The sequence below is a fragment of the Aquila chrysaetos genome, chromosome 21, assembly GCF_900496995.4.
Source record: "Aquila chrysaetos chrysaetos chromosome 21, bAquChr1.4, whole genome shotgun sequence".
Classification (NCBI taxonomy): domain Eukaryota; kingdom Metazoa; phylum Chordata; class Aves; order Accipitriformes; family Accipitridae; genus Aquila; species Aquila chrysaetos.
Genome location: NC_044024.1, coordinates 23,830,320 through 23,888,755, shown reverse-complemented (window position 1 = coordinate 23,888,755; position 58,436 = coordinate 23,830,320). Strand labels below are relative to the sequence as shown.

At 49.4% G+C, this 58,436-nt stretch overlaps 1 protein-coding gene across 18 annotated transcripts; it reads left to right on the top strand.

Annotated features, from left to right (window-relative positions):
• The first annotated feature begins 10,732 nt into the window (after positions 1-10,732).
• Positions 10,733-55,498, top strand: LOC115333532 (H(+)/Cl(-) exchange transporter 5). Of its 18 annotated transcripts, none has more exons than XM_029996575.2 (15): positions 10,733-10,838; positions 11,358-11,407; positions 13,937-14,131; positions 27,534-27,683; positions 38,685-38,836; positions 41,082-41,181; positions 42,687-42,871; positions 43,503-43,625; positions 44,125-44,331; positions 45,330-45,410; positions 46,306-46,848; positions 48,086-48,272; positions 49,688-50,086; positions 52,479-52,695; positions 53,562-55,498. In XM_029996575.2, exons 4-15 carry the CDS (start codon positions 27,551-27,553, stop codon positions 53,650-53,652), a joined length of 2,418 nt encoding a protein of 805 aa, XP_029852435.1. In that variant the 5' UTR covers positions 10,733-10,838; positions 11,358-11,407; positions 13,937-14,131; positions 27,534-27,550; the 3' UTR covers positions 53,653-55,498. The 18 variants fall into 18 exon arrangements, with proteins under 18 accessions (XP_029852435.1, XP_029852432.1, XP_029852436.1 ...); XM_029996572.2 differs by having other exon boundaries at positions 11,358-11,431; XM_029996574.2 differs by having other exon boundaries at positions 10,744-10,838; positions 11,355-11,407.
• Positions 55,499-58,436: the final 2,938 nt, after the last annotated feature.

The following is a 58,436-nucleotide window of genomic DNA, read 5'->3' as shown; positions in this document are numbered from 1 at the left end:
CAGCAGGGATGGATGGACAGAGGGAGGGAGCCGGGTCTGCTTGGAGGGGGACATTAGTGAAGCTCCCTGCAATGTGTCCCCAGGACTCAAACCGTCCTGCTGCCTTGTGACCTCCTGGGAAAAAGCCCTGCCTGGCTGGGGCAAACCCCCGTCCGTGAGCTTGGGACTCCCTGGAGCAATCCCAGGAGCCAGCAGGGAGCCTGGCTGCTGGATCCAGCCTGCCTGGTGGCCCTGACCCTGCTGGGGAGGGGGGAGAGGAGGGCTGGAGCCACGCAGCCAAGGGGGGTGCTCATCAGGAGCTGTAAGGTGGGTAAAATGGCCACGGCGGCTGCTTGGACATCCTTTTGCAAGGGGTCTGGCTCTTGGACAGCGTGGGGGTGGGAGAGGAGGGCAGCGTCCGTCCCTTTCCACCTCCATCGCTGCTGCCCCCTCCTCTCGCTCCCGTGGGAGGACGCCCTGGGGACCTGTTCCTGGGATGCTGTGGGACCCGCTCTGCTCCCGTTGATACTCTTTTCAAAAGCCACCTAGTTTACCCTAAAGATGCATTACAGGGAGTTATTTCTTGCTTGGCCTAAAGAAATGAGAGGCGAACAAGGTCTCTTGCCGCAGAGCCAGGTTTGTAGCTGTGGGTTGGTTCCCAATGTGCTCCGAAAAGGCTGGGGTGGGTGTCCGTGGGTGACGCTGCCCACAGACACTGCTCTGGGGGTCCCGCTTCCTAACGGACGTGCCCTGGGAACGCTTCCTCTGGTTATTGCCACTTGCAGCAACCCCAGGAACAAGACCCCGGGGATGCGGGTTTGCAGACCCTCTGCTGTGGGTGGTGTGGGGGACTCCCTGCCTTGCTGGGTCCCTGCTGGGCGAGTGGCTCGGTGGGGCAGGCAGAAGGTGCTGCCGATGGGGGAACGGCCCAGGCGTGAGATCGACCTGGGGGGAAGCTGAGCTTGGAGTGAGATTCGGCAGTTGTGAGGGATGCTCAGTCTCAGCCCTGGGTTTCCCTTCCCCAGAAGATGCCCCGTGAGCAGCGGGAGGACTGGGAGGAGCTCAGGGGAGAGGAGGAACGTGGGGCTCTGCTGGTCTCCGGGCTGGCAGCGCTGCCCTTCCTTCCCTGTGATGTCCGCGTGGAGCAGGGCCACGTGTGGCTCTGTTGCAACTGTCTGAGCAGGAAACGAGACGGTTTTGGCTTCTTCCCTCACCCCTTGGTTCATGGGGTGCTGATCAGGAGGATATTGGTCATCTAATCTGCCAGCCTGGGGCTTAGTGCTGCCGCAGAAGTCTGCTGAACGCACGTTAATCCTGCAAACTCAAGCGCTCGGGAGTGGGGTGGAAGCTTCTGAGCAGCCCCAGCAGAGCCCTGCGCCGGGCAGGTCACACACAGTGACGCTTTCCGCCATCGCTCTCCCCATGCTGGGTGATGTGGCCGCTGATCTGCCTCCCAAACAGACCCCCCCGGCCCCCTTGAGGGGCAGCCAGAGGATGGGGGTGGGAGCGGTGCGGTGGGGCCGGGGGCGGCGGTGATGCTCGGAGATGTGCCCGGTGATGCTCGGCTGCGCCACGGGGGCCAGAGCACCCCACTCTGTGGGGAATCTTAGCCCACATCAATGGGACCAGGGCAGCAGGAGCTGCAGGGACTGTCCCTGACGTGCACACTGGTGATGGCAGCAACGCCAGTGTCACTCGGGACATTTCTTTTTTTTTTTTTTTTTTTTTTTTTTTTTCCCCTCTGAGTCATTGCACGCAGGCGTTTTGCCCTTGCAATCTAGCTCTGACTCCGGTATTTATTCCACCCACAGTCCCTTTCTGCCTCTGGGTATCACAAGCGCCATACCACCCTGCGTGGGAAGGGGATTTTTTTTTTTAAGAGACCACCCCCGGCCCACCCAACAGCGTGGTCTCTGGCTGGGTCACGGCGATGCTCGGTGCTGGGCTGGGGAATCCCACGCCGTCGCCTTCCCCGGGCGCCGCTCGCCGGCTCGCACCAGCGCGGCGTCTGCAAACGTCGCTAAGCAGCTGCAGACATAAATACTTCCAAGCCCCAAATCTGCTGTGGCTGATACACCCCCTGCAGCAAAATAACAGACTCAGCGAAGTTCCAGAGGGGTTGTTTGTTGTGGGGGTTGCCAGGAGAGGGGTTTGGGTTTCACCCCGGGTTTCCTCCAGCCCCTCGAATCGGGCAGGCTACGTGGGTGCTGCCTGCACCATGAGGCCGAGCTGTCCCGCGTTGCTCCGGATCCTCTCCAGGGCTCGTGGTACCTCCTGCGCCCAATGTTACAGCTGTCAGCATCTGCTTGGGTTGGTGCTGGGAGGACGGTGGACCTGGCACTGGGCACCCCACAGTGCCGGTGCTACATGTGGGTGGCGGGGTGACATGGGACCTAATGCCAGCGCTGTCCTGCCCAGCCTGCACCCACAACAGCAGCAATGGCGATGGTCAGCCTAACCCCCAGGGACGGTCTCATGCACATCGCTGCAAACAGACCCCTTTGGGCACAGGGGCTCCAGCAGGTCCTCTAGGGACCCTGGGCAGGGATTGGGGACACACCTGGGTGGCAGAGTGCCACTGAGGTGGGGGCTATGGCATTCACCGGGGGGGACAACAGTTGTCCAAGGGCTGTTTGTGCAGCCTGCGGGGACCACAGCCCCCGGCCACGCTCACGGTGCGGCTGAAAACCCAAGAGCAGGGAGGGCTGAGGCTGACCGAGGCGCTCAGTGTGGAGAGTTGGCTGGCCCCTGTGTGCACGTGCGGTGCAGGTGCTGCAAAAATAATCAGCGTGAACGAGCACGTCCTGCAACATGTCCGTTCCTCCCCTGGGGCCCTCTTTGCTCAGCAGATCGGAGGAGGCTGGACCAGGGCCAAGGAGCCGCAGGGCCAGGCTGGACTTTGTGTGGGGCTCTGCAAAGAGTCTTGAGCGCGCTTTGGACCTTCCAGGGTGGGAATCCACGCTCCGGAGGCACCAGGAGCTAAGGGTACTGGAGGAGCCAGGGACGGTCAGCCCCTGAGCAGCACTGCCTGTGGGATGCTGCAGCCTCCAGCATCAGCTGGGAGCTGCTGGTCCAGGCTGGTCGGGATGCAGGCAGCAGAGAGCAGGGAAAGTGGGCTGCAGGTCCCCCCGTCCCACCACGGTCCGTGCAGACAAAACCCAGCCCCAGCCAGGCTGCAGCAGGGACGTGGTATCTGCATGGGGCCACCTGCAAGGCTGCCACTGCTTCCAGCCATGCGTTCGCTGCCCTGAATTCTGCTGCCTGCTAACTGCTTGCTTGTTTTCTTAGAAGCAAGAGCAGCGTACGCGGGGCTGCCGAGGGACGGGAAGTGGCTAACCGGAGCCAAGGCAACTGCACGGGCCTCCTGCCTGCACCTTTTTCTTCAAGCCCAGCTGCAAACCCAGCCTTTCCGGAGATGGCGGTGGTTGTTTACTAGCAGAGCAGGCGCTACTCCAGCAGTAGATCCCATACGCTCTTTTCATAGCGTCTTCGGTAAGCCCCCTTCTCCAGGCTGGAAGCATTCACCTCCAGCGGTGATGCCAGATCTCCTTGCGTCCTGGGGACCTGAACGTCCAGGCTGGGGCATGGAGGTGAGACATTTAGCAAAAGTGGCCCGTAGCCACACAGAGGCTGGCTGGCAACCAGCTACCTCCCTCCCTTGCTGCACAGAGGGCAGCCAGAAACCTCCCTGGTGGCCACCACCAGAGAGACCACCTCTGGGCAGATGTTGCTTGTGCCTCCTTGTGTTCTTCCCCCCTCAGGAAGAAGGGATGGGGTGCCTTTTGCTGGATGGAGGTGTCCCTCAAGACTTATGGGGAGGCAGGACAAGCATGCATATGTCAGGGCTTCTGTCTGTGCACAGAGGCTGATGGAGCGGGACACGCTCCCTCAGCCTGCCCAGGCTTGATGTTCCGACCTCCCCAGCCTCTGTGGGTGTAAAAAGAGTCACCAGAGTTCCCCTAAAGAAATTACAGGTTGAATTTCCTTCATCGCACCCCACCGACTGGGTTAGCCCTGAGAAAGGCACATGAGGTGAGGTGTTTCTTCACTAAAATACCACGGCAAAGAGCTGTTGCTCTTGCTGAGTTTAAAACCTAGTAGCAAGAGGGGCTCAACATCTAACTGCAGAAAGATTTGGGCCAGGACCTCAGTAGTCCCACCAAAAGTTCTCCTTCATCCCCATGTAACCATGGCTCTCCGGTCCTCTCCTGAGTGCTGAGCTCTGCCAGCTCCAGCTGGGGTTTCTCCTCCAGCAACCAGGAGGACACTCGTGTGGTGCTGCCCAGGGCTGTGCGTGCTTGGGGACGTCTGTGCCACGCTGCGTTTCAGAGGGGAACCACATCCTTCTGGGGAAGGGAAGTCCCTGGCTGCCCAGACAGCCTGGCTGTGGTGATGCAAGAGGCTCTAACTATTTTGGGAGATAACCTAAGCCCGGGGATGCCGTCTGCTGCTTCCTTTCTTTCTTGATAAGCCCTCTCACGTGTTTTGGGGGGGGATCTTTCCACATTTATGGGAAAGGAGAAGTAGGACCCTTGCACGTCCTGACTTAAAAGCGTATTTTCCAGTATGCTTTTTGGCTGGAGGTAGAGAGCTGCGGGGCGGGGTGTGGGGTGGGCAGGCACAGCTCTCATTGTAGTTCACATTTCCCCCACCAAAAGCCCATCTCGTCTCTCCTCACCAGCCCAGACCCCAGTTCATCCCATGCTGGTTTGAGGGTGTGAGATTCCCCCCCGCCCAGGGCTGGCCTGCTGGCAGCAGCGAGGGGAGCGCCCCTGGGGGTCCCATCCTGGGGGGAGCGGGAAGGAGCACCGGCTCTGCGGGATCTGACTGTGAGCTGCATCCCTGCTCCAAGCAGTGCCTGAAGGACCACCCCAGCGTGAATCCCTTCAGTGCTCAAATTCATCCCCGCAGCGCACAGTGGGATGCTGCTCCAACCCATGTCCCTCCAGGCTGCAGAGAGTACTGGTGTCAACCAGAGCTGCGGGTCTTGCTCCTGCTTTACACCCTCTACTGATTTCCACCACCAGTGCCCCAAGGAAACCCCAAGGATGTTTCCCACCTCTGGGTGCCTCGGGGCAGTCCCTGGGAAGGTCAACAGTGACCTGGCAGTCCATGGAGACAGCACGCTATCTTTAAGAGCTACCAGGGCAGGCAATGGGCCAGGTTTGTCCAGGGGGTGGCCTGGAGGCTTGTGCCTGCAGACCAGGCTGCAGAAGAGGGCTGGGAGGTTTCCTCCACAGTGGTGCAACTGTGGTCAGTGTGGAGTGGGTGCTTTCCCCCCCAGGGATGCCAGCATCCCTGGATGAGAGGAGACAAGCTCCTCCAGGTCCTTGCTGAGGTTTCACCCACATGGAGACTGAGGCAGGTGCCTGCGATCAGAGGGATTTTGTGGTGTTTTTTTTCCCCCTGGCTGCTGTTCCCCGCTCAACCCCCACCTCCTGCTCGTCCATAGTGAGCTGGGCTCTGACTTCATCCCCCAGGTATCCAAAGAGACAATGCCGGCGGTGGCGGCCAGCGCGGCATCCTGTCCCCTCGCCTCCCCGGGTCACTTCCCGGGATTGTTCTGTTCTGCTCGGACAGGGGCTGGCCACTGGCTGTCCCTGGGGACGGGGAACTGACGAGCTTCACGTGCTTCTCGGCCAGCAGTATTTCATTTGGCGGCAGAGCACATCTGGGGCACGGGATGATGGCAGGGAAAGGTTATCCTGTCTCTCTGGGCTTTCTCCTGCTGCCTTTCCCTCTGCTTCGTTAGGAGCTGCCTTTCTGCTGTCCCCACCAGCAGCAACGTTGGGCAGCCCCGGACTGTGGGGCAGGAGCCCAATTTCCATCCCAGCCAAAACCCTTTGGCTGAAGTAGCTGAGACCGGCCCAGGTTGGGGCAAGCTCGAGGGAGAACAGAGGAATACAGCTGATCTGGGCCGGGGCTCCCTGCTGGCTTAGCTGGCATTAACCTCATAATTAAACTCATTAAACTAATACCAGGAGGGTCCAGCCCTGTGTCACCATTCCTTGGCACCAAGCCTGCATTCAAGCAGGGGGCTAAGCCTGCAAATAACTCTCCTCGACATAATCACCCCTGATTTTCTGCACCCAGAGGCTAGCAGTCTATTCATGAAATGATCTTTGGACTTGAAATATCTTTTTTTTTTCCCTTGTAATTCTTTATGCTTTGGTTAGCATGATGCCCAGCCACATGTTCCTTTCCTCACTGTGTCCCATGAGTTTTCGTGTCCTGCCTGCCCTACTGCTGTAGGGCATGTTTAAAGTTCAACTTTTTTCTCATTTTGCTGTGATATTTGCTTTTTCTGGGGGGTGTGTTCCTTGCTATCTGTTGGCTTCCAGCTGCGTGCTGGCTGTCAGTACTTGTAAGGCCGATGCTGGGTAGATATTGCAGGTAGCCACTGAAGGCAAATATCAGGTGGATGAAGCAGCAGCATCCTCCCTGCAGCCTCACGTGGTCCAGAGCATCCCCGTCCTTCTGCCCCACCTGGGTCAGCAGCTCCATCCCAGCACGGTTGCGTCATGGGGTTGGACGAGAAGCCGGTTGCTTCCTTTCTGAGGATCACCTCTGTCTTTACAGCGTGCCCCAGGAGGGTACGGGGCTGAGCTCTCTGTTAGCAGCAGGATGAGGCCATGCCTTCTGCAGGCAGCAGTGGCAGGCTGCACCCATCACCAGGACCTCTCTCTGGGTGCGGTCTCCAGGTGGGGTGCCATATCCAGGGTGGCCCAGAGCACGGCAGGGATGGCTCCCGGAGCACCCAGTGCTTTGGACTGGGGTCTGCTGGGATGAGGTGGGTGGGGAGACAAGGAAACGGCAGCGGCACGGGAGGCAAAGGGCAGCAGGCTCGTCACAAAACGATGCCAAGGGGCAAATCAGAGGCTGTGCAGGTGAGGTGGTGGGACGCTGGATGGTCCCAGCTCCGTTCTGCCCGCCATGGCCACGTGTTTCCAGCTTCTGCTATTTCAGGGCTTCCTGTTTCCCTGAACTGAGCAGCTTCCCAGCACGCTGGGGACAAGGCAGGCGGCTCTGGGGCTGGCCCTGCCTCTATGTGATGGGTCTGACTTTCACATTCAGCCAGGGGGATTTTTTTTTAATTACTTCTGATGAAGCTCCTGGGCAAGTGGCGTAGAAAACAATGGGCAGGAAATCAGGGATGGGGTCTGCCTTCCCAGTCCCAGCAGCTCTGCCCTTGGAGTGTCTGCAAGTACCTCCAGGTCTGAGTTTCTTTTCCTAAAGCTCCTCCACAGAGCAGCCCAGTCATCACAGCAGCGCTTGTCACTGTCGGGATGGGCAGGACAGCGGTGGAGTGGAGCAGAACCCTCTCCTTCCCTCTCTTTCCCAGCCCCACAGCCCTGCTCCTCCTTCCCAAAGAAAGACCATTGCTTTGCAGAAAGTCTGTTTTCTGCAGAGGTTTTCAAGTTGCACCTCCCCATCCTGTTTGTTTCTGATTCTTCCAGGCCTTTGCATACTATGCAAATGTGAAAAAAAATGTTGATTTTACAGGAGGAAAAAAATGAGAAGTTCATTTAATGGGAAAATGGTGGAGGTCACAGTCCCGCAGGAGCTGGACATGGGGCTGCTCTGGGGAGTCCTGAGGGCAAGGACCAACTCTGTGGGGCACACAGGATTTCCCAGACCTGGGGACAGTAACTTGGAGAAGGGGACCAGAAAAGGATCAAACCAGCAAGCAGGGCAGGAGAGACCCACTTGCTGCTGCCGTGTGTGCTGGCAGGGGACGGGTTCTCACCATCCCTAGGGAGGGACGTGTTGCCCGCCTGCCCTTCTCCATCAGCCCTGATGCCTGGAGCACAGGGGGGGGGAGGAAGGTGGAAGGCCAAATCCAGCAGCCCCTGCTCCTGCTCCTGGAGGGGGGCTGAGAGCACAGCCCAGCTCAGTGCACGTCTAAAGGGTCGGAGCACCACACTGTGCACAAGGATGCCGTGGGGCTGGCCGCATCCAGCAGAACTGCCTGGGGCTGAGGCCAGAGGACCTGGGGCTCATTTCTTCGCATTAATCCCCTGGGGAGCCTGGATGAGCTATGTCATCACAGAGAAGATCAGATGAACTTTATCTTCACTTGATCAGGACTTGCGGCAGGGTCTTCCTCTTCTAAAGGATCTTCACTTCCATGGCATGATGCTGGTGCCATCTTCTAGGGTCACCGTTATGGTAAAACTAAGGCGTCTCTTCTCCCACGTCCTGAAAACGGGAGCGTTGCCAGCCCCACTGTGACGTTCACCCTCCTTGCTACCTCTGCTGGTGGGACACAGGAGGTCCGAGGGTAACAGGGCATTGGTGAAGCCTTTCAATGAAGAGATGTAGGGCCATCTTCCCACGTGCCATCTGAGGAGACGTTCCTCAGGGAAGCGAGCACATCTGTGCAGCATCTGTGCATCTCCATCCGAGCAGGAGCTGGGAGCTTGCAGAGACTCCCCAGCTCAGTGAACTGCTGCTCCCGGGACAAGGGAGAGCCAGGGGCTTGGATCCTGCCCTGCCCTGGTCCTCGCACGCCTGCAGGGCTGTCTACTGCCAGACTCGGCCTCAGGAATGAGACAGGTTCCTGCTCCACTTCCAGCAGCATCATCCCACCGCGTCCTCAGCACGGCTCCGTGCTTTTCTGGGTTGTCTCCCAGCAGGGATTGGCCACGCTTCCAGGCCCAGAGAGTAAACTAGCCAGATTTTGAGCCAGTCTCCATCGGAGGAGGAGAAGGTGACTCCAAGGCCACCAAGGGATACCCAGGGAGCTCAAGCACGGTGCTCCTGGCTGGCGGTGGGCTCTGCCTGGCCGGGCAGCTCCTGCCCGCACCGTTGCTGCCCTCTAGTGCTGCCAGCATCCCCACTACCGCCTGTCCCCAGGCTAACTGGTGATAGACTGGGAGGTGGGCTCTGGTGGTGGGGCTGCATTGGTGGGGGCTGGCTCCTTCTGGGGGGCATGACCCATAACTGCCCCAGCTGCTGCTCCGAGAAGCTTAGTGCTGCTGAGGATGCTCATGAGCCGGCGGGGGGGGGGGGGGGAATCCCCATAAAAACTGCTACCTGTGAGTCCTCCATCAAAGTGCTTGGCCCATGGACACAGGAGGGAAGAAGGGAAACTGAGGCACTGTGGCTCTCCTTCCCCCCCAGCTCATGCAGCAGCTCAGTGCTCTGCTCTGACGGTGCCCCCGGTTTGGCACGAGGGGGTTTACGGGGAGGGTTCGGGCAGAGACCAGTGGGTGCAGCCAAACCTGGGGGGGTCTGAGCTGGGGGGGAGCTGGGTTTAGCCCCCAGAGCCCTGAGGTGCCCATCTGGTGGGGATTGGGTGGGGAGAAGTGGAGGGGTGGTGGGTCTAGGATGGTTTTAGGACTGCCTTTTCTCTTCCAGACTTGTCCGCTTTGGGGGACAGTAGGGATGGAGCCTTCAGGGGGAGCAGGGAGAGGCACCAGCCCCCCCACTCTGCCCTGGCTCAGGGGGTCCGGTGCTGGCCTGGGGCAGGCTGTTGTCAGCGGGGTTGTCCTCTGCGGCCATGCCACAAGCCAGAGCAGACCTGGGGTAAAAAGTTGTGTTTTCCCAACATTGAGCCATTGTTTTACACCCACCTTTCTTCCATCTGACGTATTTTCTGCCCCAATGGACACTCCCCGGGTCCGGCCGGCTCCCCTTCAGCATGGCACGGAAAGCGGCGATGGGGGCACTGAGGCGAGCAAGCTGGTGCCGAGGGACAGTTTGTCTGCGAGTCACGGAAAGCACTAACATCTTTTGTGAGTATTTAATGAATTGAGAGGGACAAGTATTCCTGGAGCTGGAAATTTTCCTGTTCCTGTGGGCATTTTCCCACAGGCTTCCCATCACAGTCGGACTTCGGGGGGCTGGAAAGTGCCCCTTCATGTATAAGGATGTGTTCTCCAGCTGGAGGCGTTTAGGGAGAGAAACTCCTCCATGTCCCCCCGACTCCGCCGTGGTGGCCAGGGGAAAGGGTGGGCGAGGGAAGGAGGGACACTTATTTTTAAGACCAGGTGGAAAACATCCCCCCCGAAGCAGTTTGGCAGCAGCGATGTCCCAGCCTGGGGTCGGGTGGTGTCGGATGAGCCGAGCTCAGGTAAAAGCAAGAGATATTGGGGTCGGGTCCAGCCCTCCTCACCCTACGGGGTGGGATTTTTCGCAAGGGTTTCAGCACGGGGGAGGTGTCCCAGTGGGGCTCATGACGGAGGGCAGAGCATCTCTCCAGGACCCTTGGGACCTGCTGCACCAGCCCGGCTGGGGGAGATGGGGGTGAGCGATGGGGGGTCGGTGATGGGAAGTGGGGGGTCAATGACGGGGGGGTCTCTGCTGGGGAGGCCAGTGATGGGGGGGGCAATGATGGGGTTCTGCAATGGCAGGGGGAGAGCAGCAATGGGGGGGTCAGCGATGGGGAGTCTCTGGTGGTGGGTCAGCGATGGGGGGGGTCTTCGGTGGGGTGGGCCAACAATGGGGGGGGCAGCGATGGGGAGGCCAGGGATGAGGGTGGTGAGTGTTGAGTGGGGGGGCGGACAGGGGCAGGGTGGAGGTGCGATTCGCGCTATGGCCTCACACAAGGGACCCCCTCGCAGAACGAGGAGCGTACCGCTTTAAGAACCCGGCGCCCACACTCAAGATGGCGCCGACAAGGCGTGCCCCGTCCTTCAACAGCGCAGCAGCGCGCCTGCGCACAAGCCCTGCCCCGGAGAGAGGCAAGGGGGCGGGGCGGGGCGACGTGCCGTCACGTGGGCTGCCCGGCCCCGCCCCGCCGTGGGTGGAGCCGCCCCGTCGCGCAGGTGCAGCGGCCGCGGGGCCGGGGCCGGGGCCGGGCTCGGGCTCGGCCTCAGCGGCGGGGGTCGGCGGAGCGGGAGCCTGGAGCGGCGGAGGTACGGGGCGAGGGGCCGGGGGAGGCGGGGTGGGTCGTCCCCGGGGTAGCTGTGGGGCTGAGGTGTTTGGGCGGGAGGGGAGGAGGTGTGGGGCGGGCCGTGGGGCCGGGCCTGTGGCCGCCCGTCCCCCCTTCTCCCCCCCCTTCTCCCCCCCCTTCTCCCCCCCTCTTCGCCCCCTTTTCTCCTCCTTTTTCTCCCCCTCCTTCTCCCCCTGTGTTGGGCGATGGCGCCCTTGGTCTCGGGGCGGGGAGGGACGCGGATGTGGTAGCTGGAGGCGGGAAGCAGGAGCTTTGGCAAAAGCTGGCGTGGGAAGTCGAAGAGAATCGCAAAATGGGAGAATTCCTGGATCCCCGGGTCGGGCGGGGATGTTCTCCACGAAGCTTGACAGGAGTCCAGCGTCTGGAGCGCCTGCAGCCCCGCTGACGCTTACCCCGACCCCGGTGTAGCGCTGGGGAAGGCTGTGTGTGTGTCCTGGCCGCCTCTTCTTGCCTGAGCAAGTCACTCTTTCTCTTCCAGCAGCTCCAAGAAGCATCAGACCGAAGGCAGGAGCAGCTGAGCCTTGGGAGAAGGTACCGATGCCGCTTGTTGGATGGGTAAATGATCCTCTCATCGTCGCGATTGACCTCTCTTGTGGGTGAACTCTGGTGCTGAGAGCAGAGGACCGGGATCGGGCAGCGTACGGCGATGTGATGAGCTGCCGGGAGGGCACGCCACCCGCTTTCCTTTCTGTCTGCCGCTGCTGGAGCGCGTGTGGGCAGAGCTGGTGTCCCTCCGTTTGTTTGGGTGCTCAAGGAAAATTCCCATCTGAAGGAGCCTCCAGGAATAGATGGGGCGAGAAATAGGGCAGCCAGAGTTTGGGAATCCTTTAGTACAACCTGTGTTACCAGCCTCTGGGTGTTGTGAGCTTTCACTAGTTCAAGTTTTAAAGCCTTTGTTAATCTTGAAGGTTGTACCTCTTTTTTTTTTTTTCTTTTGCAGCAAGAATGAAAGGAATGATTTAGCTTTTTACACTTGTGCAGAGCAGGTGTTTGTGAAACACACACTTCATAATTTTCCCGGTGTTGGTGGTTCTGTTCTGGGCTCCTGGTGGTCGTGGGGCAGGAGTGTGAGCACTGGCACCTAGGAGTCAATGGGGACATGTGGCTGGCAGACACTGCTGCACCTCTGACTCCCTTTGTTCCCAGAAGAACTTGAAAACAGGATTATTTTTGGTTTTAAGATACTGCTTGAATGATGGTTGTATAAAATAGAAAATTGTTTTTCATTCTTTGGGATGCAACGGCCAAATAATCTTCTTGCCGGCCAGAGCTGGAGCCTTGCTGAGCTGCTCCTTTCTGAAATGGCCTGCCACCCTCTGCACAGTTATAGGTGAAGGTCTGTGGTATATGACCTTCAACTTGGTTGCACCAAAATATCTTTTGAGGTTTGGATTTGGTTTGCCCTGGATTTTGTGGCATTGTCACTAACAGTTGTTCTCCGCTCACCCATAAGCTGACATGCTTTGGGAGCAGCACCCAAACAAAAGTGGTTTTTTTAATGGAGTTGTGTTGTCCCTGCACCTTCTCACACCCCCCTGTACACCACACACACTTAACAGCAAATTTCCTTTGGTCTCCCTGTGGACTTGTGACTCATGACCTACAGGTCATGATCTTCAGCTACCAGAAAGCTGCAGAAGTTAGAAAATCACCATGGGCCCTAAAATACCAAAGCTCATTTCTCTTTTCTCCTGCCGTGTTTTGTTAGAGGTTCTTGGGAAGTTGTGCCACACAGACATACTTTTCTTTTTTCTCATGTCCCTTGCCATACAGCTGTGCTGCTGCTTTCTGCTGCCGTGTGCTCTTGGTAACCCTATTGCATTTCAGGACTGGGTAACACTGCTAGGCAAGATTTTCTTTTCATCTAAATACTTTCCTTTGGTTGTTCTCCAGCATTGTTTTGTCCGATTCACATTCGATCTGGTTTTGTTTTAAAAAAAAAAAAAAAAAAAAAAAAAAAAGCCACGACACTGGTAATTGAGTAAGAAATGTGGCTGTAACACCAATATTTCAGGAAATATCTGTTAATGATACATTATTCTTTCTGCTGTAGATGTCTTGGCAAGGCAAAAAGCCAGTTGTGCAATTGTCGTGTTGCAGCATGCAATTAGTACACAGAGTCGCTTGCTTTCTGGATAAAGGGCTGCTCTTCACGAACAACTGGTTTAATGGGAGGAATCGTGGGGCAAGCTCTTAGGTCGGCAGCTGTTACTGTCACACTAGCCGGTGGCGACAGGGTTCAGCAGAAGGGTTTAAAAAATCGGGGAAACCTGATGGTGCAGGGGGACGAATGCTCTGGTGTGGGACAGTGGTGGGTGGCTTCATGCTTGGGGAGGGTCTTCTGCTGCTGAGATGCCTGGATACATCTCCTGCAGCACCTAGGCTTGTGCTGCTGCTGCCTAGATTTAGTATAGGGATTCTAAGTGCAGGGTAATGTACACAAATTTTCTTTTTGTACCTGGGAATAGCATTTTCAAGGACGTGTCTGTGCGGTGGTGGTGGCGGCATCCTCCCCTCGGATCGAGCTGCTTGCTGCAGCTCCGTGGGCTCTCAAGGCTCGCCTGCTGCTTCTGCTCCTTTGCCCTGTGTCCGCCTTTACCCACCTCCTCCTTCCCCAACACTTGACATTATTCCTTTCCCTCTGCCACAGTTCCTCATTTTCTTCTTTCATCCTTGGTGTCGAAGGTGGCACCAGCTGTGACTCCAGCTGGATCTGGTCACTAGTGAAGGAAGGCAAACCTGCCCCCCCAAATTCCTCACCTTGAGCATGCTTACATAGGGGTAGAGTTCATCTGTATAATACCACAAGTTGTTTGGGTGTTTAGCGGGTGGGTGAAGTCTGACCGGCTGGCTGGCGCCCCAGACTGTGTGCACAGCCAGGTGAGGGCTGGCGGTGGCTGACGTTGCCATCATCTGTTCTTAGACTCGTCCAGCGGGTTTGGGAGTTTGGATTCCGGTCTGAGTGCAGAATTGACAGCGTGGGTTTGAATATTTATGTGCATCTTGCATCATGCTTTTAATTATTCCCGCTGGAATAACAACTGGCTCTTGGTTATGCAGCACAGCTTCACGTGCAGTTGTTGCTGAAGGACTGCGAGCCCTGGTTTTGGAAGATCCTTTTCTGAATGAGTCCCTTGAGCGTGGAAACCCACCCGTCTCCTCAGTGTGGCTTGGGCAGCATCCGAAGGTAGAGCAGATGAGGGGCCTTGGGGAGCCAGCCGTGTGAGAGGGACCAGACACACCGCTTCAGCCAAGGTAACCCTGGGCACTTCCATGTCTGCTTGATAGGAGAAGCTACAAAACCAGATGATTTGGACTTCTGTGGTGCTGCAGACCCGTCGCTGTCACGCTGCAGATGTTTGTCTCATGCTTTTGATTTGAGGCCGGTGCTTGGATACTGTAAAGTGTGCAAAACCACTGTGACTAGTGTTTCAGAGCTTGCTGCGGTGCTGCTGGCGGTGTTTTGTAATTGTTCCCTTTCTGCACAGCTGTGTCGTGGAAGGTGGGATGTCGGATGTGTGGCCCTGCATCCTTAGGGTGAAACCGTCGAGGGTTTCCTTGGCAGCCATTTGTTTCCCAAGGCAGAGGAATGGGTGAGACTGTCTCCAGGGAAGGTGGCTGTTGCAGCACCCTGTTGTTATCTGGAGAAGAAAGAAGTGGTTTTGCTGTAGGGCAGAGTCAGGTCGTCTCCAGGACAGAGCAGACTGCTGGGGAAGCTCCTTCTGTCTGTGTACGGCTCTTTTTCAGTCAAACTTCAGCAGCCAACTGACTGAACTTTGGATTTGTCTGTGTAGTGGACATAGATGTGCTTCAGTCAGAAGAAGAGATGCTACAGGCATGCTTGGGTAATAGAGTTAGGGGAGATGAGAATACCTGGACGAGCACTTTGGTCAGATAGAGGCAACTGGTGGCTTTTTGGGGGGTGGAAGATTTTCATCATGTCCCTGACTTTCATCTTAATAGTCCTTTTGCCTCCTCATGGGTTTTTGCTTTAAGCAAAAAATTCTCAAGAAATTTAAGAACTGTAGTGAGACCTACACAGGGTATGTAAAATTACTGTGATTTTTTTTTTTTTTTCTTCTTTAGTGACACCTGCTACAATATCACTTTTTAAAAAGTTTTCAATAAAAGAAGTACTGCTGCAGTCAGCAGCAGTCCGTTTCTGCTCTTGAGACAGTAAGGACCATAACTGATGAAAGGAAAATCCTTTTTGTGTTTGTATAGTGTCCATGATCTCTTAAGTGCTGCACGACAGTAAATGGAATGGTTGCTGATGAAATGTATGTGCAGTTGCATTTTCCAGAATGCTTTATAGCAAACAGCATGGAAGGTGTCCATTAACAGAGGGTCTGAAACCTGCGTCGTGATGCTGCTGCCTGCTGTGGATGAGGTGGGTGGGGAGCCGCTGCCGAGGCTTGACTCCCAAAGGTGCTTCCTGAGAACCTGGCTGGAAATTAAGTAGAGGGTCAGGCTGCTGATTTCAGTGGCTGTAGCTGCTTTACTCTCTAGCCAAATTTCACTTTTCCCAAAGGGGATAAGGAAACCTCTTTGTATTTTGAGGGTGCTGGTGTCGTGGGTAGCTACAGAACATTTGGACACCGAAACGTTGCAGCTTCTGCTGTTGGAGGGTGGAAGGTGAGCTATTGAATGTGTGTCCTGATTTTGTAGGAGGCTGAACCATCTGTAGAAATTCAATGAGTCCTGAGAGCTGCTTCAATGTTGCAGTCAGCAAGTTAGCCCTGTTGTTTGTGTGCCAGCTTGTTCTAGTTCAATGCAATGGGTTTCAGACCTGTTGGACTGCAATTCGGTACTTCCAACATGCCATTTTTATCCCCCCACCTTCAGAAACTTCTGTTTGTTTTTTAAAACGTCTACTGACTGTACAAGGAAAGAGCATGTATACTTTGGATCGAATAGCCAGTCAGCCTGAGACGGTGCCTGCAAGCAGGATAAAATCCATTGCTTTGACAAAAATGTAGAAAATCAGCTACATCACGTGCACTGAGCAGCTTAGATGGGTTTCATGGGGAGGGAGATGTTGGAAAGGTAACTTGTGTGTGCGACACTCGGGGCCTAGCTGCTTCATAGCATTTGGTGTGTGCCAGTTTTAATTCTCACTGCAGTTTGGCAGCATGTCTTTGGATCATTAACGCCACCTCCCTGGGGAAGCTTAGCAGCAGTTCTTGCCAGGGCTCCGGTTCTCCTCCCGTAACCCCCTTACCATCGTGATGGGGAGGCTTTCCGGAGGCTTTTCTCACCAAGGATTTTGTGCAAATTGGGTGTTTTATGTTCTCTTTGTGCCTCAGAAAATCCCCTGTTAAGACTGTTGTAGCCTATATTTCAGTAATTTGGGTGTTTTCTACCTTGTCAAGCAAGAAGCAGAACTGCAGTCTCCCCAAAATAAGTCTTAACCAAAACCCACGTAATGCTGTTTGAATTTCAGGGTGTGCTGTGAAGTGTCTCTTAAAAACAAACAAAAAGATAAGGTACTCTGCTGGAAGAGATACAGTACTTGGCACTTAACAAAAGTATGAAATGACAGGTTTCCAGTTGACACTTGATGCAAGCTTGAAACTAAACTGGACTATAAAATATAGTTGGAAATATTTGTTGAAATCTTGCTATTGTAGCCACAATGGTCCTTATTCTTTACAAAAAAAAAAAAAAGGGAAAAAGGAAAGGAAAAGAGGAAAAAAAGTGGTGGTGTTTGAGGAGAGATGATATTTTATCAGTGGTTATTTGGCTTTTTTTTGTCTGACAGTTTTAGGCATAAACATTAGATCTGAAGGACTTCAGCTCTGTAACAGCAAATTCTTGGCCTTTTTGAATTCCAGTAAAATAACTAAATGTAACAGATATGGAAAGAATGGGATGATTGTAAGTCATGTAATCCAAAAGTGAAGATCCTCTGTGTTAGTGTTGTACAGCTAGTGGTTACGGTGTATGAATAATGTGTGACTATGAGGAGTTACATTTTTAACCTGAAAAGTGGAAATGAGTTTACAAAACACTAGTTCTGTGGCTGCAGTAACTTATTTTAGTTGCGAAGTAGAAAATTATCTGTACCTTTAATAAATTGACTTACTTTCTTTTTTGCCCTATCAGGGTAAACACGAAAGGACCAGTGTTTAAAAATGCTGCTGTCCAGCAAGTTGTTCTGCGTGGGATGTGAAACTGTCTCGTGTGTATTGTGGCGCAGGGGACCCGCGTGAGTGCCGAGTGTCTGTGGGTGTTGCTGTGAACCATGGATGAATACAGCTGCAGAGCACTGGCTGCGTGTTGTTTGGGGAGCTGTGCTGCTTGGGTGACTGTGCAGTGATATATTTTTGGGAATGGGGGAGAGAATATAAGCCTCTTGCTAGACTAGTTCTTGGGATCTGCCTGTTAGAATATCAGGAATCTCATTTAAGAAACATTACTGAGCCTTGAAGTGTGTATGGGTTTAAACAAGGCTGGCACGTATACTCTCTGTGCTTCCCTACCATAAAGTGGAAAAAGAACGCTTTATATAAAAACCACATTTGGCCAGTGCTATTGGTTTTCATGCTGCCTTGAAGACTTTTCTGTATTAAGATCTTCTTGTCTTGCATCCAAGTCATTTTTCCACTTGATTTTGGGGCGGATGTGCTGTGGCTGGTTTGATACACTGCTGCGAACTGCTGGGTGTTACACCGCGCCGGACTGAAGCTGCAGGTTGCGGGGCTGGTCCCTCTGGAGCTCGTCACGGGGAGAGGATGGAAGGAGGTCCTGCAGCCTTCGGCCGCTTGAGCGCCTTCACTGCCACATGTCTGGGAGCCCCTGACTCCTCTCTGCTTCTCGTCAGCATGAACTTCAGCTGCAGCTCCTAGAGGATAGTCTGTGGCCAACTCACCTTGGAAACTGTCATGCATGCAAGAAGAAGCCTACCTCCTTAACGAAAACGGGGCCTGTAGGGATGTTCTGCTTCTTAGAGGTCTCCTAGGGAAGAAGTTGGCTGTGAGGACAGCTTTGGTTGTGATCCAGTTTAAGACTAGAGATTTTGGCAGGAGGTGGCTTTAGAGTCTTCATCCAAGATTTTGATGTTTTCAGGATGAAAACCGTGTCAGATCTGTTCTTAATGCTGAAGTAGTCTCCATGATGAAAACCACCTGCATTTATTCTGGCTATTTCACTCTGAGTCATGTGTTAATCACACTCTTCCCATTTGCATTGGGAAGGCTGGATGAATGGAGTGACATCTGGCTGTATGTTGTTGAAGATTTGCTAACCTGAGGATGGCCTGTAAACATTTTGGAGTCATCGCTTACCAGCTACACAGGCACGTATTAGAAACAAGGCTCTAGCTCAGCTGATGCTCCTACGCAGAGCCGTGCTAGTCGACCAGTTTCACCAGCCTGGATTTCCAAAGAGGGTGGTAATGGCAGAGAAGCTGTCGGTTGTGTTTCAGTATGGAAACTGCTGTAAATAACTAAATTTAGCCTGAAAAATACAGAAAGCTTGAAAACCAGTAGCAAAACCCCCTTAACTGTCTGTTGCATGGCACAATCACAAATTGCCTGTAAATTTGGTCTTTTGCATTTTCAAGTTAGGCTGCTTTTTGTCAAAACATTAACCTGAAAAGAAGCTGGAAGCGTTTGTGAAGAAGCTCTTGGGAAGCGGTGTCTGAGCTAAGACTGTGGCTTTTTAACTGAAAGTTAAAATGGAAATTACAAAAACTTTAGGAGGAAAAAAACCAACCAAGCAAAAGCAAGGCGGTCTGACTTGCATCTTGGCACTTACTGTGTTTCTATATGATGAAGCATCTTTAAAAAAGCAGGGATTTCTGGAGAAAAGCACTGAAATGTCCATGATCCCAGTAAACATGCCAGTCAGGCTGCTTTGATCTGCACCTCTAGCAAAGCTACAATAGGGGTAATATTGTGCAAGAGGATAAAACCAAACTGTTGGAGAAAGCCAGGTGACTAAATGGCAGGTGAGTCTGGACCTGAGAGCTGTCTGAGGCTCGTGGTCACCATCACAAGATGGATACAAATCAGCATCGTTTGGTAACATGGGCAGTGATTGTGCAGGGCTTGGGCTGGCGTTGCTGTGGGTCCTCTCCCAGATCCCAGCTGGCTCATGCTAGGCATGTCTCCATGGGTTGGAAGCAGAGGTGTCTAGCCTGGGAGGAGAGATAAGCAGCACGTAACTTTGGAAACAGGAGTGGGTATTGGGAAATCCAGGATGTAGTCTGTCCCTCTAAATAGGCCAGTTATTTGAAGCATCACAGATGCTTGCTTCAGTGAAACAGGAAAAAATCAAACCCTCTGAGAAGAGCGGCGTGGCTGTTCTGAGGAACGTTAGGGTCAATCCAGCTGTGTGCATCTTCCCATGCACATCCTCAGGTGTCTGCAGGTAGGGGAGGCATGCCTTGCTCTGCATCTCCCGTACACCAGTGTACCAGCTTTTCTGTCCTTTCCTGTCTCCCACACAGCTGTTTGCTTCCAACAGCCATTACCTGTATGGACCCAGCTTGTTGGTATAGTCAACTGGAGGGAGGAAAAAAAAAAGGCATATCAACAAAAATGTTTAAATGGGAGTTTACTGCTTTAGGGGTGGGTGGGTGGTTTGAGAGCTGTGGTTGCATATCAATAATTGTCAAGAAGAAGTCCTTCTTGGCTTTAAGGAGGCAGAGCGAGGTGGCATAACATACCGAAAAGATGCTATCTGTTAGAAACGTAATCCGCTTTCAACCTGCAAGCAGTTGTAGGAAGTTGTAGGACTGCTTCTGCTTCTGAATTCCCCTTCAAAATCATCTTCAAATGACAGGGAAAGCCCTGAAGGTAAGAAAGGATCTGTGTGGGCTGGGGAGCTAACACCGCCTTGCCAGTGACTGCTTAGAAACCTGTTTACACACTGAATTTGTAGGAAATGTGAATACTGTGTACAGGTCAGTGCCCGATGTTGGTGCATTTGCTTCCCCTGGCCTGCGCCTCACTTCTGTGCACAGAAACTTGCTGCTAACTCCTCTCTGTGCAAGAGCTTTCCCTGTCGCTGTCTTGTGTCATTGTAAGAAATTTTTAATGGGAATTTGCCCCCAGCCAAAACAGGACCTGGTTTGGCAGAGATGATTTAGCAACCTAACAATTGGTAAGTCCTGTAATGCTGTAAACAGTCTTGTTTGCTGACTGTTGAATGTGACTTGGCTTTTTTTAACACAATCCCTTAAAACTGTACCCAATGTGATTAATATTGCAAAGAACTGGGGCACGCCCAGGAAGAGGGAGGGAGAAGGAGGTTTCCTGGAGAAGCCAATTGATGAAGCAGATAACTGGGAGGAAGTAACTAAGAAAATATGTTTCTAATAATGAGTTGTAATTTACTGGTGCTGCCAGTGACAGCTGAGCTGAATTTGTGTTCAGCAACGCTTCTTTTAGCTTTTGAAGGACCGACGCTGTCTTGAATGGGGCCAGCAGTGCCGTTGGTTGCATCCGTGTGCTCACCACATCGCGCTGCCGGAGTACCTCATCTCGGTCGATACCTGCTTTGAGTCGTGCCTGGGGCTATGGCTGTGGCCGTGCGAAAGCTCCCAGTGCGGTTTTAGGATGGGGAACATGAACACGGCAGTCCATTTCTGGAATTTATTTCATTTCACCAAGAAAGACTGTTTTGAGTGAACCCATGCAGTGTGAATTACCCCTACTGCTAGCCTGGACCCACAGGTACCTATCATGCAAGTAGTTCAAAACCAACAACTTCTTGCCGTTTCTGCAAGAAATAAATAAGCTTTTCCCCCATTTCATGGATGGAGACACCAAAGCAGATAATATGACTTAGCTAAAACCACAAGTTGCTTTGATGGATGGGGATACAGCCCTATGGCTGTTGGCTCCTGGTCTAAAGTCTGCCTGCCCTGCCTGCGCGACCTTGTCTCAAAATGTCTTGTTGCTTGTTGCTACCACAGGGTGCGACGGCAGGCTTCGTTGGAAAGGAAAGCACGGTGCAGGAGCGAGAGAATATCAGCTGTTTCCTTGAAGCCCTTTGTTTGTGGGGTGACTCTCGGGAGCAGATCTTCCCCAGGACTTTGACCTCCCTCTGCTCCTTTCTGTCTCTTGCCTTCTCCGCAACCCACGAGGACCATGTGCGGCAGGCAGGTGGCTGGGCCAGCTCAGACTCTGTAATAGCACTAATGACCCTGGGCACTTTGTGGATATCCTTGGCTTTTGTTCTCCCATCAGAAAGCCAGATGTTTCCAGAGTTCCCATCCCACTCTGTCTTGTTGTTCTCGCCCCCCCCCCCCAAGCACTTGGAAAGCACATTCCTACTTGATTTTCATTTAAATGTGCATGTACCCAGGGATTAGGAGCAGCAATGCACAGTGTTTATGCCTTTGATGACTGTCAAAACTTTTCTCCCAAATACCAGTTTTAGAAAGTTGTACAAGGCCTTTACCAAGGTATATGCCTTCCAAGTACTGATGGGAAAAACTAGTTGTGAATTGGTGTAGAAGTTGGGGTGGAACAACTCTGCGCTTCCTTGATTGCAGTCTGAGTAACGAGGTCTTTATCATCACAAGACACAGCACGGTCTCCTCATTGGATCTGCTAGAAATAAATAGTGATTTTTTCAGTGACTGGAACAGTTCAAAGCTGTTAAAACTTCTTGCATCGTAGGTGTTAAGTGTTTTCATGCTTATTGTGTGGAAAACACCATGAAAAAGGTCTTCAGCTGCTTGTTCTCCTCTTTCCTCCTCTTCCTCCAGGAAAACCAACACAAAATCCACCCCAATCTGTGCTCTCAAGCAAACCCAAAGTGCTTTCCTGCAGTGTACCTTATGAGTATGTTTTGATTCCCTAAAGTCTTCTGACCAGCTCTGTGTAGCTGATGTGAGCTGTGGAAATTCCTGGTAAAGCAGGAGAAATGGGCGGCTTTTTTTCTTATTTCTAGAAATCCCTTCTGTGTAAAGCATCTGCAGCAGCAAAGCATTTCTTTAATTGGTGGTGGATGATTGTGGGGGATTTTTAATCTAATAAATAAAATACTGGAACATCTTGCTTCTGGAGGTATGTTTTTCTGGCAAGTATATATGGTTCTGTTAGCAGCACTCCCAGAAACAAGGTTTTATTCAGAAGCTGAGTGTAGTTACTCACGAGCTGAGGATGAAATCAGCTGTGGTTGATGTTTGCCTCCACTCGAGTTTTCCACTGTACTCGGCTGAGTGGCATAAGCTATGTGGAATGATGAATTATTCAAGAGGAGGTGATACTAACATGGACTTAAGGACATCAGCTCTAAGTGTCTGTGTGCCTGTCAGTGCATAAGCATCTCAGGATGGCAGTGAATCCTTTAACACGCTGTATCAGCCCCATGTACAAAAGTGCTGGGCAAACCTGAAAGGTCGCAGGATTTGTACGCTGCTTTCTGGCATTACCTGGTGAAACGTGATGGTGTGTGCTACCTTGCTGGAAGGATGTCAGACCAGAGCACGGAATATCGTCTCCCTGGGGCCTGTGTGAGTACGTGTCAAGGAACAACAAAAGAACCCCAAACAAGCCCTAAAACAATTCAAGTCTTTGTGTTCGGCTTATGTTGGTAGAGTTCCCAGTTTCTCTAAAACCATCTATTGTTCCAGACCAGCGTGGCTGTACAGGCCTTGCTTAATGCAAACAGCTCGCCCGGTGTTTGTTTGCCTTTGCTCAAGCGGCCGCTGAGGACAGGGTGCTGTGTGGAGTTGTGGGCTGGAGCGGCAGACTCCCACCGGCCGGGTCAGCCTTGCCCCGGGGCCGGCAGGGCTCCGTGCCCCTGCTCCAGCCCGAGAGGGACAACTTCTCCAGTTCCCTGCTCCTGTGCTAGTGCTGGACTGGGGCAGCCCCGGACCCCCCTTGGCCATCCTAGGAAAGGAGCTGTCATCTCCTATGGGAGAGGAGGGGAACGGGAGAAGGGGACTGATGCTCGAGGATGAAGCGGTTGTCTGCTCTTTGGAGGAGAAACAGGCAGGTGGACAGCGAGAAGTGAATGTAGGTAAATAAATGCTTTATGACCGTGCACTTAAAATGCAATGGGAAAAGGCACGTTGATGATCTTAACTGAGCCGCTAAACCCTTCTGTTAAATGATTATGTGCAGTTTGTGAAACCAAGCCATTGCTAATAGCAACATGTTTGAGAACATTTCATTTTTCTCTGAAGATATTTGTGTGTCACATACTGCACCTGAAGGGGACTTAAAGGTGATGTAAAAAATCCTCTCAGTTATCAGCTCACCTGTTGTAGTTTCGTCTGTATAGAAGAGGGGACTGGTTGTAGTCACTTCAGACAGCACAGGGAATTGGAGGGAGGAATGACTTGGAAAAATAGCATCGTCTCTTCTATAAAGCAGGCGTTTACAGTCATCTCTGTTGTACCCTGCCCTTTGCCTGCAATTGCTGCCTGGCGTTGTCTTTTTGTAGGCGCTGTAGCTGAAGAAAGTGCAAGAAGCAGACGTGGAGCTCTTCTGAGATTGCCGCCTCCAACTTTGTGTGTGTGGTGGTTTGATTTTTAGCAGTTAAAGAAGAAATTACAGTTGGGGGTTTTTGGGGCGTGGTTTGGTGTTTTTTGTTTTGTGGGGGTTTTTTTGTTTTGTTTTGTTTAAGATCGGTACCTAGCCCTCTTGCAATTCACTTGAAGTCTGCACATCGAGCCTGGACCTGGCAGGGTTACATGTTTTGTGGGCTGGAATACAGCGAAATCCAGACCAGCTCACTTAGTTTACAAGCAGACTGAAGTTTCTTTGTCGTGGAGTAACCTCCTCTGCTCTGGAAGAGAAATGTTTTTGTTTTTTTTTGTTAATGACAATGTGAGTCTCTGGAGTGATAATGTTGCAGGAAAGCCTTGCTCTGCTGGCTCTCAGCCAGGTACTAGGAGTATTGACATAACGGCTAAATGATATCTTTTTCTCTCCTTTCTTCTGTTTTTTTCAGTTACAATTGGCTTTTTCAATTTTTTTTTTCTTGTTTGTGTACCTTTGGATCTGGTAATTGTGGGAAGGGATGTGCCTGACCCTGTCGGGATGGGGAGGAGGAACTGCCCCGAACTATCAAAGCTCGGCTTAGATTTGCTGATCTCTGAAAAAAGGCAGTCTTGTGATCTGAGCTTTGGTTTTTCACATGAAATAGCCGCTAGGTGGTAAGCTCGCTCCTTCCCCCGCAGCAGCAATGACTGATGAAGGCGGCTGGTCAGGATTACTCCCTGCTCCTTTTTGAGTTGTATTCTCCTGGTGCGATGTCTCTGTGGTGCTGGTGGAGCCGGAGCCGAGCCTTCCATCCGACGACGGGGATGGCGGAAAAATGCTGCGGGAACTCTTACCACCCTCTGACTTGGAAAGCATTGAACCCGTGTGCTGGAAGGGCTGCTCCGAGCCCCTACGTCGCTGGCCGGGGGCTCGGTGGAGGCAAGCGTGGTGGTGGTGGTGGCCGTGCTGGAGCTCACCGGTGCTATGGCTCGCCAGTCCCGCTCCTCTGGCTGCAGAGAGGAACGCGGTGCTGCCGCGGCGGCGCTGGGACGGGTGCTGGGGGAGCAGATTGCTGGGTGTGCTGGCGATGTCGAAGTCCGAAATGGGAAGAAGAGCCTGCAACGCGCGCAGCGTTGATCGAAAAGCGCCGCGAGGGCTGAATCTGGGGCTGGGTTCGCTCCGCAGGATGGCAGCGGGGTTGCTCCGGCTTCCTGGTGGCGAGTGCTGTCATCTGAGTCACTTCCAGGCGTCGCGGGGCCGACCCCGTCAGGTTTTGCTTCGTTGCTTCCCTTTGCTTGACTGCGATGGGTAAAACCAGGACGGACTAAAAAGGCAGAGGAGGTGAACGGGAGCAGCTGGAGGAGGATGGCTTCTCGCTCGTGCGAGCGTTGGGTGCGCCGGGAGCCGTTGGGTACGTACGGCTGCTGGGGGGGTGTCCCGGAGCGTGCCCGTGGCCTGGTGGGAAAGAAGGCGCTGTTGCCCGATGAAGTATTGCGGTAAATTAACGACATAGATAAGCATGAGAACAGTCTGTTTTGGTTTTTTTTTTTTTTTTTTTTTTTGGTGCACATGGTTTGCCTGGAAGGGCATTGCTTGCCCGTAGAGGGAGCGTTCTTGTAAGAAAAAGTGACTTAAACCTGTATCTCCAGGGACTGCTTCAGGACTTGGGAGAGAAGCCATCACTGAATTATCATTTTCTGTGTCCTTTTTGTGCTGCATGCATGCTGGGTGTTGCCTGGGCTCTGCTGCGACTGGAAGGTGGTGTGCTTGTTGGCTTGGTTTTGGTCTTTTAAGCTGTAAATGAGAGCAAACTTGGGGATGGATTGCGGGGAGCAGGAGGTGACATTGCTCCATTTTTCAAACAGGGACTTCTGTCTGCCTGTGCTGGCAACGCCGTGCCTTCTGTCAGCTGAGGGACTCAGCCTCTGGTAGGCTACGAATTTATGCTTTTTGTGCAAAGCAAATATGTGAATACAGACATATTTTAAATGTCCCCTTCCACGTATATATATACACACACACACAGAGTCTTATTGGAAAATACCTATAAAACTGTGTTATGCTGCAGACAAGCCCTGCAACACCCAAGCACAGAGTTTCTTTAGTTCATTGCTGGGGTGAGACGTGCCATCCCTGCCTCCTGGGCTGAGAGCTGGCATCCACTGTGCTCCCTGGAAGCAGCTTACCGGAGGTGCACCGCAGCGCTTTAATGAAATTTAATTATTTTTATTGCTAGCTGGCAAATAATGACTTTGAATTCCTCAGTTTCTCCTGCCTTTGGTTCTCTGTGTGTGCTGATGGAAGACGGCAGCCCGCACCATCTCTGTGCTTTCAGAGTGTGCTAAAAGCATTGCTGCTGGCAGGGCAGCATGCAGCAGCTCACGTGCCTTCCCGAACACCCAGTTCCCCTCTGACAGAGCTCAGCACTCTCTTTACTGGTGTATTCTGCACCAGTTTAATGAGTAAACAGGCCTTAAATGTTAAGTAACATTGTGTTCCACAGAGCAAGGCTCAGCAAAGAGCCCAGTGCGTCACTTCATACAATGCCAAGACTTTTTTTGTGTGGTGTGGTGGCTTTTTTTTTTTTTTTTGTAATAGGAAGTGCTTTCTGCAGAGTGTGTAATTCATACTGCTTGCAAATGCTGGCTGGCTTTCTCCTTTCCTGAAATAAGGCTGAGCTGCATATTTGGTTCCTCTATAATTCTCTTGAAAAATATGTATGTTTGCAAGAGAAAAGCGAACACGGGCTATCATCTCATTGAGATGAAGATTCCCACTTCCAGGTTGCAAGAGCTATTTTTGAGGCTGAGACCTGATTTTTTTTTTTTTTTTTTTTCAGCTTAATTTATTATTATGTTTTCAGAGCTTGTGCTTTCATAGTTTGTCTGCCATCTTAGAGAACAGCAGGAGAGACAACAGGTCTTGTGTCATGGTCTGGCACGGGCAGCTCCTTGAGATGACCAGGTCTGGTAGGAGGTCAAGGATACTTAATTAAAATTATTTATGAAGTTTAATAGCACACTTCCAGATTGCATTTTGCAGCTTCATGTGTGGGTGGTTAAGAATCATTGTTCACTTGGGTTGTTTTGATAGTTTGCCTACATCTTAGAGAAGGACAGGTAGGTGAGCTTGGCACATCTGGAGAGCATCACAGCCACATTTCTGCTGCGAGAATCCTTCCTCCCTGATGGCCTTTGCACAATGCTCTGGCAGTAAATATAAGGACACCGTGGGAGGTGAAATGGTCAAATAAAGAAAAAAAAAAGTCATTGCAAACCTGTTGAGAGCACATGCGGACATTATTTAGAAAATACATCAGCAGATGTCACTTGCCTTGTCCGACATGGTGTTGACCTGAGTAATTTTTTACCTGCTGTTAGAGTGGATTTCTAATTGCTCTGTCTGGTAGTGACCAGCAGATAGAAATTGATTCACGGTCTTTGTGGGAAATACAAAGGAGAAAAAGGAAATACCTTGAGAGGTTTTTTAGAGCAAGAACTTAGAAATATAATTGGTTTTCTATAGAGAAAAACAGTATCTGAGGCATTTGGGCTGCTCTTGTGTTTGAGATCATAGTCGGATCACCCGAGTGCAAGCCATGGCAGTGGGTGACACGGGACAGTGCACCTGAGCTATGGGCAGGTGTGATGGGGGCTGTTTCTAGTTTTTGGGGTGGTTGCTTGCAGTTTGTCGGTCTCATCGCCTTGATTAAGCCTGTCTCATGGCTGGCAGCTGGTTATTCAAAGTCCAGTTTGAGCCATTTTCCATCAGGCAGTGGACTGAGGAGTAGAGGATATGTGTGTAGGATCCCTTATTATGGAAGGATTTTCCTCTGTGGGGCTTGGCTTGGCCGTGCAAAGTTTTCTAAACTTGTCCTCTTTTAAGAACCTGGGCAGCCTAGTGCTGCTGTGTTTGTATGTCTTTCCAGTTGAGTTCAGATGCCATACTGGGACTTGATGTTTGTTTCTGGCATGGGGCAATATGAAGTCTAGTGCGAGAGCTTTGCTTGGAATTGTAAACATCCAGTTTTGTCCTGAGCAGTTGCTTGTTCTAGCCCAAATTTCAGGTGGTATCGCTGCATTTCTCCTTCACCTGGGAAGAGCAGTGCGGCCTCCTTGTCTTCAGGACAAAGTGTCAAGTGGCGTCAGTCCAGTTGGCTTAGAAAATGAGTCTTCATGCTTGTGCTCTAAAAATTTTCCCTTTGCTCCCAGGTTTGGAAGCTCTGGCCATGGATCAGAAAGGTTATCGACGGGGGAGTTTCCAGAGCAGCACTAGTGATGAAGATATGCTGGAAATAGCAGGAGCATCTCTGGACTTCTCCATGGCAGACGATGACCCGCCACTTGACAGGGAGATGGGAGGTAATACCTGTGCATCACTCTGCTTTCTGTTTTTCATAATGGCTTTTGGTAGGATTTCATGTTAATATTTTCTGTATGGGTCCCAGTGGCCTCTGACGCGGGTGGGAGTCTAGCGTTTCACAGCACCAATGTGAATAGTTTGCAGCATTCTGCACTGCACTGCATCCCTGAATAGACTTCTGCAGAACAGCCGAACGCTTGCTCACGTTCCACATTTGGCTCCCAGCATTGCTTTGTAACGGAGGCTGGTGGGAGGCGTGTGTTCTGTGCAAAGTAGAAAATCTCCTTAAAATAAATGGCAATTGCAAGAGGCGTGTGAGTGACTTTATGGTGGTCGGGAGGCACTGCTTGTCTGTCTCCAGCAACTGAGCTGCCTGATCTCAGGCTGTGTGCCTCCAGTAACCTGTCAGAGGGGAAAACTGCTCTCTTAGCCATCTGTGTCATTACTTTGCTATTAAATGTAGCATATCCTCTCCCAGTGCTTTGCTTTTAGGGCTTCTGGATAGTCCTTTCTGGAGTTTTTCTGAAATAGCTGCTGTAGGGGAGAGCTGGCCTTCCCACGAGGGAGGTGTTGTGAGTGTGATGGGCATGCGCAGGGTGACAGCGCAGAGCAGTTCCTAGGGGTTTGTGGTAAGAGCAGAGACTCTCCCTTCCCCTTCCCTTCTTCTTTACCTGTAATTTTAAAGGTTGTCTGTTGTGGAGAGAATCTCAAAATGTAACAGCATAAAGGGGTTTGGTGCTGAGCTTGCATGATGCCAGAGACGCTTGGCTTCCCCTGCCACCACTCATCTGTCCAGAGAGGGTCTGCTGCTACCTCTTCTAGTCTGAGCCTGAGGTTGTAAAATTAAAGGGGGAGAGGTAAATCTGCATGGTTTTGCTGAACTTCGGCACTAGACAAGCAAGACTTGCCTGATTTTTGTCTTCCGTGAATTATCATAAGTTAGTTTAAAAGCAAAAGTACTTAATTTTGGACAGCAGACTGCAAGTCTCCATGACTTCCCATAAACCTTCTCATCCTCTTCTTCCCCCACCCCTGTTTACTGCAGGGCAAAAATTAAAAAGAAATCCTTTTGTTTTGCTTCTCAGCTATGCGGTCTGCCATAAGGTAGTGCAAATGAAGACAGACTTCCTCAAATGTCACCTCTCAGTATCCAAAACTACCAGCTCTTTTGCTGCTGAAATCCTATAAGGAGCATGTGATTGTTTTCTTCTTGGCTTGGTCCTTCTCACTGCTTTCAGGCTCAAGTGGAGGAAGGATCATTGTGTTTTTGTAGCAGTTGCATTAACTCTTGAGTGATAAGCATTGGTTTGTGGTTAAAAAAACCTCTGTCCGTGCACAAAGGGGATGCATGCAAGATTTACATCCCAAGTGTGTTGTCTCCTGGGTTCCGTCTAATGCGAAGCAGGGTGACTGGTATGTAGGGCTTGGCTGCGGTGCAGATATCGGGCAGTGTGCTCGCTCCAACCTGACCTGGTGATGGAAGTCACCTTTAGAACTGGGCATGCCTGGGAGTCCACTTGAAAATTCCTCGCACAGAGCTTGAAATAACAACTTGTGACTGGATTTAGTTCTGAAGATCTATTAATTACTAGTATGTGCAGAATTAGGTACATTACGCGTGTTGGTAATGGAATTGTAAATTCATGTTGTCTTACCTGCTGATAAGAACTGCTTTTTCTATAGCCATTGGGGTATCAACTGAAGTTAAACATGTGCTCATGTTTAATATTTAGAGAGAAGGAGCTGAATTCTTTAACTTCTTGTAAGGAAACTATTATTCTATAGAGCTTAGAAGCAGTGGTGGGTAAATCCAGCTGAGTTTAGTTTTGCTGCTGGCCTGAAAGAGCACACATTTTTTTCCCTCCTTGCTTAAATAGGCTTTTCCCATCTCCGCTCAGGGCATTTGAAGGACTGTGGCTACTTCTATGAAAAAAGCGAGGGTCCGCCCTGCTGGCACATGCAGCTTGGAGTGATGGTGGTAGCAGCACTTTGGGGGGCTGCCTTAAACCTGGTGGCAGAGAGGAACGGTTCCCCTGAAAGAGGGTCTCTCTGTTGGCACGATGCTTAAGTCTGCGGGGGGGGGTGTCACAGAAGTGAAAGAGGAAATTTAAAAGTGGAAGGAGTTGCTTGCCGAAATACTGGTTTCAGTTCACTCTACAAATATCCCCTACTGACTTCAGGAAATGTTTGCTGGCAAATGTTTGGATGCCGGGCGTGCAACCTGAAGATGTGGTGGCACAGGCTTGACTGGAGCTGGAGAAGTGGTAACTGAGGTTCTCCCATGGTAGAGTTGGCTGCAAACCTCTGGCTGGGACCTGCTGCTTTTGCTGTCTGGTGTGTTGTCGGATGGGGGTGAGTTAGTGACACAGTTTGGAACCAGAACCCAGCCCTCTCGTACCACCTTCTCCGAGACTGTCAAACTCTCCTGCGAGTGGTGGCATCTCAAGTTGAAAACAGCCACAACTGGAGATTATAGATCCTGTCAAGTGACCAGAGGAGGAAGCATCACCTGCTGCTTGGTAGATTTGTAAATCTGGAGTGCATTTGGCAGCTGGCGCTCCTCCGTGCTTTCCTTATGAGCCCTTGACTAATAAGCAACAGGACTTTTGTACTGTGTCAGGTCCCTGATGGGAATCGGCAGCCTTGCCTGCTGCCTGGAACACAGGATGCTTGTGTCGAAAAATACCTTCGTGTAGGATCTAGACTGACTATGAAACTTTGTTCCTAACTGGTATTTGCAAGAATGCACCTGCTTCCCAAAGGCTGGAGCTCTCCAAGAGCTTGAGCCAAAACATAGATATTCTGAGTGCTTCAGGCTTGTTTCAGTCAAAATGATTTAAAATGGACTACAGTGGCTTTTCACAGCTGCTACTGTGCTGTTTCTGTTATTGAAAACTCACTGAGAGTAGCACATTCTCTCACTCTTGTCTTCTCCGGTTTGTCCTTCTAGTCTTGGTACTAAGGTAATGGTGTTACACCAGGCAGCAAGTGAATCTTAGTAGTGCTTTCTCAAAATTGTTTTCAAAGCACAGATTGTAATCTTGGCCAAAGGGTTTATGGGGTGGCACAGTCTATTTAAGGATACAGTTGTGCTTCCCAGAAGTTGTTTCATCTTACTGGCATCACCTCCCGTCTCTGCCACAGTAAAGGTGACCAGAACTACATGTGATGTTCAAAGTGCATTTATACAGCAGGAAATCTTTTCTGCTTCTTAGTTTAAGGGATTTTTAAAAAAAGCTATTTCCTTGTGGACTGTTCTCAAGTATTGAGCAATGACTTGCAGAGCATTATCCGCAGACACTTGAATTTTTAAGTCGGACTTAGTGCATGACATTGTTTACAGTTGTCTTTTCCCCCTCCCTGTATGCCTTGCTTTGTGGGCGTTGAGTTTCTTCTGCTCTCTTGTAGTCCAGCTGTAGTCCTTCAAAGCCAGCCGAAAAGATGCTGGTTACCCAGCACAAGTTACAGTAAGTGTAAGCACCACTTTTCCAGACCACTTACAAATACATTGAATAGTCCAGTACAAGCAGAAATGAATGGCATTCCACTGTTGCCTTCCTCCCGTTTCGAAAACATAGGAATTTATGCCTTTAACATCCTGTGTCCTCAGCCAGTTGCTTTTCTGTGAGAAAAATCCGTACTCCCCAAGAGCTTAATTTGCTTAAGACCTTCTATAGAAAATTCTGTCCAAAGCTTCACTGATACCCAAGTACATGGTCAGTTAGATTATATCTGATACCTGCAGTCCTGTTGATTATTTTTTTTTTTTTTGAGAAATATAAGATTTACGAGGCCTGATTCCTGTAGCAAAATCTGTTGGCACAGCTGCCTTACCAAGTAATATCTCACAGATGAGGGGTTGCTTCTGTAAAGTGGGTTTGTTATGAAGGTAAGTTGTACTGATTTCTAATTCCTTGATATCCCTTTCCAAAACTATTAAAATGCAAATGGTTTCCTCTGAATAGGTTAAATTAGTTCTGGTTGGATGTATAAGATAGGCATCTTATTTTGTGCTTTTCTTTAGTGGCCCTTCACTCATTGCAGTGGTGAGGCAGACACTGTGCTTGGGAGGAATGAGATGTAATGCCTGGGCATTATGGTAGTCTCTCAGTGTGCTTTAAATTGTAGGGAGCAAAGGCAGGGCTGTGTTCCCCACTTCTTTCAGAGGAAAACTTAATGTTTCAGTGGCTGGAAGGGCTCCTTTTTGTTGTAGAATTTAAGAAGGTTTTTTCTCTCTGAGCTCTAAGGGCAAGAATTGAGAATTGCAATAGCAACACATAACCCTGCTGCAGTTTTGGGTGTTATTGAAGCTTGGTTTCATATGGATTTTTGTTTTTATCCACTAGCCCTGTCCTTGTCTACGCTCTCCAGACATACTTCCTCTGTGCAATGGGAAGTGGAGGCAGGTGGTGTAGCTGGCTGCTGCTCTCAGAAGGATTAAATATCTTTGCTTGGTTTGCTAGCCAGGGGATTTCACTCAACTGCTGCACCTGTGACAGGTTAGACTAATTGACCCACCCATTAGAAGTGCTAAAGGGCCAACCTCTGAGAATGAGATATCTCCCCTGGCTTTTTATTTCAGCCGCCTTCCTCCTTGACCTCCAGACAGAAACCCAGGGTTGTCAGAGCAGCCTCCAGCCAACATATCAGGTGAGACCAAAGTCAACAATTGCTAGGGTGTAGTGTTTCAGACTTGCCAGACAATGTTTAAATGACAAGCTATCGCTAGCAAATTGGAGACAGAAGAACTTAATCACCAGCCCCTTTGAGCTGTTATGTACATTGAATGGCAAGATAAAGAGTGCTCGTGGGGCCCCAGAGGGGTTGGGGAAGGCACTCTGAAGTATTGCCTATGCAGAGAGGACAAAAGAAAAAATCAGTGCCTGCCTGCCTCCTGGAACCACAGGGAGCAAAGAGCATTGCTACTAGCTATTTAGCAAGCAAAATGTCAGCTAGGTGGGAGAAGAAAGGGTTTTTGCTGTACGTCTGTGACTGACCTACCAACGTCAGGAAACTCCATTGATAAATACGTGTTTTCCTGTGCTGAAGCTTGACTTGGTCCACACCTTTGAAAACGTGCGGGTGCAGAGCAGGTTCTGTCCCAGGCTGGCGTGCCAGGAGCATCACCGGTCTGACGTGGTGGACTGGGTGCTGGTGTCTGGGGCGTCCCTCCGCAGACAGGCTGCGGGTGAGGTGGTTAAGTGCTGGGTTTGCCAGATCTTTGGGGTCGGACTGTCGGGGTGAAGGGGATCTGGAGGTCTCAGTGCACAGCTTTAACCTGCCTGACTTCTAGTGCTTATGAGGGCAAACAGCATCAGCGACGAGCTATTCTCCATCTTAAAGCCCTTGCGCAGTCAGCTTCAGCTGTCTGCAATACCGAGTCTGTGCAGCACAGCAAACGGGTAGATTTTAGTCCCGGGGAATACGTTCTGCCAGATAAAATGTCCCGAGTGCTGCCTGAGCGGCTCCGCTCGCAGCTTCAGAGTGCAGGCTCCGTTCCGGGCATGCCGGGAGTCGCGGTCCCTGGATGTAGCCAGCTTCCTCTGTCCTTGCCTGCCTGCGAGCGTGAACCTCTGCCCGTGCCGCTCAAATCCTGCCCCTTCCAGCGAGGTGCAAGGGCTGGCTCATGTGACGGCCGCCGGTGACGACACGCCAGGCGTGCAGGGAGGGCCCAGCGCTGCTGCGGGCTCGTCTTTGGCCAAGTCCGGAGGAAAAGGATGCAGCAAGTGCCGCTGTAAGACGAAAGAACGCCCGCCGTCCCTCGACCAGCGCGGCCATGGGACGGACGGGCTCCCAAAGGTGCTCCCGTGGGAAGAGGAGTGGCTGAGCGAGGGTGAGGAGGCACCTTCCCGGGAGGAAGAGGGGACGTGAGCCAAGGGGGAACGCGTCTGCCTGCGGGTGCAGGTTGCGGAGGCTGCGGGGCAGCCGGCTGCTGGCGGCGGCTGCGAGGGTGCTCCCGCTCCTCTGCTGGGATGAAGGGGTGGTTGGGCAGGGTGAGCAGCCGGGGTGGTCTGTCGGATTTCTGCTGTGTAATGGTTGGTTGTTTACTGCCGGTCTCCCTTTTGTCTGCAAAACCCTTTCTTTTTCCAGATTTCCTAGAGCAAGTGAAGCAGTGCGGAGGCAGACCTCTCCCGGGTACTGCTGCTGTCATCTTGCTGTGCTGGCAGGACAATTAATAAAGCCCTGTGGGTTTGCTGTATTGCAAATGACAGATGCCTGTAACTTTAACAAGCACTGCCTTTTTTTTTTTTTTTTTTTTTTTTTTTTAAGCCAGGCAGACTCTCTAAAGTGGAGCATTAACCCATCTTGGGGAGAAGAGGTCATCAAAACGCTAATAAATCTGTGTTTAAAAAATGAAATGTACTTCTCTAACAGGGTTGCATTTAACTTGCTGTCCCTAGGCATTAAATACTGATTTAGAGATCTGTACATTAGGTACTGGGGAGACCTGTGCAATCATCTTGATTGTGTTTTGGCAAGGCATTACTGAGCTCATTTTCTTCCTTTATTCCTATCTGGTTATCCTAGGATCCTTGATTTGCAACAAGCCGTGGCAGGAAATATGATCTTGATAAATATTTATGGCTGTCAGCCATTTTATAGTTGGGTATTACTCCTGGAAAAAATATAAGGACATTTTCTCATTATCTTCTGTCAGATGGACAGCTTATCCACTTACACGGCTGTGAAATTGCTGTGTATGGCTGGAGACCTTGTGGTTCTGCTTTTGTAATACAAACCCTGCTGCTTTGGGGATGGCAGGCTGTGCTGAATGGGGTCAGTGCCTGGAGAGCAGGATCAGTCTCCAAACTGCACCTGGCTGGTCTTGAGTATGCAAGTCAGGTCAGACTGTCCCTTCTGCAGTTGGCTTCATCGCAAGATCCCCTGTGCAGCTGCCAGTTATGGTATGGATGGGGTCATGGGGCTGGTACCTGTGGGACTTTCAGTGCTGTATATCAGGGTATTGCTAAGGATGCGATGACTTGCAGCCCCTCTTGCGTTGAGGGGCAGTGCTGTGTGCTGACTTTGTGCCCTCGGGGTCTTGTTCATGTTGCTCTGTGGCAGCTCTGAGCTGGGAGAGTGTTCCCAGGACAGCTAAAAGTCGCTGGTCTGGGCAGTTATTCCAGAAGAGTGAGCAAGGAATTACCCTGATCTCATCTTCTTGCACAAAATGCTTCTCAAAGTAGTCTGTTAGCTAGGTTTAACACTGCTTTATTAATACTTTTTTTTTAGGACAACTGTATCTTTTTATCTTTAGGAAAGATTGCGGTAGGTGTGCCAAAATAAAATTGAACAGACAGTGAAAACCTGCTGCCTGCAGCATGGAGAGAGAAAGTGTCGTTGCACTTTTCTAGAAGAGTTGGGCATTCCTGTAGAAACAAAAGCAAACTCTTCTGGCTGGGCTGCTTGGCTTTGAGAGGTGAGTGTGCAGGAGACAGCTGTTCATCTTCTGTTTCTCAAGGTAGACTCAGTGTTGTTTTCTGCATCTCTGGGCTTGGTAGAAACCCATCACCCACACTTAGCAAAGCCTCAAAGACACCCCCCCACCAGAGCCACCTCATTACTTATATCTGGACCCGCTGTAAAAGTGATGTGGCCATGGTGGTTCCCCTGTCTGGGGGACAGAGCTAAAACGAATGCCTGGATGGATGCTGGCTTTCCATAATGCTGTTACCAACAGTCAGTAACCACCCCTCCAACCCCAAATTTATGGTTCAGCTTTTCCAGAAGAGCAGCTGCTATCTAAGCAAGAATGTTAAAAGTCCACTGTAACGTGAGGGGGGATCCTGGAAATGAGAATTGGACCCAGGTGAGCAAGCTGGTGACCGTGGTGAGAACGTCTGGTCTGCCACGGAGTGGCCCAGATGGGCGTTGGGATGTTGTGCAGTCTGGGAGGTAGCGGCATGCTCGCAGCCCAGTGCCACCATCAAGCTGACGTGCTGGATCAACCCCTGGCTTGTCTCCCTGGTTCATTGTTCTGCTGCAGTCACGGTCTCCATGTCTGTGGCCTTTGCTGTGAAGATCTGCAGCTCTGAACTCTAGGTGTGACTTGTTTGAGCTGTGGTTGGCTGGGATGATGCCTCGTCTTGTCCCCTATATCAAATAACTTCTTCAGAGGGGGTTCATTGCCTTGAGAGGCTGTGGGGCAGCACTCACGCAGATGGCTTTATACAAGTAAGCAGGCTTGCAGGAGGAGTTGCAGGTATCTCAGCACTTTGCATGCTGAACCTGGTTGTCTGTTGTTATTAGGATGAGTTATTCAAGGAGGTTTTGGTCCATCAGATTTGTAGAACAGCACTTGGGATTTCCGGTGGGGATATTTGAATGGGGAATTCTCTGAAAGCATTGACACCAGTTTGTGTATTTCCAAGCTGTTGGCCTCATAAGTGCAAAACCTGTTAAAAACAGAGTAATTCCTCGAGGCTTTCGGCAACTGTGCCCCATTTTCTTTACAGTGCAAGTTGGGCAGGTGGGGCTCGCAATCTGTACACTCACCACTTTCTGTACATTCATCAGTTGGAATGATCTCTGGAGAACTTCAGTTAACCTTTTTTTTGTCCCAAATGAAGCAAAGAGCCTTTTTTAAGAGGGTTATTTTGTGGTGGTTGTCAGTTATGCTACATGACTCATCTTGTTTTCCTGCAGCTTCTTCTCTGTTAAGAGGCAGCTGTGCCAATCCGGGAAATGGGCTTGGGAAGACATCATAGGTCTCTTTTCCCCTCTCTTGCTTTTAGGTGACAGAGTAGAGAGCAATTGTATGAATTCCTTACTTCTCCCCATTTGAAGGTATCTTTGCCCCGGTGGTATCTGCACCTAAATATCCTAAATGAAATATTAAATGTTATCCTTCTGTATGGGAGTTTTAATACTCCTCTACCACCTTTTCAGTTTTGACCGGATTTGGGGTTTTGTGTCCTTTTTTTTTTTTTTTTTTTTTTCCTTTTTTTCTTCTGGATGACTGTAAATGCTTAGTGTCTTACAGAACTGTTTTTAGACTTACTCTCCTGCCCAGGTCTGAAAAACCAGCCTCCCTACCTGTGTCTCCATGTGTACACCCTTGGAAGCTCTTTGTAGCAGCATATTGCTGGAGGAAGAACATGCATGGTTTATGTTCTACTAGTATGGATTACTAGGATTATGTGGACTCACGCTTGCTCTGTGGAGCATACAGGGTATAAGTGGCTTTGGTGTGCTGTGGATTGCCCAGTGAATGATTTGTGATTATTTAAGGCTGGGGTTCTCAGCTCAGGTGAGAAATGGGCTACTGAGGACTTCAGTCTCTTACTGTCTTCTCATTTATTTTCTGTACTCTGCTTCCCTTTAGTTTGCTGCTGGCTGGCAACCACTTACTAGGATTGCTCAGTGTGCATGTTAGCTGGCTGGCAGCACCTTATTCTTCTTTTCTGACCAGCAATATTTATTGACAAGGCTTTTTTAAAAAGTCTTCAGAGCTAGGATGTTAGGGAGTTCATCTGTGCAACTCCCTCCTGCTTTACAGCTTGTTGCATAGCTCTGTTCTCTGCCCCCTCCAAATGCAGAGTGCAATGACTGTGTCTCGCTGGTGTGCTATTTTCCTGGACACAGAAGGTAGAGGCAGGCTGTACGTGCAAAAGGAGGGGTTATCAGTTGCATCCTTCCCTCCTTCACATGCATCGGTTGCGTCCTTTCCTCCTCCTCCATTTCTTAAACAGAAAGGTTGTGCACAGCAGGTAGTCTTGTAGGTCGCTGCTGGCTTCTTGTAGGGGCACCAAAGTGAAATAGTGGTGACCAAGCCTGCCGAAGATGCCTGTGTAGCTTGGCGGGTATCAGACAAATCCAGAATGTGCATTTGTAATCAGCTGGGCTCAATGTAGAAAACTGACTGTTTTGTCTCCAATTTGCTTATAACAGAAAAGGTGTTCTTCACCTGAGCTTGGTTTGGATCTCAGCTCTGTCAGCGTGGGAAGGCTGCTGTGCAGAACTGCTCAAGTCCTGCAAATGGGACAACAGTAATCCACTGGATCTGACCTGTTTTCTACGCTGGGGTCCAGCACTAGGGAGGTTGGACTAGATGATCTTTAAAAGTCCCTTCCAACCTAAACTGTTCAAAAATTCTACAATTAATGGATTTATTTTCTTGGCAGAGGATGGCAGAACTGGGGGGAATGGCACTTCAGAGGCTTTGCTTGGGAGCATGGCCTGTATGTTGTCTTCAGATGGACCTGGCCAACCCTTGTCATGCTGTAGATTTATAGTTTTCTGTAGGCCCTTGCGCTACCCTGCCCCACACCCTTGGTCTGTGCTCCTAACTGTGAAGAGACTTATCTTGTGACCAAAATTTTGGGAACATATGTCCACACTCAGCATCATTTTCCATGGGCTGGAGCAGGTTAGACAGAAGGTCGAGTGGTTTGGCCAAGTTTGTTTCACCTGAAGGGAGGCTGCGAGCCCCAATTTGGTATCTTCCCAAGCTCCCATTTGGTATCACTTTCTGCTTTTCAGGCTCTTCTGGCCCCCCTGCCGGCAATGGGGGGGGTCGGATGCTTTGCTTTCTCCCTGTTCCCCTCCATAGCCCTCCTGCCCGTCCTGCTTTCATCTTCACTAGATCCACCTGGCACTCCCTTCAGCCCTGCTGGGGGTCTCGAATATTCACCTTCTCCTCTCCCCTCTGCTTTCCTCAAATGGCAAAATATCGTCACGGCAAGTCCTGGATTTAGGGAAAAGTTAACATCTATATGCAAGTGGTGATTTACTTTGGTTGCTGAACAGTCATTTCCAGGAATGACCCCATCTCTATGTGAACTGCTGGAGCTGGGGAAGGATGTACCTGTGCTGCCCAGGTCATCCCTGGGAGGCTTGCTTGGGGTATTTAGCTCAAGTAACAGCTTGTTAGCTCTTTGCTTCCACTGAAATTTGTAGTTTTCCCCCTAAGTTAGTGTTTTGGTGATGGGGGGCGGGGGGTGGTGTTTCTAAAAAGGGGGAGAACTAAGAAATGCCCAATTTCCCCCCTTTCCCACCAGGATTTTCCTCATATAATGGAGGAGGGATGAACGGCACAAGCACAATGATGGATTTCCTGGAGGAACCTCTTCCTGGTGTGGGCACCTATGAAGATTTTAACACTATAGATTGGGTGCGAGAGAAGTCCAGGGACCGGGACAGGCACAGAGAGGTAAGATTTCTTACTACTCCTTGCTGGCACTGAAGGCAGAATAATTAACTGGCTAGAGCTAATCTTAGTTCTGATTGCCAGACTAGGGATGCACTTAACTAGAGAGACACCTGGGGTGGAGGTATTGCCCTTAGGATGGGAACTGATGCAGAGTCTTTAGTCTGAGGAAAACGAACACTGAATTGAACGTGTTGCAGTTTATCAATTGCTACTTCTCTTCTGAAGGCATTTATTTATTTAAAAAGCTTTAGTGGATTTCTGATACATATCTTAAATGCCTTAATGGCACATTTTCTTAGGCCATGTTAAACTTGCTTGAGACTGATGCATAGCAAAATCTGCAGTCCTACTCCTGGAAGGTGCATGCATGATTTGGAAGAATTACATCACTGTTGCATGGTTTATAACAGAAGAATCTAAGCACCCATGATCCTGTTTATCGATAAAGAAACAGGCTATTTTTCTGCTCATGCGATTGCACTTGTGAATAATGCTCTCTCTGTTGGAATTTTTTGGTGCTGCATGTTTGAAAAAAATAAGTGCAATTCCTTCAGAATTCATTCCCAGGACTTCACCACTCTGCAATTAAAGGAATCTGCTTAGAAAGCAAGGGATGCTTTAAATAAAGTACCAATGTCCCCAGCATGCTCCTGATTAATGAGAAATCCTTGCTGGCAGAACTCTTGTAGGGTGATGACTGAACTCAACTTGTCTATTTGCTTGCCAAAATATTCTTTAATTTCTTTTGTTTCCTGAGCCTCAGAAAACAAGTTGTGTCTTAATAACAGTGCACAAACTGAATGCAGTCCACACTCAGTGTGTGAGTACGTACAATACAACATAATGCCCAAACTTGAGCCAGTACAGACCTAATTAAGGAGCTCCATGCCCCCACTACCTCGTGCCCAAAAAACTGTTCCCATCTATGCATTAAGAGTACAAACTCAAAAGACTTCTCACACGTATGCCTGCATGCACAGATGCATGTATAGAAAGACGATGCCCATCAGCGTGGAACAGGATGATCTATTTCCGATCTGCAGAGATGCTTGTATAAAAAGACAGCTTCTGTCTTTATTGAAAGAAGTTGAAATCAGGTCAAGGCAGAAGTTACTGCTGGCCAAAGAGGTGTAGGGTTGGTCCAATGAAAAGAAATAGAAAGGAAATAGTTTTGGCACCCACCCCAACCCCTGCCTTGATTCAGTAGCAGTTCTACTCATGGTCAGTGCGGCATTTGAAAGACAAAAATCCAGAGAAAAAAACAAATGATGCTCATTCAGGCAGAAAGGATTCTTACTTTATTTATTCCTCATTTAGTGAGTATTAGTTCTTTGCATCAATGTGCCTTTTTATCTGGGAATAATAGTGGTGTACTGGAATGTTTCCCTTGGGAGAGGCAGCTGGGGTAATTGGGGCACACAATAGCTGTTCTGTCACCCTGTTGTCTGCCTGTCAAGACCAGTGAGACTGACAGGCTTCAGCCGTCCCTGCTAGATGCAGGCAGACCGGGGCCAGAGCCTGTGAGGAGCTCACTCTTCTGTGGCATCTTGGATGGGTCTGAGTCCCACTTTCCAGTGCCACCAGCACAGCCTGGTTCCCAGCCTGACCATTCTTCTGTGTTGGTATTAAACCTGCGACCTCCCTCATGCTCCTGCTGAGCAGCGCTTGGCAGAGTCTCCTCTGCTCAAAGCAACATCTAGTTTGTATTGCAGACAGGGCAGTAGCTGGAGACTATGAAATGGTGGTGACAGCTTCTGTTCGCTCTCACAGTTGGTGGGTATCAATACCCACGAGGCACTATTGATAAATTGCTGAGGGCAAAGTGCTTGAACAGTTTCTTCAGTGTTCAGATTTGCTTGTGGCATCAGGATATTGGTAACTTGCTACTACTAACAAGTAATGGCTTTAAAAGATTAAGGGATGAATTTTGTCTTGTTTTTATGCAGAAGACACCTAGGAGGAAAGTGTTACTTGAATATTTTTAGTTTTGCTGGGAAAAATGGAAGTATCCTTGATCTGTTCTTGTACATCTCCTAACCAGAGCTGCATTTACTGTACCAGCTGTAAGAGCAGCCACTGGCTGATACTTTTTCTCTCGCCCCTTAGAGCAGAATATATCATGGTAGCTGTTGTTTTGAATGTTAGGGGCTAATCTTCCACTAACAACGTAGTTTTTAGAGTGTTTACATCAAAGTATATCAGTGTCTTAATGGATTGTTGTTTCTTTTTGAAAAAACTTTTCTAGATCACCAGTAGAAGTAAGGAGTCCACCTGGGCACTGATACACAGCGTGAGCGATGCCTTTTCTGGCTGGTTGTTGATGCTTCTCATTGGGTTGTTGGCAGGTAAGAGCAAACCTTAATTTAAAATTAAGTCCTGGTTCTACACTGCAGCATCAGTATTGATTCCTCCCACAAACCCTGGCAGGTCGCTGGAGCAGGAGACTTTGTCCCTGGAGCGAGGGTCGTGTGAGGGGCTGGACTGATATTGATGGCTCTGCCGCTGCTTTGCAATTTACAGAGAATTATTTTTAAATGCTTTGAGGCCCTGTTTGTGTAAATACCCAGATACAGAACTGAGAGTGAAAGCTGTCCTGGACACTGCTGCTGGTTGAGAGCTCTGAAATAAAAAAAAAATAAAATCATCAAAGCAGAGCTGATCAAAATGCTGGGTCAGGGGAGAGTGTCATGCTCTGCATCATCTTTGCTGAATGCTCTTTGTTGACACTGGAGAGGTTAATGCCAAGGACTGCTAGCAAGATTTTCTTCTTTTTTGTTGTTGGTTTTTTTTTTGTTTGTTTGTTTTTTTCTGTTGTACTTAGATATAAAAAGTGAGAGGTGTTTCTTGGGAAGTCAGGCTTCTTTCAGAGGTTGGCTGGCTGAGACCTTTTAAATGACTTCAGAAGTGAACTTTGGACCCAGTGCAGGAGAAGTAAATCGGTTGGATACAGATCTTCCCAACAGAAAGCAGCTAAGCATTCATCATGAGGAATGAAATCAAATCTTCTGTTAATATTTACATAGGAAAGCTGCTGGTCAGTTTTTCATTAACTGGAAGATTTGCTAAATGATTATTGCTACCTCTGCAGCTTGTGCTAGCACTTGCTGGTACAGGTCAGAGGTCTCTGTTCCTGGCCTCTGTGTTGATGTGGCATTTTAGTTGAGAACAGAGCCGATTGCAGCATTTATCTTTGGGGATTTTAGGAGTTAACAGCAAAATAAGAAATTACTTGAAGATTCCTGTTCTAAAATCTGGATTACTTTCTGTACTAGCTCTCTGCTTGCTTTGTTTCACTTGGCACAGTTGTAACTTTCCCCTTTTTTTTTCTTTTTTTTTTTTTTAAATTGGGATTGGAAATTCAAAGTTATTCTTGTCACAGTCTTAGCATTGTTAGTGTAACTCCTGGATTCCAGCTCTTGTGCTGGTGACTGGTGACATACGTCCTCCAGAAATGCAATATGTCCCTCTCTGCCTCTCAGACTATTTTTGCTGTTCTATATTTAATAAGCGCTCTTTCAGTGTAATTGCGAAGGATTAATTTCTATTGATGTAGGGTGGGTTTGAACACAGTTTGCAGTGGTCAACCTTTGAAATATTATTAGGGATGCTTTGTTTCCTGACCTACTCTTTTCAATATATATATACTTAAGCAAATCTTCCCTTTTAGCTCTCTATAGAATAAAAGTTAATTGTAGGCAAAAATACCAGTACTGCTCTATTTGTTGGTAGGTGAGTCAAAAATTAGTAGGGCAGACTGTAACCTTCAGATATTTGAGTCTGCATAAGGTGATTATTAAATTTTATTTCTTTTTTTTTTTTTTTTTTTTTTTTTTTTTTTTCTTTAAACTAGGTTCCTTAGCGGGTCTGATAGACATTTCTGCCCACTGGATGACAGATTTGAAAGAAGGAGTGTGTTTAGCAGGCTTCTGGTTTAACCATGAGCACTGTTGCTGGAAATCCAACACAACCTTTACAGACAGAGACAAGTGTCCTGAGTGGAAGAGCTGGTCCCAGCTGATCCTTGGCCATGGAGAGGTGACGTGTGCCTACAACTGTTTTTGCTGCCAAATGTCCTGTTTCCCCAGCCGGTATCGTCTCTTGCTAGTCATCTGGATGTATATGCCAGAAGTGCAAGCTCTAGGTGGTTCAGTGGTTTAACATTCATCGCTGGGGTCTTCCAAGGGTGTAAATAAACTCAAACAAGTTACTTATGTTTTGTCCTCGGAGGGGGTGAGGGGAAGCAGAGCATTGACACATTTACAAGTGCAGTGTTTTCGTCATGTGTCTGAGACTGGCTGCTTCAGGATATTTTGCCCATGAACGTTTTAGAGGAATGCCAGATGAGCTGAGGTCTTGTGTTTCTGGCAGCTCGATCCAGTGCAGCTGCCTGCTTGACTGGGGCAACACTTAGCCCAGTACCAAGCTACCTGTGTACCTTGTTTGCTATTTTATATAACTGTCTTTGGAGGTATGATTGGTTCACATCCCTGTAACCCAGCAAAGTTAACTTGTCCTTGAAACCTTAGACTTACTGTAGTTCTCTTCATTTTTGGCTGATAACTCTATGTGGGATTATCTGCTATTTCTGTGTGCCTGCTTCAGTGCACAGGTTTGATGTGATCTCAGTTGAAATTATCTAATTTGAGTAATTTTCTCTGCATTTCAGGGGGCTTTTGCATATATTCTCAACTACTTCATGTATGTTATCTGGGCCTTGCTGTTCTCCCTTCTTGCTGTGTTACTTGTGAAGGGGTTTGCTCCTTATGCCTGTGGCTCAGGGATCCCAGAGGTGAGTAAGAATGAAAGTGGGTTGGGTTTTTTTTTTTTAAGGTGGAGCAGGGATCCACCATCCAAAGTTTACGCATGCCTGCTACAGAATAATAATTTCTTGCACTTCAGATGGTGGCTTAATATATGGGGTTTTTTTCCAAACTATTCCTGAAACATGTCTAGTACTTAAGTCTCCGTACAGTCCCTTTAAAATGTTTTGACATTCACTGCAGGAGGTACAAACAAAAGCACGCCATTTGGGTAAGACAGGCTACAAACACTAGCCTCAGATTTTTCTTCAGCAGGGATAGTGGCCCTGAAGGAAGGACTCAAATGGCTGTTTCTGCCTTTGCATGGAGGGATATTTTTACTGACTCTATATTACTTTTGGTAGCTGGCAGGGGACTCTGAAAGCTGTAGAGGAAAGCTGAGGGCAGGATTGGGAGTGCCTAGTAAAACAGGAGCTCTGACCAGGGCTTGAATGAAAGCCTGTAGAGCTTTGTGTGCTTGACTTCCAGATCAAAACTATCTTAAGTGGTTTCATCATTAGAGGCTACCTGGGCAAGTGGACGTTGATCATCAAAACCATCACCTTAGTGTTGGCGGTGTCCTCTGGGCTGAGCCTGGGCAAAGAGGGGCCTCTGGTGCATGTCGCCTGCTGCTGTGGAAACATCTTGTGTCATCTCTTCACCAAATATAGGAAGAACGAAGCAAAGCGTAGAGAGGTACGGAGAGACACCGAAGTTGTCAAAGTGTTGAGGTAGTGTGGGGAGACTGGTGGGTCTGGCGCTTCCCCTGACTGTAAATTGTTCTGTTTTGGCATGTTCTTGGTGTGCCTCAGCACAACACCTAGTTGGAGCAAAAGCCATCTCGGTTAGGAAGTGACACCAAAGCGTCTGCCCGGCACAGGTCGTCATCTCATTTGTGATGGGAGCGTTCACTGGCACTAACCTGCTGCAGGCCCAGTTCTGCAACACTCGTTTGTGTTTGCCATGCAACTCCATAAACTGTTGGGACTGTTTGAGGGACCTGGACTTGGCCATAGGAGTAGAATGAAGGGCTTTGCTTTCAAGGACACAGCAATGGGCATGGCGTAAGGACCAAGCTAACATCTAACATAAAGCTCATGAGTGTTTCCTCACAGTGCTCTAAGGCTTTTCTCTGGACAAGTCACTGGAAAATGGTTAACGTGAGATGCGTAGTATCACATTGGCCAATTTACCTTCTGCTAAACCAAACCTGACAGAATCTACCCAGTGGGCCGGCATGGTTTTGGGTGGCCCCACAGCACCTCCAGTTACACTGTGTTACCCTCTTCTGAGAAATCGTATGATTGCAAGACAGGCAAACATGGGAAAAGTCAGTGTGTTCCAGGAGGTGAAATTACTGCTATTCTGTTTCACTGAAGCTTTATCTAGGATGAAAGCATAGTATGAAATCAGCTGAAACAGAAAAAGGTAATTGCCAGTGATGCCACTTCTACTAATTGGGGGTGGGACATTTGAAATGCTAACACCAGTGTTTTTGTAGCTACTTGCAGCCCTTCTCCCTAGGGAACGGGCTCACTCCACCTTTTCCCTGCTGTCTTTCAAACAGGTCAGACCCTGGCTTACTGTGCACTCACTGGAGATAAAAATTGTACAAATTTAAGTGAAGACAAACAAAAAAAGGGGGAAGGTTGGGGGGGATGAAAATGTCTGACTGTCTTTGGGTTCTCTCTTAGGTTTTATCAGCAGCTGCAGCTGCTGGTGTGTCTGTAGCTTTTGGTGCACCGATTGGAGGAGTGCTGTTTAGTCTGGAAGAGGTAACATCAGCATTTTCTATTAGCTCTGGGCGAGCTGGTTTATTGCAAGAACTGACCCTGCTGGTTTAAAAATACAGTCCACTCATAACTGCTTGGGTGTGGAAAGGAGACCCTCTTGAATACTGATTGGTGGTGTATTTACAAGGCCAAGCAACCTAAAAGCTTATTGGGGTTTCAGGTAATTCTTATGAATACTGGAGAATTTATTTTGGATTATGTCTATCCATAGCTTTGCAATAAACCTGTTGGTTTCCCCCGGTCTGTCTGTGCTCAGCAACATTGACTGCTCACAGCCACAGCCTCTGTCACGTTTTCCGTATGTCCACTCTCTCCGGACAACTCTGTCCCAGGGTACCTGGGAACAAACTTATCTGGCTTATCAAACCCCTTTCCTTCCCAAGGGACTTCTAATCCTTGTTCTTTTGATCCAGATGTGAAATGGATCACTGCTGCTAGCTTCAGAGCTTAGCTCGGAGGAGGAATGGGATGGTTTTGCTCAGCTGAGCAGTAGTTGTGGTGGTAGCTGTGGCAAGCACTGTTGTTTGGCACTTCTGGACTTTACAGAGCATGCAAGGCAAATAGTTCTCTCTCTTCAGCTCATAGCTGATTTGTAACAGCTTTTATTATCAGAGTACGTTGTCTCCAGGGATCATAGGGGGCACTTGCTGCATTGGAAGTATGCAGGCCAGGACCCATCCCAGTCATTGCAATCTGTATTGAATGGGAGCTCGAAATAAAGCCTGGGGTGTTTTGCTGGAGAGGAGGGAATGTAGCCAGTGCACATTGATCTCAGTCCTTGCTTTTACTTCATGCAGTGGTGATTTTGTTACTGGGCAGCAATTGGTGTAGTGGGAAGTGTTAAAGTGACTGAATCTGCTTTGTTTTTCCTTTTTAGGTCAGCTACTACTTTCCTCTCAAGACGCTGTGGCGCTCCTTCTTCGCTGCTCTGGTCGCTGCGTTTACGCTGCGCTCCATCAACCCTTTCGGGAACAGCCGCCTGGTTCTCTTCTATGTGGAGTTTCACATGCCATGGCATCTTCTGGAGCTCGTGCCATTCATCCTTTTGGGAATATTTGGTGGGCTTTGGGGAGCTTTCTTCATTCGCAGCAACATTGCCTGGTGCAGGCGACGAAAGACGACCAAGCTTGGCAAATACCCTGTGCTGGAGGTGTTTGTAGTGACTGCGATCACAGCCATTCTGGCCTTCCCCAACGAGTACACCAGAATGAGCACCAGTGAGCTGATTTCTGAGCTCTTCAATGACTGTGGGATTTTGGACTCATCCAAGCTCTGCGAGTATGTGAATGATTTCAACAGCACCAAAGGGGATGACCTGCCAGACCGAGCTGCTGGCCCAGGAGTTTACACTGCCATGTGGCAGCTGGCTTTGGCCCTTATAATGAAAGTCTTCATCACGATCTTCACCTTTGGCATGAAGGTGAGAATTGCCTGTAAAGGAGCTCATGTTCTTCTCATCCTCTGCAGGAACCCTAGGTCCTAAGAGTTTTATTTGCTCAATAAACAGACATGGTTTTCTCCCCAAGCTCTGTTAAGAAGGGGGCATGGTGATAGACTGCAATTATTTGTTTGGTGCTTGTCACTGAGGGCAGTAGAAACCTTTTAGCCTGAGGGTGGGCTTCAGATGCAGTCACTGAAGCTGGTGTCTCAGGGCTTCATGTCCCATTTTCCAGACACAGAATGCTTCTAAATTGTCCTGCCTTAAGCCTTTTTGATATATACGAGATATAGATATAGATATATATATATATATATGCAATAGCTAATTGCAAAGCAATCGATATCTTAATTTGTAAATGCTTGTTTATCATAGCTGTTCCTTGGTCAGATGGTTCTGAACTTGTTTGGTGGCAGCCTCCCGAGCTATGGATATAGTGCCTAGGTCTGAGCTTCCCTGCAGTGGGGTTCAGCAGGTGGAGCTGAACCCTGCCCCCCAGTCCTTGAGTGGTCTGTCCAGAAAGGCGACATCACCAGAGAGGTTTGGACATATTTGTTGCCATGAGGCAGTTGCTGACAGTCAAGGGCAATCATCAAGTCTGTGAGAAAGATGTACAATGTGTGAGAAAGCTGTATGACAAATGTGTAAAGGAAAGAGGGGGGGGATTCTATGACTTCAAAGAACAGGAGCTTTTGGAGTCCTGGAACAGCTGAAGTGCAGAGGTGAAACTTGCTGGCTTTGCTGGGTGTCACTTGTGCTGTGTATGCTAATTCCAGGAACCCTCACTTTTACAGTGGAGTTTGAATTTCTGCCAGGGAAGAAGGATGATCTACTCCCAGTACGTGAAGCCAGCAGAGTGGGAAAATCCCGTGCCTGCAATAAACACATACTCGTGTGGTTGGAAAGGCACAGGGGAGTGTTAGCGGTGTGTGAGTGAAGCTTTGTTATATTCTCTTGGGAAATAAGCTTTTGAAAAAAGCTTGTTCTGTTCCACGCTAACCTCTTGTGTGGCTGTCTCTCCTGCTCAGAGAGGAGTAAATGCAAACTGTTGCAGAGACTTCAGAGCATGAGGGTGCAGAAAGGGCAGAGGTGATAGAGCAAGGCATCCTTGCCAGTTTTAACTTCAGTGTAACCTCTAATTCAGTCCTGTTCTGAAGTCCCATCGCTAGTCTTTGAAATGTCTGAGAAATGGCACATTTACTGATGTGTGTTTTCACAGGTCCCTTCTGGTCTCTTCATCCCCAGCATGGCGGTGGGTGCTATAGCAGGCAGATTGCTCGGAGTAGCCGTGGAGCAGCTGGCCTATTACCACCACGACTGGGCCATCTTCAGCGGCTGGTGCAGTCAAGGAGCTGACTGCATCACTCCTGGCCTCTATGCAATGGTTGGGGCTGCAGCGTGTCTAGGTAAGCAAGATGTCTTTTGAAGTCCAAGCTGTGGTTTGGGTCTTGGTTGGCCATGTTAAGAAGTGTAGTAGTGAAATGCTGCTGCTGTTCTTGCAGTCCATAGAAGCTGGGTTCGTCTCAGGAATAGGAAACTTTTGCGCTAGCATGTGCAATGTGTTCCTCATCCTGTTTGCATTCTTTTGCCAGCACCAACCTATAGTTGGACATGACAGGTTTCAGTGGGGAGCCTCCTGAATAGGCAGCTAGAATAAATGAGACTGGCTAGGGACTTCAGATCTTCCTGTGGGGTTTTAATTCATTTTACTTCCTGTTCTGGCCTCAAATCTTACGATGCAACTCTTCTTTAAAGTGCTCTGGTTTTTGGTAACACTTCTTCTGCTTGGCTGAATTTGAGAAATTGAGTGCACGTGACTGAACTTCACTTTCACTGTAATTCCCAATCCTTACCTCCACAGAATAGTATGTTTAACTCTTAAGGGACTACTTTACTGTATCAGGAGAAACTTGCATTTCAGGAACAATAAAAGCATGCTACCAAAACCTATCTTTGGCCTTTTTAAAGGGGGCAGACCTTCTTGTTTGCATGTAAGTGATGAAAAATAAATATGGTTCCACCTCATTAACTGTTCTCTTTACCACTGGACAGTACTAAAGGGTGTGTGCCCCTTTAGGAGATGGTTATTGGAGCAAAACTCCTCTAAAATACTTGGGAGTAGCTTTGGGACTTGAATCTCAAAAGCATAATTTAAATATGCCAAGACAAAGTGCTGTTATAAAAAAAATGATGTCAATATTTAAGAAGACTCATCTGTTTTCTCTTGAAATGCCTCAACTGTTTTAGTGTGCAAACCTAAAGTGTAATGAACACTAGTCAAAATGTCTGGGTGAAAGCCAGCAGACTTGAAAGGTAAGTTGTCTGAAGCCCTTGCTGTTAGTGGACTTAATGCTAGTAACCAGAGGATGTCAGGATGACACTTGCCTTTTGCATACAGCCTGTCAGAGGTCGCATTTCATGAATCTGCCTATGGAGGTGTGTATAAGGCCCTTCTATGGCATGGCCAGACTATTTAGCAGCTAGCTAAGTAACACAAGAGAAAGTTAGCCATCTTTTAAGGTTGCTTCTGAGTTCAGGGAAAGACCCATCAAAACCATGTAGCAAACCCTTGTAAGCCAGCCCATGGCACGATATTCTGGAAGGGACAGATGGTTTCAGTACTGTGTTCTGCTCGTGTTTGGCTTCCACTGCAATGCTGAATGTGATGTAGGAGTCCAACAGTACAACTGCTTGCTGATACGAGACCTTCTCTAGCTGCATCAGCAGAGGATAGCTGTAGCAAACCTCAGAACAGCTCTCCTGCCTGGAAACCCTCAAAACTGTGTGTTCATGTCGTCTGTCTTCTGTGTTCTGTTTGCAGGTGGAGTGACCCGAATGACTGTGTCACTAGTGGTCATTATGTTTGAGCTCACTGGTGGACTGGAATACATCGTTCCTCTGATGGCAGCAGCAATGACCAGCAAGTGGGTGGCTGATGCCATTGGACGGGAAGGCATTTACGATGCCCATATTCGCCTCAACGGATACCCTTTCTTGGAAGCCAAGGAAGAGTTCTCACACAAGACACTTGCAATGGATGTAATGAGGCCACGGAGGAATGACCCTCCTCTGACTGTCATCACTCAGGACAGCATGACCGTGGAAGATGTTGAGACCATCATCAGTGAAACCACGTACAGTGGCTATCCAGTGGTGGTGTCACGGGAGTCCCAAAGGCTTGTTGGATTTGTCCTCAGGAGAGACCTCATCATTTCAGTTGGTAAGAGGCAAGATACTGTGTACATAAATGATGCCATCAGAGGCCTTAAATGGCACCAGCTGTAATTTACTTGATGAGTTTAAACACCCAGTAGTGATGGTGTCTGTGCTTACTGGCGCCTGCATCTCCATCCCTGAGCAGCGTGGGGTCTGCATGCATTGAGCACGAAGGACAGGATGGCTTGCCTAGTGCAATTAGTATTGCTCTGCTGATTTCATGAACCTTAGGGCATGGTTGTGTGGCCTGAGACTTCTTGCCAGCAAGAACTAAGCCTTCCTGACTTTGTGGATGAGAGGACGTGGAAAGCTTTCTTAACTGTTAATGTCTCAAACCTTATTTTATTTCATTAAGGAAAAAAGTCTGGTTGGTCCATGTGCTGAATATTGGGTCACTTCTGAGGTGCTGCTGTCAAATCTATAAATATCAATACTGATGTTATAGTCTTCCATCTCTCTTCACCCATGAAAGCCAGCCTGGTCTTCTAGTTGTTTCACTTGTGCTCCCGTCCCGTATTGGTGGTTGTGAGGCAGGTGGTGTGTGGTGATGGCAGGACTTGGTAAACACTGTCCTGGCATCACTCAGATGCAATTTCCATCTGTGATGCGAGTTGAGCTCTTTTGGAAACAACTCTGCTATATTACAATTCAGGGCACATTTAGGTTCCTCTTGCTCTCAGGTTTCTTAGAAATCTGCAAGTGCTGTTTACCAGCATGAGACCCGAGTGGAAATTCTGGTCACATTGTTTCTTGTGGGCTTGGGTGAGACAGGATGTCTTCTCTTGATGAAGCAGGAGAAATCTGTGTGTTATTGTTGAGCGGTCCGTAAAAATTGTGCCTGCACTGGAGTGAAGATTGGGCATAGAGGTACCAAGCCCCACACTCTCATGGGGGTGGAGTCCATATGGTTTGTGTCCAGCTGCAGCTCAGGCTCCAAGCATCCGTGCTGAGCTTGGGTGAGCTGGAGTTGCTGACACGCTTCCTTACGCCGGCACCCGGCAGGGTTCGTGCAAGCCCTGTGGCAAGCTGGATGGCAGAGCTGATGCAGCTGAAAACACATTTCCCCTCCCTGCTCGGTTAGCTCCTGCAGGTCAGTCCCCTCTTCTGGCTCTTGGGGGAGGGCATACAGATGCTGGTGCAAGGGAGCGGGTGAGAGCGCGCTGGCTGGGAGCGGGGTGGCAGTCACCTTGGATGAAAGCAGAAAACGATCGTAGGAACAGCATGATTGTGGAAGATTGAAGACACATGAGCTCTGCGGTGTGTTCTCCAGCACGTGGTTGAATGCACTGTCTTAGCTCAAGCTTGACAACTTGATGTAGGGGTGGTGCGAAGGCTTGGTCCTGAGCTAGCTCTGTCCCATGGCAGAGCTAGAGTAGTTTTTATCATTAAGTTGCCTGCAGCTATGCATCAACCCTGTGTGTTCCCTCTCTCTTTTGAGAGGAGTTTTCAGTGTCAGTTTTAGGATGCGCAATACAGTCTTCTGGAGCATGTGAATATTGCGCTTGTTCTTCTGATAAGTATCTGGCCAAATGCTTATGACACTATGGAATGAAATGCAGAAAAAATTGCACTATCATGCTGTGTGTATTGCCTGCCTTCTGTAAGGCTGCTTTGTGGTACGACCACGAATTCTTGCATTTGTGTTATTCTGAATCTGCAGGGACTCGTTAAGAGTAATCTTTTCCCCAAGATATGCACAGTAAGGCACTGTTGTGTGCTACAGAACAGCATTTAGCTTTTGATGGCCAGCTCCAAATACCTAGTCTGGTGTTTGGGCTGCCAGGCTAGCCCTTTCCCAGTGCACCTCGGAATGTAAATATCAAATGAAGCTGCAATGTGGCAGTTATCCAAATTGCCTGTGTAGCAGGAATGTAATGCATTAGTGTAAATATCTGAGCAATGGCAAGTAATTAACTTGTTTTCTGTCCTTGACCCTAATCATGGGCGTGGAGCCTGTGCCAGTAGATTAAGTGCTTAAAAATACTTCTTTAGCGACTCTGCACGGGACCCAAGTTGGTGACTGATAAAAGTACAAAGCATTTTATCTACCTCCTCTTAAAACTGGGAAGTTAAATATCTCCAGAACTTGCATCTGCATGGCCAGAGCAAAATGCTGAGATGCGTGGCAGCATTGACATTAGGCAAAGTGTGTGCTGATCTCACCCCTGGGGTGAAGCTTTGGAGATCTTAGAGGTCACGCTGTAGTTATTAGAAGGTAGGATGGAAACATATTGCACCTTCCTTGGGTCATCGGTTGCCTTGAGAAACAGCACAGGTGAAGGGAAGGAATGGACTTACAAGGCCATCCCAATGTGGGCAGTGAGAGAAAAGGGCATGCTCTTCGGTTTGGAAAAGGAAAGGAGGGATGATATTTAATCAAATATTTCTTCTTCCAGAAAATGCCCGAAAGAAGCAGGATGGGATTGTGAGCACTTCAATTATTTATTTCACTGACCACTCTCCTCCGCTGCCTCCAAGCTCCCCCTCTATGCTGAAACTCAGGAGCATCCTGGACCTCAGTCCTTTCACAGTGACAGACCAAACACCCATGGAAATCGTCGTGGATATATTCCGCAAGCTGGGATTGCGCCAATGCCTGGTTACTCACAACGGGTAAGAACGCTGCAGGCAGAGCCCTGGGGTCCCAGGATTGCCTGTAGACCTGAGTCAAAACCTCCTCACCTTCCAGTGAACAAAGCCCTCTGATGTGTAGTGCACTGAGCATCAGCTGGAGCAGTTGTTATCTGGAAAAAAGCAATTGTGAACCCCTGAGCCTCTTTCAGTTGAAGCAGTAACATAAAGCCTGTAAGGCGAAGGCACAGCTCCATAGGGTGGTGGGTCTCTAGAACTGATGGAAAGGGCTCATGGCCTCCTCTCAAATCTGGCCATGTGTATCATGTAACTATGTGAATTTGCTTTGTTGTCGGTCAGAAACAGCGTGTTTGGCAAGGTGGGAAGGAAGGAGGGCAAAGATAGAAACTGAGCGATCTGTTCCCTGAAGGGTGGCACCAGCAGGAATTCTCTCCCTGTTCCCTGCTGCGGTGCATTTGGACCAGCTGATCTTTTCAGCTCCTGACAGACAGCCGCATTGCTCAGCGTCACTCCCCAGCAGACGTTCTGCCTAATTCCCTAGTTCTAGCATGCCTCTCAGCACCTTTTTGAAAGCACAGCTACTGAAAGTACTAGGACTTGAAACGCAGCACTAGACATCAGGTTGATCTTTTCAGAGAAGGTGGGTGTTAATAATTATTAGTATTTGTCATTTGGTTATAATGTCCTTACCTCTTTTATTGTAAAATACTGATAGAATTTCTGTTGGGGCTTGTGAGCACCATACTTTGTGTGGAGTGTCAGCGCTGCGTTCCAAAAGGGCACTTCAACTACTGCAAGGCATTAAAATTGCCCTACGTGAAGCAATGCGAGAGCAAGGTTACCTTCTGTGGGTGCTGATGCGCTAAAAATGTGTTTTCATTTTTCAGGAAGCTACTCGGGATCATTACCAAAAAGGATGTATTAAAGCACATTGCACAGCTGGCTAACCAGGACCCAGATTCTATACTCTTCAATTAAAGGCAGATTAGTAGGTATTGTGTGTTCAACACAAAAGAAACTTTCTAGAGGATCCTGGATATACTTTCCTATTTTTATTGAGACCATGGAACTGTTTTCAGCGTTTTCTTCCGTGGAGCTGAAGAAGATAATTTTTTTTTCTACCAGATAACCAATTGCACTACATAGTCTGTGGAACATAATCTTCTTTTTAGAAGAAAAAAAAGACTTTACGTTGCTTTTGTGAAGTTGCATTGGGAAGATTCCATGAAGGAGTAAAAGCAAAATGCTATAGAATTGTATCTCCTCTTCTTATTTTATTTGAACTCTTGTTACTAACGTTGGGGGGGAAAGACAAGGTCTATACCTTCAGAAATTTTGAAGGAGAAGGATGATTTTGCACGCAGCATTCAGGTGGTGGCAGAAAGATATGGTTGTGACTCAGGGGTGGTATATTTCCAGTTAGCCACTTGGTAAAAATAAGAACCTTGTAAAGTCAAAATAGGGGAGGGAAATAAAAAGAATTGGCTAGCTGAGGATGTTTTGCTGAAAGAAGGAAAAAGACCCCCAAAACAAAACCCCCAGAAGACCAGATCTCCTTAAAATTGGGCCCAGTTTCTGATTGGCAAGAAGCTTATTTTGATTAATCTTCTGTGAATGTATTTAATTACTCTGATGCTGCCTTGCCTTGGGAGAACCCCAAGGAGGAGGCAGAAGGAGTTAACAGCTGTATTCTCGTTGTGATCCCTTTTTAAGATATACGCCTAAGGATTTCATCTCCTTGATTTCCCTTGAGCATGTAATTAAAATCGCAAAGGCTGAGTCCTAAGTTATTGCCCTGCCTTTACTGCACTTCCCAGTAAACTCTGATCGTGTTGGATATTGCACAACTGACCTCTTCCTCAATCAGCAGTGTCTTAGGTGGCTGAGGATGTCCTACTGGAGAGCCCTGCGCCCGGGATGTTTACATGGATGCGTGTGCTGTTCCCTGCTCCTCTCCTCAGCCCCGCACCCAACTCAGGCCCGGATCCTGGCTGTAGGATTGGCAACACTGCCACTTTATGTACGTACACCGCTCGGTGTCTCTCCTTTTGCCAACAACTATGCAATAAAGCCCTTCCTGACCACTGTCAGCCAAGTAACTCGTTCCACATCTGTGCTCCTCAAGTCCCTGTCCCAGATCTTACCAAATTATTTTCCTGTTAATAAAATTGTGACCGTTTACTGGAATTTTGAAGGTATATGAATGCTTTCAGAGGTCGATGTTCATCATGGCTTCAGTCTGTAGCAGATGCCATTTTACGGTCCGTGGCTGAGGCTCGTCGGTGGCAGCAGCAGGTTCCTCTGGCTCACCACCGAGGCTGCAGAAGGGAGCCAAGCTGTTGAGCAATGGCCAAGAATTAAGGAGTGGGGGCTCTGACTCTGCTTCCTGACGGACAAACCTCCGGCTGTTGAGCAGGTGTTGCACTTCGCACGGCCTCAGCCGCAGAGGCCATGGTAACAACTCCCCTCGTCCCAGGCTGAGGCTTGGTGGCAGGAGGTGATGGGTTCTCCATGTGAGGCTGCTGCCGCTGCCCATGATAAAGCTGTTTTGTCGGGGCGTGGGGACTCCTGGCTAGAGTTGGCTGGAAGTTTGGTCAATCTTAAACTCTCTCAAATATAAACAAATTCCTCATCTCTACTTGGAGCAGAAGCCAGCTCATTTATTTTTCAAAGCCATCCAACAGTGAGTACCTGCTGCCACTGCTTTAACCTGGCAGTGAGGTGGTGATGTCTTGAGTTCTTGTATAGCTTAAAGCTGAATCAAACCAAGATGTTACTAATGGATCAGATACCTTCTGCTTAGAAAATAAATGCCTTGACTTTGTCTGTGGTGGTTTTGTACAGCAGGAGGTGGTTGCTGAGTTGAAACAAAGACCACAGCGTGCCCGTAAGTCACAACTTGAAATGCTTTGTGTTCTGCCTTGGCTGTGGCTGGCAGCAGAAGCTTTGCCTTTAAATGTTTTTTTTTGTCCGCTTTGGAGAGGGTTGTCCCCTCTGAGTCTGGCTCTGAGTCCAGGGAAGAAGCCGCCTTCTTCCACTTCCCTAGGGATGTCTGCACTGGAAGAGGCTGGGGATGCCTGTCCCGTGCATGCAGGCTTCTCTTCCCTGTGGCATGCTTGGAACAGGAGAAAGACAAAGTTGTTTTTTTTTTTTCTACTTTTCTGCTTACCTTACAATACGCAGGAGGGCTCTAGCTTGAAAAATACGGTCCCTGCTTCAATTAGATCCACGATACATGAGAGCCCATTCCTCTCATTCTTGTGGGAAGGCTGCTGTAGCCTGGTGCAAAGGTAAGGGCAAGAGGTGCCAAAAGGGAAACCCGTGAGCAGGCTGGAGCATCTCAGCTGGCTGGTGGGTTATCCCAGATGCTCTTGGGGAAGTGGCAGGGCAGGGAGCACGCCATCGGAGGGGGACCGCAGCTGCTCTGCCGTCTGAGCACTGGAAACAGGGGAGCTCAGCGCAGGAAACACCTGCCCAGCAGCAGCACAGGGGCTCTGCCAGCAGGCAAGCTCCCAGATCGGCGTGCCTGTCACGGCTTTTTTCTTCTTTTTTTTGCATGGGAGAGGTGTCCTCGGGAGGCTGGCCTGAGAAAATCCTGCACAGGAAGGTGAGAGTGTGGGAAAACACTGGCCTTGGCTTTGCAGGAAAGCCCGGTAAGGCTGGGCTTTAGAGAGGCTCAGTCCTTGGTGCGGGCAGGATTTCGACTCGCTGCGATGATGAACCAAACATGGTGATGGTGGGCAAGTAAAAGAGAAATGTTGCAATGGTATGAGACCTTTCTTTGCGTCTTGTCTTGCTCTCTTCACACTTGCTTCTTTTTAACGTGGAAGCATAATTTTCCTCCGAATGGGAATGTATGCTTCAATGGCTGGAGGTCTGGTACACCTGGGCAAGGTGGGAATAGGAGCTTAGAGTGTGACTTTGTAGCTGTTCTGTCTGTACTGAAAACCTGCTGACCCCATTAACCAACATAAATGGTGTCCGTGTAAGGAAAATACTCATTTCAGCTCCAGACCTGTTTCTAAGCTGTGGTTCTCTGTGTAGGGAAACTTGCAGCAAAATTACCTGATTGTCATTATTACATTAGCTACAGTGGTGATGCGCTGTGCCCAAAATGTGAGGCTCGTGAGGGGATTATGCGGGTAGAGATGTATAGCTCTATAGTGGGGTTGGTGCCTTCCCTTCCCCAGTGAGATAATGGATTGTAGAAACTCCTGGCTGTTTGCTGTCTGCTTTTATTGAATTCCTTTAATTCCTACAAAAATAAGTTCAACTCTTTCATCAAAAGTTCTGTGCAGGGGAGAGACGGTACTCAAGTTTTTTAACTCCAGCGTTTTCTCTGTTGGCCCTCATCAGCGGTGCTGGCTGGGAAGGGGTTCCCCTTCCCTGGGGCAGTTCAAGCTGCTGCAAAGAGGTTTTTTTGCCTTGTCCAGTTCTTGTTTTTCCATTGCTTTACCTTCGGAGCGACTCCAGGAGGAGCCCTGGGGTTTTTCTTCTGCAAACAGCGAGTTATACAAGTCATACATAGCTGGAGACAACCCATACACTTCATAAATAACACCAAGCCTGCGATCTCCTTAGCTAAGCATGAAACATTGCTTGCAGCACTGGGTTGAACCACCAGAGATAAGGCTGGGGTTGATGCTCTTGTAAGATGCTCTTGTTTTTCATCTGTTGCTGAAACCTCCAAACTCCAGGGGGGATGCTCCGTGCAAGGAGGTGGCTGTAGGGCACCCTCCTCTTTACCCTCACCAAGAAGAGGAAGGGACCTGGCAGAGCAGGAGTTACAACGTCATATTTATGAATTACATTATTGGGGACCATTCTGGGGAGGGTTTGGATGCCTACTGTAGGTGTCGGCCTTCTTAAGGGCAGGATGCGAATTGGGGTCGTTGACTTCGCGCTTCCCCCAGCCTAGTGCTGGGGTTTGAACGGGACACAAAACGCACACGGTAGTTTATTATGGAGGTACGGGGCCGGCGGGCTCTCACCTACGCTCTGCTGCTCGCCTGTGTTCTCTGCCTGTCCACGGAGAAGCTCCCATCCTCTGAACTTCGCCTCAAGGAAATGCAGTGGATGAGGGGGCCTGACGCCGTCCCTTCCCACCCTGCCAGGGTCCTAGCTGGACTAAGGCAGCGGATACGGGGGTGTCCGTGAGGGGTGGGCTCCTGCGTGGGTCAGGACTTGCTTTAGCAGCTTTGTCCGGGTGCCCAGGGATGGGCAGGAGACGAGCGAGGGGCTGGGCTCCTCCTGCCTTCCCCTGTGCTGCAGGCAGCAGGTAAGTGGAATTATTTTTTCCTGGTATCCCCAGCTTGTCTCACTTGGGGAAATAACGGGGAAAACGGCCTGTCCTTCGTGCACGAGATCCGTGAGCCTGGATTAAGCTGGCTCAGCTGTTTTCTTGTGTACAGCTCGCTCGTCCCAAGGGCAGAGCCGGGGAGTTGTCGGTGCTGGCAGGGGAGCCTGGGACCGCGCCAGGGAGCAGCGGTGATGTGTCTGCGAGCGAGGAACGGCCGAGCTGCTGGCATCAGCTTCGCCGCTTCAGCAGCCCTGAGGGCTGTTGCTCAGAGTCCAAGGTCTGAGCAGAAAAAGGCAATTCACTCTGGAAGGGGAGAGAAATCACCTTCAAAGCAGCGTCTTTCCTCTGGGACCTCAGCACCGGTCCCCATGGGGCTGCCACCATTTGGGGAAGGCGTTGTGACCGGCACAGCTCTGGGAGACTGGGCATGGATGGGATGGATGAAAATGGGCTCCTGCCTGCA

What these genes read in the sequence shown, in the direction of transcription:
- LOC115333532 (XM_029996568.2), top strand. Translation starts at nt 24,688, where the DNA reads ATGGCTTCTCGCTCGTGCGAGCGTTGGGTGCGCCGGGAGCCGTTGG. An exon ending in TGATCCTTGGCCATGGAGAG is followed by an intron (nt 42,872 to 43,502) that starts GTGACGTGTGCC and finishes TCTGCATTTCAG; the next exon opens with GGGGCTTTTGCATATATTCT. An exon ending in GTGGCTCAGGGATCCCAGAG is followed by an intron (nt 43,626 to 44,124) that starts GTGAGTAAGAAT and finishes CTTGACTTCCAG; the next exon opens with ATCAAAACTATCTTAAGTGG.